This window comes from Quercus robur, chromosome 5 (genome assembly GCF_932294415.1).
Source record: "Quercus robur chromosome 5, dhQueRobu3.1, whole genome shotgun sequence".
In the NCBI taxonomy this organism is placed as follows: Eukaryota; Viridiplantae; Streptophyta; class Magnoliopsida; order Fagales; family Fagaceae; genus Quercus; species Quercus robur.
Genome location: NC_065538.1, coordinates 13403971 through 13476059, shown reverse-complemented (window position 1 = coordinate 13476059; position 72089 = coordinate 13403971). Strand labels below are relative to the sequence as shown.

At 33.6% G+C, this 72089-nt stretch overlaps 3 protein-coding genes across 3 annotated transcripts; 1 reads left to right on the top strand and 2 right to left on the bottom strand.

Moving 5' to 3' along the window:
* Positions 1-14150: 14150 nt before the first annotated feature.
* On the bottom strand, positions 14151-14834 carry LOC126727827 (retrovirus-related Pol polyprotein from transposon RE1). Its single transcript, XM_050433737.1, has one exon. The coding sequence runs from the start codon at positions 14832-14834 to the stop codon at positions 14151-14153; it is 684 nt and encodes a 227-aa protein (XP_050289694.1).
* Positions 14835-39502: 24668 nt separating this feature from the next.
* Positions 39503-41428, top strand: LOC126725207 (dof zinc finger protein DOF3.1-like). Its single transcript, XM_050429782.1, has 2 exons — positions 39503-40959; positions 41074-41428. The coding sequence occupies exons 1-2, from the start codon at positions 40281-40283 to the stop codon at positions 41130-41132; spliced, it is 738 nt and encodes a 245-aa protein (XP_050285739.1). The 5' UTR covers positions 39503-40280; the 3' UTR covers positions 41133-41428.
* A 9770-nt stretch (positions 41429-51198) lies between these two features.
* On the bottom strand, positions 51199-64345 carry LOC126725204 (ubiquitin carboxyl-terminal hydrolase 7-like). The gene is made up of 18 exons (XM_050429780.1): positions 64203-64345; positions 62263-62408; positions 61923-61958; positions 61724-61831; positions 59327-59427; positions 59073-59199; positions 58364-58423; positions 58207-58274; positions 57864-57914; positions 55125-55233; positions 54502-54590; positions 54210-54279; positions 53891-53971; positions 53685-53780; positions 53549-53597; positions 53305-53424; positions 51758-51832; positions 51199-51488 (listed from the first exon to the last, which is right to left on the bottom strand). Exons 1-18 carry the CDS (start codon positions 64210-64212, stop codon positions 51433-51435), a joined length of 1452 nt encoding a protein of 483 aa, XP_050285737.1. The 5' UTR covers positions 64213-64345; the 3' UTR covers positions 51199-51432.
* Between the last annotated feature and the right edge of the window lie 7744 nt (positions 64346-72089).

Below are 72089 nucleotides of genomic sequence, written 5' to 3'. Positions count from 1 at the left end.
ACAGGTCTTTCTCATTCTCCATAATGGAAATCAGTAACCCTATCCCAGCGCTTTTGGGCATCCTATACCAGCGTTTTTGAAAAACGCCGCTATAGGCCTCCTATGGCAGCGCTTTGTAAAGCGCCGACAAAAAGCGCTGGTATAAGCTTATCTATTACGGCGGTTTGTAAAAACGCCGGGAAAAAAACGCTGGGACAGGACGATTTTTTTGTAGTGTAACGATGAATATAATCATGGTCTCCCCACTAACCTTGGCTATAAATAGAGGAAAGTTGGGAGAAGAAGGGGTTCAGAAAAATTGAGAGAAAATAGTGAAGGAGAGAGCTTTTCAACTGAGTGTTGCTTTGAGTCTCTCTGCCGAGAACGACCCATTGTAGGAAATCCTTAAACCCACTACAAATAAATTGTGAGCCCAAGGGATCTAAGGCCCAGAGTTCCTGTACTTGGTTCTTACAGTACTATTTTTTATTAACCTTATAATGTACTATTTTATGTTAGCCTTATAATATCATGAAAGTTTCATTGAAATTTTGTTTCAGTTTTTAAGATATTTTTAGTAAATTTTGCTGATATTTACAAATTTAATATATTTATTTATATTTAAATAATTATTAAATTAATTATGACGTCATTATGGTTCGACCCCGGTTCAATCTCAATTCGACCTTAAAAATCTTGAAGGTCTTCTTTTTACAGTTCAATGAACGGTCTAGGTAGCACGTGACTAGAAAAACCTGAAAATCTCTGGAACAAAGTCACGCCTTACAACTCTATACGATTACAGAGAATAGAGAAACCTATTCTAATATTGCGGCACTGATACACACAATTGCCGTATAACATATATATTTATATTGGGCAAAGTCGGCAAGGATACTAGATAGAGATCAATACCAAAGTTACTTGGGTTTGTACGTAGATAATATTACACAGTCCTAGTAGGACTTGTAATCTCAAGTGAGCTTCCAAAAGTGTGTCCAACACTAATGCGAGATAATCCCATGTGGTGCGCTTACATGCATGCACCATAATTCAAGCCACCAATCATAACACTTCATCTGTCTATGTTTTGGCAATGAACACAATAGAGAGATTTTTTGCCCCCACTAATTCTGCAAACTTGTTTTCCCAAGCTCATGACAATTTCAAACTAATAGTTTGCTAAATGGTTTAATTCTTGTGATTTTTGCTAGGTGGAGATGGGGTTTAAATTTGGGATATCAATTTTAACAAAATTCTAACTTTTAAATCTTGTTTTCTTTTTTCTAAACGGTGAAAGTGATGAAATGGGTAACGACTGTATAATACTATAGCAAAGCTTGAGTGGGTAAAATAACACTTTCAAACCGTGAGTAGGTAAAATGAAATTTGGGCCTAATTTCAGGTGGGGTAATTTGTAATTCTCCCCTTTTAAAAATTTATTTGTTACATTGTTACATTATTAGTTTATAAACAATTTATAGTAAAATTGCTAGTAATTAATTTTAGTATTCTCTTTCAAAAAAAAATTTAGTTGGAAGCCATGACCTGTCTAATTCTCATGAAGAGGCAAGGGGTGGATGACCCATTTTACCTTCTTCCTAGCAATAATCACTATTGTTGACCAGACTCTAGCTATAATGCACATAAGATGTTAAGAACTGCTTTGATAACTAGATGGAAACAAGACATAGCCGAAAAAAGAAAATAAGGGAAAGAGGGAGAGATAAATTAAGCATGGTCAGCATGGCTCAGACTCTCGGAGATTAGAGCTATTTGGGCCCTGCTGCCCAAAATGCAGCCTTGTTAGAGTTTCTTATAAGATACTGAAAAGGACATGGCGAGGCACATAGAAATCATAGATGACACTGATCATTAATAGCTCATGTGGTGGGTGTGGCTTAAGTGTTACTACTAGCTTCTCAAACCATCTCATAAATTTATAAATTTATGAGATGGTTTGAGAAAGTTATATAGTCTTGTGGTGATGCTTAAGTTCATGCTTCTATATGCTCTTAATTTCTTAATTAATGCAGCACATCATTTTAGTTCTATAATTTTGCTTTTGTTAATTTCAATATTTTAAGTTTCAGATTTATTCAATTACGGCCTCCTCGTCAACTTTTGTTAAAATTTGTTGAAAAAAATAATTTCGAAAAATACTTTTCAATCATTAATTAAATTTTTTTTAATTAAAAAAAATTGAAGAAAAATTTAAAGAATTAGAAAATTAACCACACATATAACAAAAATTGATGGAAAAGCCTTAATTGAATAAACTTGAAAGTTAGAGGATTAAAACAAAAGCAAAATTAGAAGATTGAAATGAATTTTGGTGAAACATAGAAGAAGTGTTTTGCATTTTAGCCTAAAGTTTTTATTGAAATATTCAGTATTTTTTCTTTTTCTTTTTCAAAAAGCCAACTTGATGTTATTGTTCGCAATTAATGTTCATTTATAACTTTGTAATGAAGAGGATAACATTATTTATTTATTTTTGCTGAATAAGAGGATAACATTAGTACGTAGTTAATTTGACACGTGAAGGTTCAAAAGTTGTCCAGCCTTGTCCTAGCTCCAAGAGTTATAAGTGGCAAATTAAAATGTTCATTTCAAGTCATGATCTTCATTTTGTTATAATTTCTTCATGAATTATTTTGCCTCAATGACGTTCAACTCTACAGAGTAAAGACAATAAGAGACAACTTTTGAGCCTTGAACGGTAATGGAAATGTCCATGGAATCCTTTATAACTCAAATTTGCCACACACCAAAAAAAAAAAAAAAAAAAATAGCTCTAAAATTTAAACTAGAGAGGTAAAAAAAATACAAAAAGTTGGATTTCATATTAAACTAAGGAGAAAAAGATACAAAAAAAAAGTTATGGATTTCATATTAAACTTACATATTACAAATAAAAAGAATTATTTTCTCGTGTCCAAGTCAAAAAAAAAAAAAAAAAAAAAAAAAACCCACCCAATTCTTCGTAGTAAACTATTTTAAAATTCAAGTCCACCTCACAAGTCACAAAAAGCCACTTCATCCAACAACGAAACCCGATCGAGCTCACCACAGGCTAAGCCAAATCTACCATACAAAGGCTACGTGAAATTCCCAAAATACATAGTAGTCACCAATAATGCCGAGCTAAATGCAATTCAAAGCTTTCGACTTAAAAATAAAAATAAAAAAAGAAGACCTTTTAATTAATTTTCCAAAATCGCAATTGGTTAGCTATTGTCATCGAAACTTCTTAATGCGTAAAAGTAAAACGTTATCCTCCAATATCATTCGAAAACCTAAACAAAACTAGTAGTTAAGACTTAAGACTTTTAAAGACCATAATTACACGTTATTTAATTTGGTGAAGCTGTCATCTATGATGGCATGCGGTGTCAGTGGAGGCCGAAACAACATCACTAACAGGCGGAAACAACATCACTAACAACCAAATCGTACCTTTTGTATACCCAATGAACCCCCCCCCCCCTCTCTCTCTCTCTCATAAAATTTAGGTAGCAGTTAGTTTAATAACTTTTTTTTTTCTGTGTTTGTATTTTGTAAAGAAAGGTTTATTGGACATTCCCATTGTTTTAGTTTAAAAAGTTTTAGAATACAATTTTACAATATTTTACACATTTTACCATATTTGTTTCACGGTAAAATATTGGCCAACTGTAAAATATTTTCAATCAAACAACAAAAGCTATGCAAAATCTTGTAAAATGTTTTTACACTTAAAAAATGGGTAAAACATTTTACATTTTTCTATAATGACCCTTTCTAACAAGTCCACTAATTGAATCGAAGTTTTACAACCTAAGTAATCATATTCTTAGTAAAACTTACTATTGTTACCCGACCTAACTCCAAAATCCACTAACTTTTTTAGGTATGAAGATGTTACTCGTGAACCTAATGATCACATCCATAAGTTCAAGTATCCACTTGAAGATTCTGCTCCAGCACTTGTAATCCGAAATTGGCAACATCTTCAAACACTCTAAATCTAGATGTACGTCAAGTGTGATCATCAATAGTGGACATAGAGAGTAAGTGGTACAACAACCTTGAGATGTACTCTCCACCTATTTTCTAAAGCTCCTCAAAAATCTTAGGCACGTCCTTTAGGGTTTTCTTTTATATCACAGCTTTAGTAAAAAATGAAACCCTAGTGACAAAATGGAATGAATGGGGTTGAATCAACAAATCCAATCTATTGTAGTTCGGTCAATCCAACTTAAGCTTGATTTATAGAAAAACAGCATGTTTGGTTGATGGAACAATTTTTGAAAGCTATCGGAATGCGAAATCTTGAAAACTGAGTTGCAACACTTAGGCAAGCAATCTTGACCATTCAAGAAGGTTCTAAAACCACATATAAATCTCGTTTTGCTCACGGTTTGCCAACTTAATGACTAGACTCAATAATATATGTAGCACACCTAAATATATAGTCTATCGATATTTGTTAGAATATCAAAGTTTATTTACTAAATTAGCAAAAGGAAAAATTAAGGGGTTCTATTTGTTGTAGTGACAAACTTTACGTATTAAATTAGCCAAAATAAAAATTTAGGGGTATAAGTGCAACTACTCCAAAGTTGGTATCAAGTGGCCCTAACAAATATGTGATATTTTCTTTCAAACGTGATATTCTTAAGCTATATATATATATATATATATTAGAAAGAAATATATTTTATCAATGACTAAAAACTACTTTAGGGGGAAAGAAGAAAAAGTTTTAATTGAAGAGGGAAACAAATTATTGTTTCCTTCCAAATAAATATAAAAAATGATAATAGGATCTTAAATTTTTTTTTTATATAATAATTCATTCTCCTTCAAAAAAATTTGTCTATAAAGAGTAAAGTATCTTCATAAAAATTTGTCTATAAAGAGTAAAGTATGAAGAGAATCACATAATAAATGTTTATAGTATAGTTTTACATTATTACAACTAACTTGTAACTCCATGCATATGCATGGATACACTTAAAGATATACAATATGATGCATAATATAATTCCTATATATATAATTTAAATACTATTGATAGTCATTTTTATATTTTGTTATCTCTTTAAAAAAATTTGTAAGGATACTATTAGATATAAAATGTAAATTATCCATGTTAATTTTTTTTTTTAATTATTGTGAAGCACTTTTTTTTTACGATTCATTTATTCTAGATTCTTTGGTTTTTGTACTTAATAACTCACTTGAATGAATATTTATGATATGGTACCACGTTTGATTCTAAAATTAAGAAATAAAACTCTTTAAGAATAAATAATTTAGGACACATGGCACAAAATCAGAACTTTAATTTAGAATTCTAATTTGAGTTTCTCTTAGCTTCACCTATTATTATTATTATTATAACATTTTATGAGTCTATATTAATCAAAATAATATGAATTTACATCAAATGCACTTGATAATTATCTAAATGCTCAAAATCATTCCATTCATAAATAGATTTTTTACATTGAAAAAATTAATGGATTATTCATGTGATAAAACCCTAATAGATAAAAAAAATAAAAAAATAATAAAAGTTAAATGAATATCTTACATTAATTAAAGATCAATTAGTATTCAGATGAATAGCTTTTAATGATTCAAATCGATTTAAATACTATAATATATATATATGTAGCTAGCTCCTATAAAAAAAAAACAAATAAAATAAAATAAAACTCCTCAGCAAATAAAAATCCTGTGTGCATAAAACTTACACAAAACTTATATGGCACCGCATACCCTTGGTGCGATGGTTACTCTACAAGTATAAGTACTTGTGAGGTGTGGGGAGGAAGGGCCGGGGTTTAAAATCTCCAGGAAGGAGCTTCACACACATATACACTTAGATTATGCTAGAGTAGAAATTCTATCTTGCATAAAAAAAAAATAAAAAAAATAAAAAATAAAACTTATATGGGTAGTTATTTCGAGTTTGGCTTGAAGCATTCAATAACATTTATGCATCCCAATTTCAGTTTAAACCTTTGCAAAAATGAGGCCTCTTTCCATAACTATAGCTTCCACAGAAGAGGAGGAAAAAAAAAGGCCTCTATCGTCTTACACATAGTAGCCACTATTTCCCCCTTTGAACTCCTAATAATGATACATTATTTCAGTTCTAACCAACTAAATTGAATGCCATATATCTACTAAAGTTCATTTTGGGTCTTGTGTGGTAGGTTCAGACTTACAATTAATTGTTCTCTCTTCTTTGCAGGTCTGAGGCAGAATTAATTCAAGACATTGTGAAAGTGATATTAAATAATCTCAGTTATACATTCTCAGTCGATACCAAGGGACTAGTAGGAATAAATTCCCAAGTTGAGAAATTGAAGTCATTATTAGCTATAACGTCAGACAATGTTCGCATTATAGGAATTTGGGGGATAGGAGGAATGGGTAAAACAACTCTTGCTAGAGTTGTTTATAGAATAGTTTCCAATCAGTTTGAAGCTTGTAGTTTTATTGCTAACATCAGGGAAGTCTCTAAAATACATGGTTTACATCAAGTACAACAAACACTTTTGAATGAATTATTAATGCACAAAGATATCAAGGTACAAGACGTTGATAATGGAGCTCTCATGATCAAGACTAGGTTATGTCACAAAAAGATTCTTCTTGTTCTTGATGATGTAAATGATTTAGACCAACTAAACAAATTAGTTGGGGAGCATGATTGGTTTGGCCTGGGTAGTAGAGTTATAATTACAACAAGAGATGAGGATTTGCTAAAACATAAAGTAGATGAAAAATATGAGGTTGAAGGATTGGATTATAATGATGCTTTTCATCTTTTTAATGTGCAAGCTTTTAGAAAAGAACATCCTAATGAAGATTTTCTGGAGTTGTCCCAAGCCTATGTAGATTATGCTAATGGCCTTCCTTTAGCCATTGATATTTTGGGTTCCTTTTTGTTAGGGAGAAGTAAAAATGATTGGAAAAGTGAATTAAATAGGCTTCAAGCATTTCCTAAAAGAAAAAATCTCAATATACTTCAAATAAGTTTTGATGGACTATCAGAAACAGAGAAAGAAATTTTCTTGTATATTGCATGTTTCTTTAATCATGAGGATCAAGATACCATCATAGAAATATTAGATTATCTTGAGCTTTATCCTAAAATTGGATTAAGTGTTCTTAAAGAAAAATCTCTCATCAAATGGCATTACAAGCAATTGTGGATGCATGATTTAGTCCAACAAATGGGTCAAGATATAGTTCGTCAAGAGTCCCCTAACGATCCTGGGGAGCATAGCAGATTGTGGTTGTATAAAGATATTGACAATATGCTAACAAAAAATACGGTAAGAGGTTATTAATAAAACCCAAGCATATATCTTATTATATTATTCAATAACATTGTTTAACTTAGAGTATTTTTGCAATTCACTAATCCCTTTTGTTCATGATTACTAGGGAACAAAAAAAATTCAAGGCATATTCTTATGGTTACCCTATGGTTCTTATTCAAATGAGGCAAATTGAAATCCTGAATCCTTTTCAAAGATGTCTTGCTTGAAATTGCTCAAAATTGATAGCATTCACCTAATGCATGATCTCAAACTTCTTCCTAAGAGCTTAAGATTTCTTGATTGGAGTGAGTACCCTTTGAAATCTTTGCCATCAAATTTCCAGTCAAATGAGCTTGTCAAAATAATAGGCCAAAAATGTATTGACCTCTTATGATTAATTAATTGATTAATTAGTCAAGTTTATTAATTAATCAAATTAACATGCACTGCACGTGGTAGCATAAACAAATCACCAATTAAACCAAGTATGCAGCGGAAATTAAGTTGACACCGTGATTTGATTTCAAATGGGGAAAACCTACACGGCAAAAACCCCACCGGGTGATTTTAAAGTCACTACTCCCGAGAATCCACTATTATCAAAACAAGTGGTTACAAGTAAAGGAATTTTAGTACCTTATACCACCTACAGTTGAACCCTTACCCCAATACCCAATTGGACTTGTTCTATAGTGACAATCTCTCCTTGTAATGCACGACTCCCAGTACGTGACTAACCAATTATACGGATCCCAGTACGCGACTTTAATCACCAACTAGAGAAGGTTGTTGGCTACAAAGTTCTTCAGTTCATCCACACGATGAAAATCAAGAAGATGCTCGATTACAAAACCCTACGATGCACAAACACAGCAGCTTCTTCACTGGAGAGATGAACTAGGGCAAACTTTGTCTCCAGTCACAATTTGCATGAACAAACTTTGCTCAACACTTGTGCAACTTGTGTTCCCTTTGACGGCCCTTAAAATAATCCTTTTATATGTCTAGGGTTGAGAGAAAAGAAAGCTCAAACACATAATCACAGGTTGGAAGAAAACAGAACAAATAAATCTGTTTTTCTTAAACCTCGACAAATACCTATCTGTTGAGTTACTGTCGAGCCACGGGCTTAGACAGCTCTTTAAGCTCAATAGATGCTAGTTATCAAGCTAGCTGTCAAACTTTAATGACAGATACTTTTTCAACTTGAATCTTGGATAGACTTGCATGACTTTAACACTTGATCTTGAAACCTTGTTTCTTGAAGTATTAAACACATCCTAGATCTACCCAAATACAAGTAAAGTGCATTTTGTCAAAGGATTAGCCAATTACATAAAATAGTGACATATGTTCCTAAACATGTGAAACACATATGTCCTAACAATCTCCCCCTTTGGCAATCCATGACAAAACCACAACAAACAAATGAACATATGAGAGAAGTCATAAATCACTCAACTCATATTCACTGGTTGAATACAATAAAATCTATCCTAACACAAACTCTTGAAAAACTTTGCAAAAAGAGAGTTTATGGCAAGTAGACTTTGACAACCTGTATTTCTAAAACACTTTAAACAAAACTCATCAAGGCATCTTTATGTGAAACGGAAATAATAGATTGCATACAAGTAATAAGAAGCATATGCATAAAGAGAGAAAAGAAACAACACATGTAAGGGTAGGTGAAAAGAAACATACCTCAACATATAAAGAAAATAAGTACAATATATGTCAATAATGGTCACAAGACCCATGTACAAGAATAATGTATCTCCAATAGAAAGAAAAGAAAAAGATACATCAAATCCTCACTACATCCCTCATATAAACACTCCTCCTAACAAAATGGTAGACATCTCATCAGCACTGGAAGAGCTAGCATCTCCATCCTTATCATCATCATCGTCGTCGAAGTCATCGTCCTCAGATGCCTCGTCATCCTCGGATACCTCGGGAGGAGGAGAGGGAGACTCCACAAAGCCACCAAGGCAAGCCTACTGTCTAGCAATACGGCCAACACGGGTGTTCACCTGACACATCTCATCAGTGAGAGTGTCAAGGCGAGCATCCATGCGCTAAAGCTGGGTCATGATCACATCCAGAGTCACTCCACCCACAGAGGAAGAGGGAGCGGAGGTGGATAGAGTAGAAAGAGCCGGAGTGGCAGTCAATCTGACCCATTGAGAATGTAGATGTGCCTCACTGCGTTTAACGATACCAGCATCTATAGCACCCATGACATGAAAGGGATCGGAAGAGAGAAAAGGAACATCAAAATGGCATAGAAGCCTCGTGATAACTAAAGGGAAGATGAGCTTATCACAGGTCACCGAATCCCTATACACATCTAGAATAGAAAGAATGAAGTGGGAGGGAAAGTCTATACTAAGGTTTTCTAAAAGAGAGAGCAAAAATTGAGCACGGGGCTCAATGATAGAGTTATAGTGAGGGAAAGGATGAAGTACAAAAGTCATGACCATGTTAAGGAAACGAGAGCCTTTTGCAAAGCCCGAACATGAAGTGAACTAATGCTCACCCCAGTCAGATGGTCGCTCACAAAAAGAAGAGATAAGCTCATCTTTAGACACTGTCTTAAGACGATCATAATCAGGGTAGTCAAGAAACTCCACCCTGGGGACATGGAGCACATCAGAGACAATCTCTAGTGTGACAACAATGCGCGTACCTCGAATGTGAGAAATGAAATGAGGTACTGAAAAATCAAATTCATGCATGTTGAAGTAGAACTCTTAAATCAACATGGATGGACAAGTGACCGGGGCGTCACATAGTGGCCCCCATCCCTTACTATAGATGACAGTGGGAAGGTTAATGTCGAAGAAATCCGACAAGATGACTTGGCGTTCAGAATGAATGCCTCGTTAAGAAAAGTTCTCAAAGAAGTCCGATTTGGCCTTCTCATCACAGAACTGAACATGAGATGGAGTAGTGTCAACAAAAGTGGATACCCCAAAACGAAGAGGGTTCCAAGACAAAGTGGATTTATGTTTGGGTGCCATAGAAGCAGACTAACGTAAACGGAGGAAGGGAGAGAGAGAGAGTAAACAATCAGAAAAGTCCCAAATACACTTCAAATATAGCAAGTATATTGAAAAGAAGGAACATATGCATGGGAATGCATGAACATGTGACATGCAAAAGAAATTGCATCATGGGGTCAGCCCAATCCAAACCTAACAGTACATAATCAATTGCACACATCTAAATGCATGACAATACTGTTATAATGCTCATGAGATGCAATGTATGAAGTTTTTAAGATCAAATCTTCAAAACCCATCCCAAAAATTTCACAAAAACCTCAACAATTTTGAAAACCCCAAAATTTTTCAAAAATCCCAAAACTTAGGTTTTAAAACATGAAATGCATTAAAATGAGGGATTAGAGACTTACCAAGTGAGGAAAAAATTAATTAAGCTCGAAGAAACCTTGAGGAAGAGGTTTAAGGTGAGTGAGAGAGGTTTTGGGAGGTGAAAAGGCAAGAAGATCGAGAGAAAATGAGAGAAATGAGATCTGAATCGCGAGCGCCCCTTATATAGCCTTTTAGTAATTCTCGATAGATCGAGAGGTATTGAGGATCTGTCAAGCTTTAAAGGCTTTGATAGATGCTGCTATTGAGCATATGTCCAAGGCAACAGGAATCTCGATAGATCGAAGGTGCTGTCGAGGATCTATCGAGGGGTCAGAAAGTTGCTCGTTAGATCGAGGTTGCTGTCGAGAGCTATCGAGGTTGCTAAAAACCAGTTTTTCAAGAAGGGGAAAACACAAATATGATTTTAATCTCTCAAAATCATCTCTCAACAAAGATTTTAAGCACATAGATCCCAAAAACGCACACACACACTAAACAAGTCTAACCAATTTTATATTTCAAAAATAAGTCAAGATAGTTTAGTGAGCATACATTAACACATGTAAACCTTGTGATGGTCAAATTACATTGTACCTGCACATGTATCAAAAGTAGTAAAGAATATTGCGTGTTGTGTGTGAAGAACATTACAAGATTACAAAGGTGTCAACATATAACTGTTTGATGGGAACTATCACCTTCGAGGTACATCCTATAACTCCCACATCTCCTAGAGTACACGCTTGCAATAATATTTAAAAGCATTTTGATCTTTTTGTTTTTTATTTTTCTTTGCATATTTTTCTTTTAAGCAAACCATGCATGGACATATAAGAGATAGAAAAGAAATACCCAATTATGTTAAGCATTTGACATTCCAATTTTGCTATGCCGAAGCACACAAATGTCATTCATAATTGGCGAGCAACAGTGGTGAGATGGTTATTTATGCCTTTCTCTTAGGATTTTTTTAGTCCTTCCCATCAAAAAGAGTGATACGAGTGTTAAGTACAAGAGATAATTTAATCTTACTCATCACAAACAAGAGCCACAAAGCTCACTTGCTTAGTTGTGCATAGAGATGCTAATCTAAGCTACAAAAGATACAGAATTTAGAAAACTCTGTTTCAATGGCCATCCAAGGTACACAAGTACCAATGTACACAAAACACACACTATTTTTGTATTTTTTTTATTTTTCAATTTTTTTTTTATGAAAAAAATAAATAAACAAAACTGAAAACAAAAAAAACAAAAAACATGTTAAACAAAGCAAAGCATAAAACTAGATGCAAATGCATGAGGAAGAAGGAGGAGAGAAAAGGATCAATCCATAAAGATAACACCAATGTTTTGACGAAAGAATTCAAACCGTTTGCTATCAAGTGGTTTGGTAAACAAATCAGCCTTCTAATCATCAGTGTGAATAAACTCAAGAGTAAGTGTACCATCTTCGACAAGCTACCTAATGAAGTGATGTCGAATCTCTATGTGTTTGGTTCGAGAATGTTGAACCGGATTCTTAGAGATGTTTATGACACTGGTATTGTCACAGTAGATGGTGAGATGTTCTTGACAAATAACATAATCATGGAGGAGTTTTCACATCCATAGAAGTTGGGTGCAACAGCTACCGGCAATGATGTACTCAGCTTCTGCAGTGGATAAAGAGATGGAATTCTGCTTTTTGCTCGTCTAGGAGACAAGGTTTTACCCACATAAAAATAACCCCCCGATGTACTCTTTCTATCATCAGCATTCACAGCCCAATCAGCGTCAGAATACCCAGCTAAGACATCATTTGTGTCCTTGCCGTACCACACACCAAAATCAGCAGTGGTTTTAATATACTTTATGATTCTTTTTAAAGCAGTCATATAAGACTCTTTGAGATTAGCCTGATATCTAGCACACACTCCTACACTGTAACTAATGTTAGGTCTACTAGTAGTAAGGTAATGAAGACTCATGCTTCTATATAGAGATGAATCTACACTTTTACCTAACAAGTCAACAGTGAGTTTAACATTTGGGCTCATAGGGGTTCTGACAGAACTAGCAGATTCCAAACCAAACTTTTTCACAAGATTCTTAGCATATTTAGATTGAGATAAGAATATACCTGAATCTTGTTGATGAATCTGCAATCCAAGGAAGTGAGTCAGCTCTCCAATCATGCTCATCTCGAACTCAACCTGCTTGAGTTTTGAGAAGCTATAAGCAAGCTCATCCTTAGTCGACCCAAAGATGATATCATCAACATAGACTTGCGCAACTATCAACTCACCATCTTTCCTTTTGATGAAGAGAGTTTGATCAGTTTTTCCTCTTGTGAACCCTTGTGACACCAAGTATTGTGTGAGTCGATCATACCAAGCTCTAGGGGCTTGCTTTAACCCATAAAGTGTCTTCTTGAGGTACAACACATGATAGGTAGTGGGCATGAAATTGGAAAATTGAATTGGGACAGAAAGCTTTGCAGAGTTGGTTTGCTATAGAATGTACAGGCCACCATGCTTTCTACCCAAACCAATCGTCTTCCACTAGAGTAAGTCCTGTATAAAACAGAATTGAGATAGAAAAATGCAACAACACCTTAGATAATGTGTTAACTTCCCAATGGAGATAAGATTGAATGAAAAGGAAGGAACACACAACACATTGTCAAGAATCAAATCACATGATAACTGCACTTGACCAACATGAGTGGCTAAAACAAATTCACCATTAGGAAGTTTTACAGAGATGTGAGCTACAAAAGTGATTTTGGTAAGATATGAAATGGAATGAACCATGTGGTCAGTAGCACCACTATCAATAATCCATTCATTAGGTAAAAGGGCAGGTGGAATGACAAGATTAGAAGAAAAAACTGAGTGATCTAAGTTCGTGGAGGAATGCAAGCAAAGAGGCATGGAAGTAATAGAGTCTAGGCATTCAAGTTCATCTAAACTGTCAATATTAGATATAGGTAAAGTACCTACAATGTGAAAAATACCAGATGGCAAGGATTTGGTGACAGGAGCAGTTTGACTGATGAGTGTGGCAGCTTGGTGAGTTCCAAGAGGAGAATCTTGATTGCCTTGTGATCCCAAGGTATGGGCCTACAATATGGACATGAGTTGGTGACACTGAGAAGAAGTAAGAGCCACTGTAGTCAATTCCTCCATACTATCTGCATTATCTAGATTGGAACCCAGTGAAACCTGATTGGCTGAGTGCCCTTTTCCTTTGTTCTTATATCCAGGATGGTAGCCATGAATCTTATAGCATTTGTCCACCACATGCCCAAGTATTCCACAGTGTGAACAAACTGGCCTTTCCCTTTTACCATTAAACTTGCTGGATAGTTACCCTTGTTAGATGAGGTATTAGAACCTCTAGAGAAGAGAGCAACAGATTCAACTGCAATGGCATTAGAACCAACTCTTTTTTGCTTCTCTTCTTGAGTGATAAGAGAGAAGACTTAATTCAGTGAAGGCAAGGGCTTCATCAGTAGGATCTGTCCCCTAACAGTTGCAAAAGATTCATTAAGCCCCATCAAGAAGTTCATAGTACACTCTTCTTCTTGATACTTAACCCGAGCAGCCATTGAACCACAGGTGCAAATACCATAAGAACATGAGGGAATTGGCTTATAATTGACCAATTCATCCCAGATTACCTTGAACCTTGTGTAATAACTACTCACAGAGAGATTATCCAGAGAGAGAGTACTCACCATTCTTCGAAGTTCAAAAACCCTAAGGCCATTACTCTGAGAGAATCGATTCTTGAGGTCTATCCAAACTTCTTGTGCAGTATTCAAGTAAATCACACTTGAAATCAGATCCTTGGACATCGAATTGATCAACCAAGAGAAAACCATTATGTTGCATTTCTTCCAAGTAGGGAAAATTGGATCTGAAGAACTTGTTGGAGCTTTAATGGTGCCATCAACGAAATCTGTCTTGTTCTTGGAATCAAGAGCATAAATGATAGCTCGGCTCCAAGTAGCATAGTTCTCTTCAGTAAGAGGCCAATTAACCAGAATCAAGCCAGGATTCTCGCTACTATGCAAAAAATAGGGACTGGATGGTTTTTCCCAAACAAGTACAGAGGTTTGAGAAGTAGATGATACGGAATCTGTATTGGCAGCTGTGGAAGCCATTGGAGAAGCTTGAACTAGGTTTTATAGTGAACTTAGTTTCAAGAATCAGAGAAAAACATGAGCAAAGAATTAAAGAAACTTTGGAAGAGGGATCAACGAAAGAAAAAGAACTGCAGAGTGAAAAGAAAGCTTCAAGAAAACTCAACAATGGAGGATGAGTTAGGAATCGATGGAATACACCGAGCCAACCTGCTCTGATACCATATTGAAATTAGAAGAGAGAAAACAGAATGAATAAATGCTCTGCTTGATTATTATTGAAAACCTAATTAGCTTATATACATTGAGTCACAAACACATTAACAAACTTAACAAACCAATCTACTAATAACTAACTCAAATATCACATGATCAGCACGTGATGACTTAAACAGCAATAACAGTAAACATAAAACTACATGTAGCACAGCAGTGGTATTTAAACGACTTGACTTGCAGCTTTCACCATTCTTCAATAATGTTCTTGGTATACATTTAACGGTTTAAAAATATCATCTTGTTGTTTAATTGTTTTCTTCGTTTTACAATTATGCTTCTGGGTTGTCCTTATTTTAGAAATCCATAAGCACAAAGCTCAATTTGTTTGCATGACAGGTAGTTCAAATGTATAAACTAGAATTCTAATTCTTATATTTTTCCTTGTAGTCCTTCCAATATAATTTGGTTTGGTTTTATTTAAAGTATGCAAATGGGTTTTATTTGTTTGGAACTATTAAAAAGCTTCCTCGTTTTTTCTTGTCATCTAGAATCTAGTTTGGTTTCATCTGTCCATTAGAACTGATTTCCTTCAGCGCATTCAATTCAGGCATGGATCAAGAGATGGCTGAAGGGCATCAGGGGAAATTCAGAGAACTTAAAAGTACTTTTCGGTGTTGTTTGTCTCTATTTTATGCTCTATTGGACTTATAGGAACATGGCAACTGCTAAAGGAGATCCTTTCCCTACACTAATGTGGTCAAGTATAGTAAAAGTTTGATTTCAATGTGCAGGGTAGCTAAAGTTCAGAAACAAAGGAAAGCCTCAACAGCAGCAAAATAAGCAAGGCCAGACCTTTATAGAGTCTTTCAACTGGCAACAAATCCTACTGGAGGAGAGCAGCAAGGATAGAAGAGCGAAATGGAGGGGATACTTTCAGTTTTGTTTGTAAAAATAGAGATGGGTCCATGTCTGGCTGTTTGAGCTGGACTAGAGAGGCTCGAATAGAAGTAACAAACAGCGAGGTGGTGGCAGAGCTGATGAAGGACATTCTCAAATGTTTAGGAACCAGTTGACAGGTCGATGTTTGGGTTCACACAGGTGGGCAGATGTCTTCTGGCAGACCCTCAATCTCTAGCAACCATTGCTCCTACCTTGTTTATGAACATTAGCTTGGATAGCACACGGTGGAATCCTAATCTTGTACATTTTTATTCTAGTGCCGTTTATGTTCCTTTGTATCAATGTATCATGGCACAAATCCATCACCAGCGTCATAATTTTTCTTTAGAACAAAATAGAAATCCATAAAATTTTAAGATTACATTTTCTGTTTAGAGAGAAATTCCTTATTATATATGCTGATGACGACAAACAGTCGAGGCAGTCATAATTATCTTCCTTTTTGTTTAACGTAGTTGACTACTTTGTTTAAACGAATTGAGTTGTTGACTTCATTGCAAAACCAAGGATCTGTCTCTTTGATTCCAATACCCATGCCCATTTTTAAATTTAACAGGCAATTATTAGTAGAATAGCACAATAGAACTATTCCTGGCTAATCACTTAGCCTCGATTCTGTTTTAAGAACTGGTGTAAAATCCTCATGATTTATCTGTTTTCTATTATAAAATTTAACAGATATTTATACATATGAAGATGAAAAATACATTTAAGATGAATGGATTTGGATTTAATTTGACATATACTATTCATATTCAATAATTAATCTCCATAGATAAGTTTGGTATTGGCATATACACGCCTTTTAAGTCAGCCCCTTCAGTTTGAGCTGTGCTGTGTGCACCATGTAAAAGTTAACTCTATAAGTAACTGTGAGAAAATTTTCCTTACCAGCTCATAGTCTTGTCCTAAGGAAAGTTGTCTAGCAAGTTGGTGAATGCTTGTATATTTTATTATCTGGCTAAAACCACTGTTTAGTTTCTATTTCTAGTTCCAAGTATAGCATGTTGCATCAAACCTTTCATACTAGAGTAGTTGCTGGAGAGGTGAGAGTTGCGACCTCAAGTTGTGAATGAATTGGTGGGACGACATCAACATCACCATCACGTGTTCCTATTACCAACATCATTTTTATTAGTATCAATAATAAGAACAAGAAATCCTTTAAATTCTTCCTACATCTTTTTATTAAATGTGAATTTTGAAAAAATAACCATTAAATTGCACGTTCTTTATATTCTTAACACGTATGTCAAATTTCGTTCAAATCGAGTGTTATTTATACCATTCGATTAATAAATTTAATTTTTATACTTAATTTTTTACCACAGAAACTTGAAATTTAATCACATCATTAATGATATTGCTACTATATTTGATCTTCTTGAAAGTTTGCAAGTATAGAAGATATAATAAGAACATGCAGTTCACGGTTTGATTTTCAAAATTCATACCCAATTAAAATATATAGGAGTGTGAAGCAAAACATTTCCCAATAGAACAACATTTGAATAGTTGTGAATAATATTGTAAAAAGAAAAAATTGATATCTTGAAAACCGAATATAAAAATTACTCAGCATCCTATTATCTTCTTTTCACAATGCGGAAAGTGGGTTACGTTGCTCCTAAAGCCTTCCTCTTTTTCTTTTTCTTTTTTCTGATGAAACCTAAAGCCTTCCTCAACAACCGAGTTATGCTTGACAAAAAGGGGATGATTAGAAAAATATAAGATCAACAATAAATGTAGAAAACGGATAAAAATTTTAGCGAAAATTACTACATGCATTATTTTATTGGTCATCCATTTCCTCTAAAAAGAAATAAAGCAGTCCACACTATAATAAATGTCTAAATTGAACTACTGAGGAAAGGAATATAAAAAATATAAAAAACTTTAAGGTAGTATGTTTGTTTCTCAAAACAAAACTTTAAGCCAGCAGTTAAGCCGTGTCCTACTGTACTCTTTTTCAACAATGTGGAAAGTGAGCTAGGCTTGAAGACTAAATTCTTCGATAAAGGTACTGAGTAAAAGAAAAAAAAAATTATAAATGGATAGATTTTTTCTTTTTTTTCAACTTACTGCATGTCAATTATATAACTTTTTTTTTAAATACGATTTTTTTTTTTTTCATATCTTATTAAAATCGTATCAACTTAATCAGGAACCATTCTGTCTTTGTCCAACATACAACCATTGACATATGAAGGGAACAACTAACATATTCACAATTATCCAAAACCCATGATTAGTCTAAAAACTTCTGACAAAGACATAATATTTAAAAAAATGATTGTGATCAACACATTAAAAAACTATAATTTAATTAAAAAATTATGATTAATTCATCATTTTCTAATAGCTTAAATTTTTAGAATAATTAGTAATTTACCACAAAATATACTCTAATGATTCTATAAATAAAGTATACTCTAGATTACTAGTGCTCATAAGCTATAGTTTCACAAAGCAAGTGAAAATCTGTTTGACCAAGATAGTGATAGAATTCATATAAAAAAAAAAAAATCTCTCTCTCTCTCTCTAAAATAATGGCTAAGGCTCGATGTAATAATTTTGGGAGAAATATTAATAAAATAATTAAAATATATTATTTAAATAAATAAAGTGTATATTAGATAGTGGGTGTTTTTAAAAAATAATTGTGTAAAATAGAAAAATTAAGTTTTTATATTAAAATAGACAGAAAAGGTTAGACAAACTAATGTGAATGGCTATGCTTGCAAAACAATGATGAAAACTTTTTTACATGCTAAAGATTCCTTGTTGTACAAATGCTTTAAGCCAAAACACTTTGAGAATTGTTACTTCCTTGAAGCTACGGATTGACCAGGGAGCTCATTTGCTTGGAGAAATATTTTAGCTGCCAGGCCACTACTTCTAAGGGGCACCTGTTGGAGAGTGGGGTATTGTCAAGAAATTACAGTGACAAGGGATAAAAGGCTCACTATATTTTACAGCCAAGCCCTCTTATATATTGAAAATGATGCTAGAGTTTGTGACTTGATTGATCCAAATACTGCAATGTTTATTACACACCTCTTGTTACACATCTATTTTTTTGAACTAAAATTATGAATTAAAGATAAAATTTCAATTTTGAAATCGTGTCTTTAACTCACAATTTCAGTTCAAAAAATGTGTGTATAATGAAGTGTGTGTAACAATTTTTAACCAAACTAAAAAAAAGTTGATAACTACCTTTTTTATCTTAACACTTATTGTCCATTAATTAGTTTTTTTTTTTTTTTCATTGACTAAAAATTCAGTCACAGATGTATTATGAATAGGCAATTATTTTCCATGTGAATTAGGCAAGATGATAGTGCATTTAAATTGTTTTGATTTCTTCTTATTAAATGTTTGTTTATTATCTTAACACACACACACACAGAGGAAGATAAGAGAAGGTCTTAATGAAACTGAGAGTGTGTATATCCAAAAGGGCCTATTTGTTCATTATCTTATTGTCTCTTAATTAGTTTATTTTGTTTTCATGACTAAATATTCAGTTACAGGATGCTTTCTCTTTTCTAAAAAAAAAATTACAAGATACTTTCTCTTCTTGTTATTAAACCTTTATAATTATCACCTTAAAAAGCTAACTACATGGCATACAAAGAGCCATTGTTGTCCGGAAAGAATGGTGATACTGATAAGCAACTTCAAATAATTTCTACTTAAAAATTGCCATTATCCAGAATTAAATCATTTGAGAGGAAAGTTTACAAAAAGCCAGAAATTTGGCATAACTGAACCAACTGTTCACAAAATCTACAAGTAATGCTCTCTTAGACAGTTTGTGAGAAGTTGCCATGTCAGAAGAAAATAACCCCAAACAACCTTGAAAAAAAAAAAAAAAAAAAAGTCCCAAAGCCCAAAACAACCTGGGAAAGGCCCCAAACAGCCTAAAACTACTTAGGAATAAAAATAAATAAATAAAAGTCACAAAACAACATAGGAAAAAAAAAAAAGGGCTCAAAGCCCAAAACATCCACACAAAGAAAATTACGTATTTGGTTTTTAATATTTTCACCATATATTAATTTCATCTTACCTTTTGGTTGATTGACTTTTATTTTGTGATTCTTGTCGTAATTTGTTTGTTGTGGAACTGTTTTGGAATTGTGATTCTTCCTAACTATGAGTTAATTTGTGTGGATCTATCTAATGAGGTTTCTAATTTCAGATGTTGTAGCTGTGTCCTGCTAGTTAATTGCTTTGGTAAAATTCAAGGAATCACACTCTTTATTTATACAAGAGATTTTGGCAATTGTTTGATAATGGTTCTGCTCATAAGAAATCCCAAATTGTGCGCTGTGTTAGGGATTTTGATCCAAACCCGTAAAGTTACTTACTTTTTTTATCATTTTTTTTTTTAAAGGTTATTCTGACATGGCAGTGCATGTAACATGAAAATAATATTTAGGGTAATTACACTTCTCTTTCTTGAGATTTGAAAAAATGACACTTCACCTTAGACTTAAAAGGAAAAACACCTAAAAATATTTTATTCCCTCAAACCTAAGGGAAGGAAGTGTAATTCTCTCACAATATTTTATTTTGACTGTTAGTCACATTAGCATTTTCTATGCATTACTTAACAACACGTACCATTTTTGACACAATACTAAAAAATTAGGGACTAAATTGACATATTTGAAAAGTTAAAAACCAAATTGTAAAATACTGTAAAAATAATGGACCAAATACGTAATTTAACACCCAAAAAAAATCCCAAAACGAGTTGGAAGTGAAAAAATAAAAATAAACACAAGGACCTGATAACCAAATAAAGTAATAGACTTTGCAGGTAGGTCAACTCAAATTTCCAATTAAAAAAAAAAAAAAAAAAAAAAAAAACCTCGAATTTTCAGGCTAGTTCGGATTCCTCATCAGCCAACCCAATTTTATCAGGTCCGATGGGCTTTGAACCCAACCCGACCCGTACTCGGTCTAAATTACATAAAGTGAGAACTGTGGAGTGTTCATGGATAAGGTTCATATTGCTATATTGGGTTTTGGTTCTGTTGGGCTTTTTCTTTAATTTTCCTTTTAGGTGTGGGCTTTTATTATTGTTCACTTTACCCATATTTTTCAGCCATGCTCCAAGAGAGTTGCTCAGGTTCCTATTTCACTAAACTAGCCACCTAATTGTGTTTTAATTGAGTCGAATTGTTTTTCTTTCCCTATTGCTATTTACCCTCACAACCCAAAACCCATTTCAACCTTAATTACTTCCCCCAACCCAAATCAAGAAAGTTTCTCCAAACCAGAACCCAAAAATCAACAAAAAAAAATCTCTCAATTTCCCTCCAAAATGGAAGGCCTGACTTTGACTCCATCACCGCCCTAGACCGATATCAACAACAATGGTACATGCAGGGGCAACTCAACCATCAGAACATTTAGGCAATGACCTAAGACCCTCAAATTGAAGAAGGTGTTCTGTAGAGTATATTTAATTTATTTGTCTTAGAGTATTGCACAAAAATAATAATAAAAGGAAGACCTCTCACTTTTTTTCTTTTTTCTCTTTTAAATCCTCTCTTTGCTGATAGAATATCTTGTCTATCTATCCTATGATGTGAAGATTTTAATTAAGGCCTAAGAATTTAACAAATAAAAATTATTTTTAAAATATTATACTCTTTTTGAATGTTCAACATTTTACCAATATGTTTTGCTACGTTGGCAATAGTTTAAGAATGTAAAAAATTTGAATGCTCCAAAAAATTTACTCTTCCCTTCTCTTTCTATCAAAATTAAAATTAGCATTAATTACTGAAAATCTATTGTTCTATAACTAAAGTCCAACATTGCCAAGAGAGGCCGTGATAATTTAAAACATGGTATTTATTATGATACTGATTATTTTGATATTTTTAGAATTAAAAGTTTAAAATTCGCTATATAAATATATGAAAATAACTCAATTAATGTATTAAATTATATAAATTTCTAATTCATGTTTCACTTATAAAATATTAAGTAACAATACATTTTATATTTGCACCCGGTACAAAAATTTGTTGAGTCGATCCTAGACTAGGTATTATTTTTGTGAACCATGAATTTGAGCATGCTATGAAAGAATCTATTTGAAATTGAATTGATTTATGTAATGAAAACAACATCATTTAGCATTTACAAGTTTTTAAAACTTTTTATTTTATATTCAAAATACTCTACACATATGAAAAAATTTCATAAAAATGTGACAATATTTTCCATGAATAAAATTTAACATGCCAATAACATAGTTAATATTGCATAGTTTTGGCATGATCATAGTGGTATTAGTACGAAGAAACCAATTCAATCAAGACTAAAGTTGATATTGCAAAGAGGTGTTCAAAGAGTACTACAATTGAGATATTGGAAGAAACTAATAGTTCTTCATAACATGTCTCACTTAGGCCACAAAATGTGATGAAAATGTGATGAGTTGGCACTAGGTACATACACCATCTACAAGTACTGTAATAAAGCGCTTGATCTTTTTCTTGATGGCCAAAACATAAGGAGTTCGATCTTTTTCTTGATGGCCAAAACATAAGAAGTTCTTGACTTTATAAAACTCCTTATGTCCGCCATATCTTGGTAGTAGTCAAACACTTCCTTTGCATACCTTACACTCGTTGCTGTTCACATTAAGACGGCATCCACCATTATTAGTCCCAAAGTACTGTAATAAAGCGCTTGATCTTTTTCTTGATGGCCAAAACATAAGGAGTTCGATCTTTTTCTTGATGGCCAAAACATAAGGAGTTCTTGACTTTATAAAATTCCTTATGTCCGCCATATCTTGGTAGTAGTCAAACACTTCCTTTGCATACCTTACGCTCGTTGTTGTTCACATTATTATAATAAAGCGCTTGATCTTTTTCTTGATGGCCAAAACATAAGGAGTTCTTGACTTTATAAAACTCCTTATGTCCGCCATATCTTGGTAGTAGTCAAACACTTCCTTTGCATACCTTATGCTCATTTCTATTCATACCTTACACTCGTTGCTATTCACATTAAGACGGCATCTACCATTATTAGTCCCAGTGAGCATAAACTCAACACCTTGAGAGTTTCATTGAGCCTAAGGAAGGGTGTACTACACATGATTGGTACACCCTTCCTTAGGCTCAATGCTTATAAGGCAAGGGTGAAAGGCATCTCTCCCCAATGTGGGATTGAGCAAATCCATGAGGGTGGCATCGGCCCTATGCCCATTCCCGAAGCGGACAATACCTGATTGGGAAAAGATTTATTCCTCCCACAATTTGTATGGAAGAGAATTTGAGTGGTTGTGTATCAATCTTCTTATGGTTGAAGATTGGTTAAGTTTTCATCAAATCTAATAAGTATTAGACTATACTTATCGACGACAATGAATCTAATCGCAAACCAATTATCAACACAATCCCATTGCGGTAAAAAATGCTAATGTACAGCAAATATCTCAATACAAGTCTTGTCAAGATGGTGATGAAATTGAGCAAGGAAATAAGTGACTCAAAAACAAAAATAAATGAGTACCAAAACTTTTTCTTATTATGACTTTTAAATAAGGAGAAACTTCAAATGATTTCAGACTTCGTCAACAATATCAAAAGTTCTTTTGGCTTACTCTATGTCCACCATAGTCTTGTGATTCATAAGGTAAAATATGAGTCACATATTGATTTTGGTGTTGTTTGTATGGAAGAGAATTTCAGTTGATTAGTTGTTAAAATTAATGCCGATGTAGTTGGTTGGTTGTATACCAATTTTCTTACAGTTGAGGATTGGTTAAGTTTTCATTAAACTAATCGATATATGGTAAAGGAATTATTCAATCTCCATCAATGTGAAATTTGCATACTATATATTATGTCTAACACCAAGTGTAGGAACATGATATGCAACCAACGGGTGCATAATTTGATGAACTTATGAGTAAAGGAAGACCATAAAAGAGAAATGACCGAGTATGATCTACAAAATTATGAATCGTTCTTCTTAAGAAGGCAAGGAAATATTTCGCAAATAGAAGGAGATGATTTTGAGCTGGGTGTCATATCGACTATTTTGAAAGGTTCACAAACAGACACCAACATAAGAATTGCAATAAATAAGCATAAAGATCATTTTTATCGTGATGTATAATCCCAAATTTAGCCTTTTAAAATAAAAAATTCTCAAATAAAAAACGAATTTTATTGATTTGGGTTGTTGCTTGCATATTTGCAAACTTGACGCTATAATCTTCGCCACTAATGCTCACATTAGGCAGACCATGTTAAAACTTGACATGATGATTGCTTATGATTGTTGTTCTATTATGATGCCCTTTCTAAAATCACTTATACGGATTTGTGGTGAATTTCTTGTGATTCTCTTTAATTGTTTTTTAGTTTCCTACCTTAATAAACTATGATTGGAGGTTTTTGGACTAATTTTCTCTTTGTCATGAACGTTTGTTACACCTGTCTCAAACAAAAGTGGTAGAGAGCTATAAAGGTGGTGTTGAAGAGAGAAATTTGATGTGGTAGGGAGGAACTTGAACAAACATACAAAAGTAGTTGAATCTAACTTGCACAGTGGTACAAAGAAAAGTCTATTGTCTCATTAGCAAATTAGAGTTTGTCTTCCTAATAATTAGGCACATATGCCTCTCACATATGAGCATCTTTCTTTTAAATAATGGTATTTTTTGTGCCATGTGCTAGAATAGTCATTTTTGGGTATCTAGTAAAGTTGAATATATCAAAACCCATGCGGTTTCATTTCAAATGTGTTGTTGGATTTTGTTAAGTCCTTTTTTTTTTTTTTTTTGGCTTGATTCCATGCCAAATTTGCTTGTAATAGTTTTTTCTTTTTTTATGTGTTTTTATGAGGAAAATGTATTTTTGGTAGAATGTACTTAAGCCTAGTCAAAGTTTGGTCAAAACTGCATTCTGAGACTTGCCAGCCTGCAATTAACATAAGGTAACTAGATAAAGAATGAAGATTGTCTGGTATGGCTATTGCAAACTCTTTGCGACTTGCCAAGTCGCAACCAAGTTGCAACCAAGTAAACCGAAACAACATATTCCTTCTAGGTTACCATTTAGATTAATGTTTGCATCATAAACTGCATTTTCTTCATATTTGTATTGTTCAAACTCTTTAAACATATGAATACCTTCTTAAACTACATTTTCTTCCTATTTGTATTTGTTCATTCTCTCTCAACACATGAATTGATGTACACAAACAAATTCTTTCATTAATTTCTCCATCACTAACCCTCATTGTTTGTATATATCACTGTGAAGTCAGTAACATATGCCAAATGATAAGACAACAATGTACTATACATTACATCTTCAAATCTCTTTTTTTACCTTATTTTTTTAATTTCTTCTAATATTGTTACTTACATATGTCTATTACCCTTTTTTTTAATTGAGTTTAAATTATATAAGTATTCCCTAAAAAAATGTTTTTTTACATTTTTTTTTTTTTTACTTACATATATTACCATCTTACTGCCTCCACAATTTGTTTTGGGGTAGAGTTTCTATAGATGGCCATGGTATTTGATGAGTATTAATTTATCAAGATCGTCCATCTCTCGACAAAAGAAATAAATGTTATTCAATGCAAGGCGTAACGGCCGGACATCAATGATGGACGAAACAATAAAAGACATTAAATGCACAAGACAGCTAAGGAGTAACGTACGAGCACCGACAGACGAATAGCCATTGACAGACAATAAAAGCCAACCATTATTGCCAACAACTCCATATCCCATAAATGCATATGCTCATCCAGACAATGAACACAAGGGCTATAAAACCCACACGAACCAAAGAGAGAGAGGTACACAATTTCATACTCACAACTCTTAGCCATATTTGTTCTCTGATTTAAGCAAGTGAATCATTTCACCTTGAACTGACTTTATCATCAGAGGGCCCTTTTCCAACACCAGTATTATTATCTCGCTATTATATACTCAATCATCAAAACGATTTACATTGCCCAATAAATGCTAAATGAATATTGATGTCGAACCCTGCAAGTGACACAAGAGTTTTCTCAAATTATTTTTAAAAAGGCAAACCTAAGAGTTTTAGAGAGAGAACGTCTCCTTCCTTCCCTAAGTCCGGTAGTCTAGATCGTTCATCGCTTTGTTCGTCCCTCTCAGTATCTCATCTGCCAATAACTATTGCAACTCTCTCTCTCTCTCTCTCTCTCTCTCTCTCTCTCTCTCTCTCTCTCTCTCTCTCTCTCTCTCTCTCTCTCTCTCTCTCTCTCGAACTTTTTTGAGTGTCTAACTCTTTGGATTGTGATAGACTAGTGTGAATTCATTATTTATGATAGTAATAGTGTTATAAGTGTTTGACATTTTTATGTCAGTGTTTAGTGTTATGAATTATGGGTTGTAAAATGCTGAAGGGTAAAGACAAATATAAGTGCATAGACTATAGTTTGCATTTTAATAAATAATAAATAAACTATGTGAGGAAGTGGGCCAAGTGGTAGTGGGGACTAGGGTTCGGGATAGTGAGTAGTGAAAGACCAAATTTTTTATTGAATTGTTGAGTTGAATTCTTAATAAACTAATGCTATAGACACAACAAAAGTTCTTCTTAATACAATTACATAGTCCACTAAGTTGAGTTAAATTGTTGAATAAAATAATTGTATTTTTTTATTGAATCGTTGAGTTGAATTCTTAATAGAGTATAAACAAAAAATAAATAAAAAAATAAAAGTTCTTCTTAATACAATTACAATAACCAATAAGTTGGTTGAAGTGTTAAATAAAAAAGACTACAATCGAATGAGAGATCAGTGAATGAATGATTGTTTGGTTTTGTACATTGAAAAAGATGTAGCTCACAATATTGATAATGAAACTATCATACAACGATTTCAAATTTGAAAACTCATAAAAGGAAATTATAAAATTTTATATGCGTTTTTTCTTGTCCATATATGAGGTTTCCTTTTTATTAGGTTTTGTATAATTTTCGGCACCTCTTGTCCGTTGTCTGTCAGTAAGTAATTTCTCTAAGTTATTTATTGACCACCCCAAAAAAGAATTTTTGGAACTGCCAGTGCACACTATTATTTATGCATGGCAATGAGTGTGAGTCCCATTTGACCCCATTATTTGCCGCATGAACCCGACCTCCCATCTTGCATTCTCTTGCTCTATCCAAGCAATCCCACACTAGCTAACTTTTTGTTTTTTAATCCCCCTAGTTTGCTTGCAAATCGATGATCTAAGTTCATAATCATAAACCTTACACAACACCTCATTTCTATTCTTTATAATACACTGAAAACTTGGATCTCATTGGCATGGGGTCATTTTAATTTTTATGGATCTTCTTACTCCAAGATCGAGCTTAAAATAATCGACAGAAAATGGGTGCAGGACAAATAGAGGCAAGACATGGTAGATTTATTTGTCATCTTTAATATGGTGGTATAGGTGTTGATTAGAGTATGAAAGACGAGAAAAAAAGGTAGAGGATGGAGAGAGAGAGAATGAGTGTTTTTAGGATGGCCACACACGTGCACACATAGACATATGCACACACAAAAAACAAGGCTGAGCAGATATGAAAAAAAAAAAAAAAAAAAAACCATCTCTACAACATTTTAGGCATAAAACAGAACTTATTAATTTTCTATGTGCATTTTGCACTTTTTTATTTAATGAATGTGATCAATAAAAAATTACATAAATTAATATTATGAAATAATGATGTTAAAGTGATAGTTTAGTAGTAATGACATACTTTCTTACATGTTATATTTGTGGTTCAAACCTTTCTTCACTACCTACTTATCTAAAATCAAAATCAAAAACAAATAAATAAAAATATTATTGTATGTTTGAAAACTATTTTGTCTTGTGATTTTTGAATTTATTCGCTCATTTATACTTTTTAAGGTAAAATGCTAAAAGTTTTGCATATTTAACTATAAAAAAATTACCTTACCAATGGTAGTAGAAATGATATAATTGATACCACTTCAACAATAAAAATAATAAATATATAAATGACATTTTTTGTGATTACTGACACATCACATCAAGTCAAGTTTGTAAGGCAGTTTGTATATCTTAAGATCTCGTATTTTAAACACAATTATATTTTCTTCAACTTCAATAAATAAACCAATAAATTTTCAATGAAAAGCTTTTTTTTTTTTTTTTTTCCAGAGATAGTGTCCATTTGGCATGATTAATTTTGTCAATTTATTTTACTATTTAACTTATTTTTGTTACTATTTATGGATCTCATTGTACTTTTTGGTACTATTCATGGGTTCCATTATACTATTTCAACTAACTTTTACTTTTATCTACAGTACTTTCAGTAAAAAAATTTCAGTTTTAACAAAATAAACTGATCTTAAACAAACCCCGTATAAAAGCTACTTCTATTATTGCACCAACAAATATATTACCTTTTTACCGGCGTGTCAACCAATAAGTCCTAAAATTCGAGAGCCAACAAAGGAGAGAATTCATTACAATCTCAGGTTACCATGTCTGAGTGGATGCTTTAGGAATAGACATCATAGTGTCGTCGTGATTATGAAAATGTCTTACATGCGATTTGAGTCATCAATCTTTTCTAACATGCAAAATTTTGTTTTCTGTAAAATTAAAAAATGAGTCAGAATGGCACAAGAAGCTAGAATTTGATGAAATTTCACTTTTTCCCCAAGCAAATTGAGCATTTGGGAATAGAATTTTGTCTTCCTTTCCTGTTGCACGGCCGCTGTTGATGTCCATGAACACTCTCATTGAAAGCCAGATGAGACTATATATCTTCTGACGTTTGTTTTGATAGAGAAAGGTTCTTGAGAAGTTTTATGGAGGAGCACTTGGGATTTCTATACTCGGTTCAGTTCAGGCTGTAGTCAATTCCAGTACAATAAGTAATAAGAATATATATATAAGCCCGACTCTAACTAATCTGTTGATGATTCATAACCAATTTCAAAACTTTGGAACTAGTTTGGTAATAGTGTGTGTTGATGTCCACGAACTAGTTCATAGTGCAAATTTTACGGTGTATTCCTCATTCCCTCCCCAATGCGAAACAGTGTATAGAATCTCCTCCAATGCATCGCAATGAGTTATCAATGTGAATGCATTGACTTAGTTATAATAATTAATTAATTACTGTAGAGTGTAGAGAATAAAATTTGCAATAAGAATTAAGAATATGTTTGATGTTGAATACACGGAAAAAGGACAAGAATAAGCACCTCTCATAGTATATATATCACATTCACTTGGGTCATCATCAATTTTAAGCATGATACCAGGGAAGAATCAAAATCTCTTACCTTTTTCTGATTCCCTTAGTTAGACAAGCCATTACAGAATTTCAAATACAAAATGACCGGTGCCTCCGGGAGAATCAATCCAAACTTAATATCAACTTTTTGAGAGGTCACGAATGTGTCTGTGAATCAAACTAATAAAAGCAAATTGGTTTTAGAAATATTATATGTATATACATTGTCTTTAAACAAATGTGTACAATATTGTACATATTTCTTTAATTAACAATATAAATCTTATATTAATAGTACAATATATAACATATAATTGTCCGCCCATATATTTCTTAGGTTAATATTAGTTTATTGATTCCGCTCACAAAATAATTGAATATTTTTTTGAAAAATAGATATTATATGCGCCATGCCAAAAATTGAAAAAATATATTTAGAAATGCTACTAAACACTAATTAAAAAATAAAATGTTTTCTCTTTTCATTCTAAGAGCATTTCAAGCTAAAACAAATGTAGCCTCAATCAAGGTAGTCTTGGTAAGTCATGGTCTACTTAGACAGATGTAAGGTATACCAATCAAATTCTTTTTGCTACAAAACCAACATTAGAAGATGAAGATAAATGGGATAGCACAAAACCCTTTTCCCCTTAAAAAATAGTTCATATAAATGAGTCATTTCATGGTTGCAATTGTGCACTATTTCTCTTAGCCTAATATAGTTTGTACAAGTTTTCTAGGGATATTGGGCTTTTGCCCTTATTTTGTAAAAAATATAGCACAATGTCCTTATTTTGAACCTATTTAGATTTGTGTTCTTGTTTTAGTACTCGATTTTTTTAAAAAAAAATCGAGTTACAAGTGGAACTCAACATTAACAATATTGAGTTCTATGCATATTTTGCCACTTAATTTTAAAAAAAAAAATTAAGTGAAACTCGACTTTGCTAAAGTCGAGTTTCAATTAAAAATTTACATATAACTCGATTTTGAGGATATCGAATTTGATATCGAACTCGATTTTGTTAAAATCAAGTTTCAAAAATAGGAACACAAATCTAAATAGTTTTAAAACATTAACATATTACTGTTATTTTTGCAAAATAAGGGCAAAAGGCCAATATCCCCCCAAGTTTTCCTCGTCGGTAAAAAAAGGAGGTATTGTAATTTCTATGTACGTACTCAAATTGAAATGTTTTACCAATTAAGAGCAGTTTGAAAATTGGGTCCTGTAATCAAAATGAGTAAAAGAATAGTGATGTGCTCGAAGGGTCATGAATGCCTTTATTAGAAACAAAGAAGAATGATAAGTCAATATGATTATATGAACATTTGAGTGTGAAACTAAACACATTGATAAAAGGTAGCATGATATTACCTTTTTTTTTCCCTCTTGAATGATAAAAGTGTCATAGAGAGACTAGGTCAAAAAGGGGTCATTGGGGTTCCATGTGTGAGCTAAAATCTTATCTCATTTAGTTTCAAAAATAGGGACACAGATCTAAATAGTTTTAAAACATTAACATATTACTGTTATTTTTGCAAAATAAGGGCAAAAGGCCAATATCCCCCCAAGTTTTCCTCGTCGGTAAAAAAAGGAGGTATTGTAATTTCTATGTACGTACTCAAATTGAAATGTTTTACCAATTAAGAGCAGTTTGAAAATTGGGTCCTGTAATCAAAATGAGTAAAAGAATAGTGATGTGCTCGAAGGGTCATGAATGCCTTTATTAGAAACAAAGAAGAATGATAAGTCAATATGATTATATGAACATTTGAGTGTGAAACTAAACACATTGATAAAAGGTAGCATGATATTACCTTTTTTTTCCCTCTTGAATGATAAAAGTGTCATAGAGAGACTAGGTCAAAAAGGGGTCATTGGGGTTCCATGTGTGAGCTAAAATCTTATCTCATTTTCACTCAAAACATCTGTAAATTCAAGAGATATAACAATAAGATTTAAAGGGCAAGAGTTGGGTGCACTGAATTTATTGAAATATGTATACGTGGCAATTATTGAACAAATATCTAAATCTCAATAATCTATGCATAAGAGCACTTAACCCAAGCTAGCCATAATTCCAAATTTAAATGGCGTTCTACACTTATTACATGATAGTGCACATGTCCTATATCAAGCTTATAATAAACGTATATTGAATATATGTATTGGATTTGAATCTTGTATAATAGCTAGATTATCGCACGGAATACAATACTTTATAGACTGTTGAGAGAAAAAAAAATTATAAAGTTAATTTTTTTAATAGGAACAAAAACTTTTTTTTAAATCAACCTTTTAACTTTTGATAAATCAAAGGCAAATCTTTAACTTTTGCTCCCTACTATCTCGTACATGCAATAGTTACAAGATCTGAATCCATGATTCCATATGTATATAATTGTATATGACTCACACACACACACAATGACACAATAGTTGCAAATGTTGAATGCATGTGATGACAAGATATTAATTGCATAGAATTCTACTATTCTTTCGTACGTGTACGTTTTGGACTCAAGCACCTCCTGATTGTTAAATTTCTGAAGAAACCATGCTGACACTCAAAACAAAGAGGCAAATTGGCAGTCAATAGATTAGTGTCTCATGTAGAGGTTAGGGGCACCCTATTTGAGCCGTGTTGCACGCACAATAGTCAATAAGGACACAGACAAAACATTTCCTTTTTTTTTTTTTTTTTTTTGGCTGAATGACAAAACATTTCCTATTAGTAGTACTATACTCCCACAACTTCCACCATTAACTTGGCATGGCAGTGAGTGTGAGGCCCACTTGACCCCCACCATTTGTCACATGAAACCGACCTCCCCATCATGCATTCTCTTGCTCTTCCAAGCACTCCCACACTAATTACTTTCTCTTTTTAGCCCCCTGATTTGCGTGCATATCCAAGATTTAAGTTGATATACATACACACACGCGCAATAGAAGACTATTTTGGATATGCAAGCAAAGGTATAACGCTACATTCACAATAATTTTATCAAAAATTTTAGATAGATAGACAGTTGTTACTGATGTATAAAAAAGTAACATTAGTATTAGACCTAGACTAAAACTGGTAACAACCACTTATATAAATTTTTTTGTAAAAATATTATAAACGTAACATGAGCTATACACAATCTATCTCTACAGCATTTTCTACACTATATCTAATATAATGGATGTTATTAGTATCCTCAAGAAATGTATCAAATGATAATTAATCATATACATATATAACAAATAAAATATTACATGTTTCTTTCTCAAAAAAAAAAAAAAAATATATATATATATATATATATAATGTGTTTAACATTTTGTTATCAATGAGACATAAACATATGCGTTTTTATGGTGTGTCATGTTTATAGTTTAAATTTTACTTTCCTCCCTTCTCTATTATCTATATATCTAAAAAATTAAAATTAAAAAATATTACTACTTTGACAACCATTTTTTCTTGACTTTAGAAATTATTTGCTCATGTATACTTTTTGTAAAGTGGTGGGTTGTGCTAGTAGTGTTGAGCTGCTTCGTGCTACACTAGGTCCAAGTTTTCTAGATAAGGGAATTGGGACCGGTCCAGCTGCAACTTAATTTGGTTCGGTTTGTGCGCAAACTAAGCCTGGTTTGCCAGGAACATGCTTGCGGCAGGCAAAACTGTTTCAGACAAGTCGTGGCAGACAGACATAATAATAAAAAAATGAAATATCTAGCTACTTAGTAGGAAATGACCAAATAATCCCCAAACACAATCACAGTAATAATAATCACTTTTACAAAAAGAAAAGAACAGAACAGAAGGGAGCAAATAGTAATATGTATGGGTTAATCAGAAGATGAAGAAGTCGACTAAAATCTGGTCCGTAGGAGCAAAACCAGAAAAGAAATAACGTTCCTTCTTAACGCAATTAATCTCTCAGGAAAAATTCAACCGTGGAGATTAACTGCCCTAAGGGAAACGGACCTGAATGGTTGATGCACAAAGGTCCCTTTTGGTTTTAACAAAGAGCAGGATTTCGTGAGGGAGAAAGGGAATTAATCTACCGGTGCATGCCTGCCATTCTAATTCTCACTTTATTTTCTTTCTGGTTGTTTTCCTTCTTTCCCTCTGACTCGTTTCTTTTCTATTTTCTGGTCTCTATTTTTGAATTCCTATTTCTTAGTTATGATTTCCGGTTTTACTCTATTTTTTGTTCATAGCAATGTTCTCTTTTTATAGTGCTTGCCATGACCGGATTTTACTATTTTAGCCCTTAACCTCCTTTATCTGATCCGGGTGTACTGACCGACCACCACTGGTTCTTCTGTGTGCCACCCCCTCATCACCAAACAAAGAAGGGTATTTTGTTTGTTTGTCAGTCGTGGCACCCTTTCCTGCTATAATCTGGGTTCTTTCTCTCTCCCTATCCCTCATGGCATGCACCTAGTGGTTCCAACTCAGCTTGCTTCTTTTGGGTAGTAAGTCATCCCAGCAGGACACTTCCCCGAAAGAACCTAAGCTGGAACCTTAAAAATAGATTTTTCTCCTCTCTTCACCACCAAACCATGCCCTCTGAATCTCTGACCCCTGACCTCACCATGCCCTGTATTGGTTGGGTACAAGCTGGTGGTGTTTGGGTCTTGTGCGTGCCTTCCTTCCATATGTGTTCAAAATTTGTCTACTGCTCATTCGTCTGCCGTGGTCTAGAGGCTTGCCTGCATAGCCTGTCGTCCGATTTCTTTGACCTTTTATGTGGGCTACTTTTCGATTTTCCGCTCCTCTCAGGAGCTAGGCCTTATTTGATAATGGGCCTTATATTTCTTTGACCCACTTCTTGATTATCCTCGTTTCCTGCCATATTATTCTGTTATTCCTGCTGTAATGACTCAATCCTGCTGGGCCTCTTTAGGCCAACCGTTTACTCTTTCCCCCAGTGGCTTGGTATGGCCATTGGTCCTACTTATGGGCTCCTGTGTCCCTTTTGTCTTTCTCTTGGGCATCCTTAGCCCACCTGCTTTCTTTGGACTTCCTTGACCCTTTTACTAACTCTGCATTCCCATGAACTTTTACTAACTTCATTGGGCTTCCTTGGCCCAATTACCTTATTCTCATCCTTAGGGTTCATGGGCCTGTCATTAACCTCTTACTTTTTTTGTTTGCATTACTTTGGATCTGCAGCGGCCCTTTCTCACTTTTCTACATCATATACTGCCCATGGGTATGCTATTTCTCTCTTTCCGGGTTTCTTTAAGCCTGCTTGCCTCTTCAAGGCCCATTTGTTTATTTCATGGGCCTGTGATCCATTATTCCTGCCGTTTTGACCTAATGGTTTTGTCATCTGCTTGCCAATTCATTGCTGCTCTTGTCGTTGGGCTTTTCTTCTTTCTACTTGGATTCTCACAAATGACTCTCAACACTTTTTTAACGAAAAAGACTAAAAATATTACGTATTTTACTAAAAAAAACTTACAAATTGGCATGGTAGAAATATAATTAAAGCCACTTCAACAACACAAATAAGAAATGGTTGAATTACTTTTTTGTGATTAACGATACGTCAATTTATTTTTTTAGAGATAATTATAATATACTCCTAATTCCGCAAACATTTTTCTCCTAGACTCCAAATATTTTATAGTGCTTAGCCAATTTATAAGATAACTTGTAATATCACTAGCGTCTCTTTTTATCTAAAACCTCTTTTTTTAATAAAAAATTATATTTCAATCAAATTTCAATATATGAAAAAATAAATTTTTAATAAAAAGCTACTTCAAAATGCACCATAAATCCTATAATAATCTTTTTACCGGTGTGTCAACCAACAAGTCCTGAAATTCGAGAGCCACAAAAGGAGGGTATTATAGATTAAGATAAAATGAGTAATAATATATAATATATGGTATATTAATAGCTGATAAGTCATGGCACAATAATTTATTAAATGTAGAAAATAATAATATGGGAAGGAATGGTATTGATTTGCAAAAATGTTGGGCGTAAATTGTTGTGCAACACATAAAGCAAAGTTAAAAGTGTAGCCGTCCACGTGTTCTGTTTTGCCAATCAAATCTATAGAACAGTAAGGTGGACCGACCTCGTGCTTGAAATTTGCCCACGAGGACGGTGGCTATCTTGAATTTTGAACCATCTGTAAAATCCTGCTTATATTGACGGATATGCTTTGACAATTTAAGAGAATTGTTACACAAATGTGGGCCACTCTCAGTCTCTTGCTGGGTACCCCACATTCATGATCAAATCAAATAATCCTGACTAGATTTTTTAACATGGGGAGCAATGATAGAAATTCAACTAATTTACGCCCTTTTTTATAACTATCTATATCTATTTTGTGCGAAAGATTATGAAAAGTGAAAAGAAAAGAAAAAGTATTGGATTCAACGTGAACCTAACATGTAAACTTATTATTATTTTAACCTTTAATGTTTGATTTTATTTTCATATTAATCATATCATTCATTTCTATCAATAATCTTATTATCAAAAATTATATTCCACGTCATTTTTGAGGTAGTATTTAATGAAGGGCTTAGTTTTAGTTTAATGCTCTAATACACTGGACCCATTGTGATAGTGCTATGTATTCATTTTAGGCCAAGTGTCATCATCAGGTTAAGTATAATTATCGCAACGAATCCAGTGCACCAAAAACATTAGCCCCAAATTTGGCACTTTCATAAAATATTAAATATTAAGAATATTTAGAGTCCGTTTGGAAATAGTTTATTTAGTTTAAATTGAAAAAAAAAATTGCTGAAAGTGTTTTAGATAAAACTAAAAACTAACTAAAATAATATAGTAAAACTTATAAATAGAACCAAAAAGTGCAATAAGACTCATGAATAGTAGTAAAATAAGTTAAATGGTAAAAACAAACTAGTTTTTTCAACTAATGTCAAACACAACCTTAATGTCAAATTACTAATGAAAATCGATTTCATCGCCAATATGAAATCAAATTAAAAATAAAAATAAAAATAAAAATTTTAAAATGTAAATTGTAAGGACCCGATTAGAGTTCCTAGCCCAACACGTGGATGGACTTAGGCCCAAGAAATCCAAAACAATGAATTTGTAGAGAAATGGGTTGGAAAACTGGGCTTTAGTTGGTCAAACAACGAGCTAGATAGGCTTAATGACAAAAAGATAAAAATGGACAACTGTAAAATGAAGAAAGAACGTCCTCGGCGAAATTTGAGGACAATGGTTCTTATATAATACTCTTAGATAACGTTACAAGTTTAATTGTGGATTGCTACAGTATTTCTTTTTTCAGTCTTTCCATCCCCCCATCTTGTTTCCTCCTCCCTCTTTTATACTCTCACTCCTTTTCATCTCCACCTTCCATCTGTATGCTAGATGATTAGGGTTGATACTTGTCCCATCCGCACTTCCCATAAGTCCTCATGTAATAGCTGTAAGTCTTTCCATCCCCCCATCTCCACCTTCCATCTGTATGCTAGATGATTAGGGTAGATGATTAGGGCTGATACTTGTCCCATCTACACTTCTCATAAGTCCTCATATAGTAGCTGTAAGGCTAAAATACATTGTTCAAGTATCACTTCTACATTAATGCGGCCAGGGAATTAGCTGCAGTGCATTTAATACGGAGGTAGTAGCTTTCTCCCCAGATATTTTAGGCTCATCCTTATCTTATATCTCTACCATGCTTGTCCGCTCCAACTGAATTTCAGGGGTTGTCATCCTTGCTGTCAAACCATCTTCCAAGACCTCGGCCAAGTCCGGTTGAGGAGGTTTTCATCCTTGGCACACTCTCCAAAGCTATTATGACCAAACCCCACATTTTATTTGTCTGCGCAATCTCCTTTAACGAAGACTTCTCCTTCTCGAACAGATCCTCGTTCTCGACTTAGACCACAGACCCAACATAAATCATCATAAAAACGAAATGAGAATTAAATCTTAAAGGATAAAAGTGTACTTAAATAAATAAATAAAAAATAACGGAATTTATTTAAAATTTTTTATGAAAAATGAAAAAAATAGGTTACTTTTATTTACATCTTTTTACGTATCCTATAAAAATAGTATTTAAATTTATTAAAAATAGTACATTACCAAATGTACAAGTGGCACCTGCAACACTTATATCAATAGTCTTCATTCCCATCTCAAGATCTTACCCGTCCACTTCGACCTACAATTCTGTGGGACCCTCTAATCACTGTGGTTAGTCAAAAATTGCTTATATCAATAGTCTTCGTTCCCATCTCAAGATCTTACCCGTCCACTTCGACCTACAATTCTGCGGGACCCTCTAATCACTGTGGTTAGTCAAAAATTGCTAAATGCATATGAATGACACCAAAATCCAAGAAAGACATACCAATCTGCGGGACCCACATCTCCTAAATGACACGTTACTTTCAGCCTATCTAAAAAATTTAGGCTGTCACTCTAGTACACACACTAGTGTTTAAAAACTCAATAGTCTATGCCAGTAAAGCACATCGTGGGGGGTTCTGCCACGTGTTGCGGGTGACACAGGCACTGTGATGACGGCAACTCAAAGCTAATTTCTATTCTGATCACATCAACTCAAGACTTTGACGGCCCTGATTTTCCACAGTAGAATTCAACGGTCTTGATTTGCTGCTGAAAACGAAATGATGCTTTCGTTGGTGGTACTTGCTTTGTTTGCACGCAAGCTTTGTTATCGGCTTAGCAGCTTAGGAATATGGCTTGGCTTGGTAAGACACTCATGGCTTAATAAGGCAATATTAGATAGAAGTTTTAATCATCGGGAATTAAGCTTTGGCTCAGTCCGCAAGGCTTTTACCATATTTTGCATCTCTAGTGTGAACTAATCGTCACACTTACTATACGATAGTAATAGGTAGTATCATGTGTACTATCGGGAATTTTGATAGGACTCATTATGGAAATGATACATTCGTTGAAGTATTGCTATTCAAATATCTCGACCCCTGCCAAGTATTATGTGAGCCAAGATCATACCAAGTGGTTTTTTTTTTTTTTTTTGGTGGGATGAACTGAAAGGATTTATAAACAAAAGGGATTACAAAGGAGAGCCGCAAGCCTCAACCTTGATTACAGTAACAAAACAGAGAGGGCCACATCCTAAATCAAAATTACCAAATACGTTATTAGTGATAAATATATTACTTTATTTCATCCGCAGAATAAACGTGGTGTGACTTAAAATAGTATTGTTATTATTTGAGATATTAACAGACTAACTACAACTATTATAAATTTATAATTTAAGAACCAGGTAATGGTATATAATAATAAATTTTTAAATTTTTTACCTAACCTTTTTGCCACATTTTTTTAGTTTGTATTTTAAGATTACTTAGGCACAAAACCAACTCACTACTCACTATTGAGTAGTGACAAAAAAATATTTAAATAATATAAAAAAAATTAATTAAATTTTAATTTAAAATGCATCACATACCCGACACCTTCTTCTTTTTTTGGAGAAGGAACATACACTGCACCTGATTAAACTTTCTAACCAACTCAAGTAACTGAAGGTAAAAGAATAATTGATTGGGAATTTTGTCAAAATTTAAAGACTTTTGTTCTTAAATTAACTGTGTATTTTGTAAAAAAAAAATTATGAGAAGTATTTCTGAACAACCCCACAATCCCTTGTAATGAACAAGATAGATGTGCCTTTCAGGTTTGAATAATATCCAAACGAATAAAATCGTCCACATTGTGAACATATGATATACTTTGAGAATGTCAACTTTATACTTGCTTAATGTGCACTCTTGTAGCTTCCCCATGAAGCTAGTCATGTCTTGTTGTTTTATAGTTACTCTTAGTAATTCTTTATTATATCATAATTAATAAAGAATTCCAAAAGGCAAATTGTAGATGCTTAATCATATTCATTTGTTAAATTAATCATATGTTTAAGGTTAATGACAACATCTCATCATGCTAGTTGACAATTGTTCTCTTTGTCACCCATTAAAATATTTGGTCATTCTCATTGACAACATAAAACAAAAGCTAGGCTAATAAAGACTTCTCTCTAGTGTTCCCTTGATTAACTTAATTGAAAAGAGAATTACTTTTTGGTTAAATAAAAGTTTTAGTGGAACTAGTGGGACTTTCTAGAAGAAGCTTTAGCCAATCCCAAAATCCACTTGGGTGTGAGAGAGAGAGAGAGAGAAGTGTGATCTCTTTTCTATATGAAGCCTGGTCGTCACTCTCACGCGGACACACAGATAGATAGTTGATATCCATCAAGATTTTTCAGGCTCCAAAATGTCTTTTTCCTTCTTCTACTAGATCTTTCACAATTGAATTCCTCATCTCCCTTTCATACATACACCAAATCCACTAAAGATTTGAGTTCTCTTTTAGGCTCCTCTGCACAAATACACAGGCTCTCTCAAAGTCAAAAAAAAAAAAAAAAAAAAGAACTCAAACCTTGTACTTTGGCTCATGGTTTATTTACACTTTTCCTCCAAGAACTAACAACTTTACTCCTTTTGCAGCTACAAACTTTTGTGTCTGTTTTTGGCCATCCAGACTTGTGGTCGTGTGTGTGTGCGTGTGTTTTTTTCTCTCTTCCATGAAAACCCACATCTGAGTCTGAAAAAATATCCCACCTTTTTGTCATCTTTCCTATGCTTTACTTAGCCCTTTTGCCACTTCACAGCTTCAAAGGCCAAAAGCTTATCCGACCCTCTAAATAAAATAAAAAACAAATTCAGTTCGAGTCTCAAAACCACAATTCACCAATTCCACATAAAGGTCCTAACTTGGGTCTCAATCAGTCTCTTGTTTTCATTCTACTGTACTTTCAAAACTAGTCAAAAATCCATATTTCCACTCCCCAACTCAACCAAATCCTCAACAAACCCAATACTTGGTCCTCAAAGTTGGTCTCTTTTTTATACATTAAAAAAAGTAGTAAAAGGTTGTGAGAGACTCAAAAAGTGAAAATGCAAGACCCAGCATCAACATTCCAACCTATGAAACCCCAGTTCCCAGAGCAAGAACAGCTCAAGTGCCCAAGGTGTGAGTCCACAAACACCAAGTTCTGCTACTACAACAACTACAACCTTTCACAGCCACGCCATTTTTGCAAGAACTGTAGGAGGTATTGGACCAAAGGTGGTGCTCTAAGAAACATCCCAGTTGGTGGTGGGAGCCGCAAGAACACAAAGAGAGCATCATCAAACACAAAACGTTCTTCTTCTTCTACTTCTTCAGCATCAGCATCAGCATCAGCCCCAGCCTCGTCTTCTTCTTCAGTATCAAATTCTGTGGTGCAGAATCCGGGTTCTGAACATGACCCGACCCGGATTTTTGGTGATCAGGACCGTCGGATGCTGGACATCACTGGCAGCTTTAGTTCACTTCTGGCATCAAATGGGCAGTTTGGAAGCCTTCTGGAGGGCATGAATCCAAATGGGTCGGGTTTGAAAATGGTTCAAATGGGTGAATTTGCAGAGAATTTGGATTCGGGTAATGTGTTGGATGCGGGTTCGGGTCGAAACCCGGAAATGGAGATGCAGAGTAACAATGGCAATTCAGAGAGTTTTTTGGGTTTGCAAAATGGTGATTCAAGCTGTTGGAATGGTGCCAATGGATGGCCTGATCTTGCTATTTACACACCAGGTTCAAATTTTCAGTAGAGAGAGAGAGTGAGAGAGAGTTTAGAGAGTTTGTTTTGTTTAATCTATTTTTCTAATTGTGCTCATGATAAAAACACTGATAATTTCTATACTTTAGAAACTATGTTGGTGAAGACTGAAGAGAGCATGAATAACTCAAAGTTTTGCATGTCCTAAATGCTATAGAGGGTGACAAACCACAAGGCCAAAACACTAGCCATTCTAAAGGTAAATGGTTCTTTTTTTTATTTTGTTGTTTTTGTGTGGGTGACTGTTTGTTTGTATGTGTTTTATATGGTAATTGGAAAGGAGGAAAAAAGTTGATATCCCATATGGTATTATTATTTGTTTGGGTGGTCTGGACTCTGGAGAGATAAGGCATTAGTATTTGATATTTTATCATCATCAACAACATCATATTATGCTAATGCAAGAAGTGTTACCAGATCTATGCATATTGTATAGTTTTGTAAGTATTTGTGTATGGTTAGCATTCTTGTATGTGATGGATTTGACATTTGACATTTTCCCTTTCTAAAAATAAAATAATTTGAGGAGTGGAGGAAAGATATGGGGGAAAATCCAAAAGTCTATAGTATTGTGTTGTTTGTACTTTCCTTCAAGGGCCAGACAAAGTTCAACTTCCCTTCCACTTAGATACCATATTTTATTTTCAAGTTTCTTCTTTGGTCTAATTCTACAAAACTTGCTTATATTTTTTATTTTTTGTTGACCATTAATATTTTCCACTACCAGAAAAGAATGTATATATTTGTGATTAAACAATGAACAACAAATCAATGTTCTATCATTTTTGTCAACCAAAAAAAAAAAAAAATCAAATCAAATCAATTTTAAATTAGTTGTATCATGTATGAGCTACCTTCTAGAGACTCTCTAGTAGAGACTAGTCCTCCAAAGTGAGATATATTTTGTTATCTCTGTTTTTAGCTGAGTTTAATTTTAATTTTTATGCTGGTGGAGTATAAATAATTAAAAAAAGGCATTATACATATTGAACTGTTTTAATATCCTTCTCGTGGGTTTTTTTATTTTTTAAGTAGAATAATTAGGGATATGGAATTATGTTCATTCCAAGTATCACCACCTTTGGGCCACAAACCAAGACTCTCCACTAGGTATTGGAATAATTGGCTGGGTACAAATGACAACAAATTCGAGTGTAGTTCAAGTTTTTGCCAAGTCATGCAATGAAACAGCCTTTGCTCTGGAAATTCAAACCTAGTGATGCTTCTTATACCTAATTAATACCCTACAAACAGTTGAAAATTTAAATTTGGTAAGGTTTGATGAATTCAAATTGAGTTGGTAGGTTGTGGGAATCAATTATTTTCTTTTTAATTGATGTGATCATTTTCTACCAAATAAGTTGAATCACCAATTGCTCTCTCTCTCACATGGGCCACACCCCCATGATGTGCTTAAATGGACCACCTTGTGGTGCCCCATTTAATCTAGAAACAACCACATGCTAGAGGTGTTTAGTCAATTCGGCAAAATGGAGAGAAGTAAAGCCCATAAAGAAATTATTGTTGTTTTTCTCCCCAAAAAAAATGTTGTAATATTGATTTGGACCCACCCTGGGAAATCAATGATTGAAAACAACCCTCAAGAAATAAACGGTGGTTGATGAACTTGAACAAATTATATAAGGATCAAAGCCATTTTGTGTAAAACTATATACTTGCTGGGCCTCAATGTTGGGCAGGAAATGGAAAATTCTTAAATGAAGTTTGGCTGTGCATCATTCCAACTTCCAAGGATAGAGCTGCTGTATATGCTATTTGTATGCCAACTAAAATGGAAGAGGAGTATGACTTTGCTTCCTTGTACGGTTGTACCCCATTGAATGTGGCCTATATCAATTATCAAGCAAAAGAAAGAGTGGAACTTAAGCTTTGTGCATTGATCATGGTGACCCTACACATGCTCTATGTTGTCCACGTGATTGCTTAGTCATAGAAGTGAAAATTTATGACTTGGGAACATCATTAAGGGGATATTCAAAAACTTATGCTTTGACGAAGCTTTCTCAAATTTTGGTACAAATAGGATGGCAATTTCTCTCTAACTCGTCCTCCACACAAAGGAGGTGATAGGGATGGGAAAAGGACAAAGGGAAATCTTCATCTCGACTATTAGGATAGGGTAGGACGGGGTGGGGCCGGTTGCTACCCGACCTATGAGGTAGGGTAGGTATGGTGCAAGGACAAGGAATCCGAGATCCAAGATCTGGTTTTACTTGTCCTGCTCTATCTATTACCATCGCACTTTTAAAATGACTATAGCTAAATTATGAGAAATGTTATGTTAACAATATTTTTATAACGCTTTCACAAAAAATTCTCTAAATTTATATCTATTGACGTTTTCTTTTTCTTTTTCTTTCTTCTATTCCATTTTATTCAAACCAATAGGGTAATCGTTAATTCTTAGGTACCATTTGTGAAATCGAAAGTAATTGGGATCGAGGGCTCTAGCCTCTAGCGAGTACACACACATATATGGCAGTGTCAACTGCAACTTTGTCTTCCCTTCAAAGTAAAAACTCTGGATCTTATTCGTGCATTATTTGTGTTCTTAAAAAGTTAGGAGCAAAATTTGAAGTAACTTCTAAAATTGGAGGTGGGGATAAGACTAGAGAATGGGTATAAATAATAATTTTTTGCAAAGCGTTTGGTTGGCATTCATTAACAGTCAAGATTTAACATCTCGCAACTTTTTCTTGCTATGATTTTTATATATCTTTACCTATGTATTGTCTCGTAGTGAATATTGATTGGAAATTCCAGATGAGAGCTAAACTCTCTATGAAAAGACGTGATTATCTATGTTTCTAGTAGGTGAAGAAACATGGTTTTTAAAAAAATATGCATAGCATGGCAAGTTGTTGTAAGAACAAAGATCTGTAAAAAGAATTAGAAATTGCACGAAATTGTTTAGATGGCATGATTGTAAAGTTATTGATTAGAACACAAAATTCACTCAAAAAAAAAAAACAATAAATAACACAAAAAAATGATTCTCTCTATCTTGGTCAAAGTTCACGGGAATTTCAAGTTAGTTGGGCCAATCCGAGAATATAGATAAGATGAAGATAAATTTTGACTTGGAACGCCCAGAGCTAATGGAATAAATAAAAATAAAAATAAAAATAAAATAAAATAAAAGAAGAAGGGCCTTAAAAGAAAAAGAATATATATATATATATATAAACAATAACAATTAGAAAGGTGTGACAAAGCCCAGGCCACAAAGGCAGGCTTAATAAAAGCTAGTTTTTTTTTTTTTTTTTTTTTTTTTTTTTTTTTTAAGTTGAAAGAAAACTAGTGATCAAAAGAGAAGAACATTACATATCCTTATGATAATTCAATTCATTTAGTAGTTTCTAATCAAATTATAGTCAAATTATAATATTTAAAATAATTTCCTTTTTCCTTCTGTTGAATGAGGAAAAAACACACACACAAACAGAGATGTAGAGAGAAAAGAAGTGCTTACTGCTTACAGCTAACCTTCCAACACTTTTTTTGTTCGGGTTAAGTAGAGACCCATTGGCATGAACTACATGGCTATTTACTAGACCTAAGAGTCCCAATCTCAATAATATTTCAGGGACATGATGTTGCCTATTGAATATTCATAGCCATGCTCTGTCTCACTCACTTTCATAATAATTACTAGCTACTGGGACAGTATTATGTTGAAGGTAGGGAAAAGAAATCAAAGGTTTGAGTGTTGCCTCTGGTGTGGCTCTCAACTGCTATTATGAACACATGGACATGGACCATCATAATACTCTAGCCATTGAACCTTTGTCATTTTTCGCACTCATACTCATCACTGCTTTACTTCTCCAAAAAAAATAAAAAAATAAAAAAAATAACTCATCACTACTTTTAGTCTCTCTCTTTTTTCCCCCTTGGCCTCCTAGTGATAGTACTCATTCACCATATCCGAGATAAGAGAGAAGGAGAATTTGAACTGTGAAAATTAGAAATGTCATGAAGTGCCTATTTAAATACAAGGCTCTTGTCAATGATAATTTGATAGTACTCATTCATTGGGGTTAATTGATTGTGTGGTTCTAATAACAAGTAATTGACCCACAAAATATGGTAATGATAGTCGTTGATGGGTGGTAAGAGCATCAGTATCAATTGTTGTAAAAAAAATCTATTTTTAAACATTAAAAAACTACTTTACTATTTAAACACATCACTTTACAATTCACCCTACATCAGATCTTTTATCGCAAGATTCATCACATTAAAATAACCTTTAAAAAAACCTCATACGGTATAATAATAATAATTTAAAAATTGTAAGTTTAGTGTGCGTTTGGCATTAGTTTAAAAAATTAGTTTTTTTTACTATTCAGCTTATTTTTGCTACTATTCTTGGGTCTCATTGTACTTTTGATATTATTCATGGGTCTCACTGTACTATTTCAGCTATCTTTTAGTTTTATCTACAATACTTTCAACAAAAAATTTTCAGTTTCAACTAAATCAGCTGTTCTCAAATAGACACTTAAAGTCCACCACCACCTCAACTGCAAACCTACCACCATCAACAACCACTAAAACTACCAAAAAACACCAAAATCAACTAGCCACCAACCTCCCTCCATCGACCACCACCCAAAACCACCAACCTCCACCATCACCTACATTAAAAAAAAAAAAAAAAAAAAAAAAAAAAACTAAAGCACATAATCACCCATAGCCCACCACCATCAGATCTAAACCCCCTACCACCACAAGCCACCACTGCTGCAAATCAATCACCACAAGCCACCACTACCACAAAATAACTAACCACCACTAAACACCCCAACCACCACCAGCCACCTTACTCATAACCACCAAATTTAGCCCACAACCACCCAAAAAAAAAAACCCATAGCAATAACCAAAATAAACCACCCCACAACCACACAAAAAAAGGGGCACAACCTAGAACTATCGCTCAGTATTGACCCAAACTACCACACCAATCAAGAGAGAGAGATCCGAAGCTTAGAGATCCAAATGACGTGCGAGTCAATAGCGTGGCATGGTGGACAAAGTGGGAAGGTCGGCGGTGTGGAAAGGCTAGAGGTGTGGCTGAAAGTGAGAGTGAGAGGAAGAGAAGAGAACCACACACACACACACACAGAGATTTGTTGAGATGAGAGAGAAAAGTTAAAAAAAAAACATTAAAAGTTTTAGCATTTGGTGTCTGTACCATTTCGAAAGTAGAACAATACTGTAGCAAATGCCAAAGTTATTTGGCATTTGAAACATCTGGTGCTAGTGAATTTTTGCTGTGCCAAATTCTAAACATTTCGCATTTTTTTTTTTTTTTGGTAAACTGGAATTGAATAAAAAAAACTAAACAGCAAATTAAGGGTCAGGACAGAGCCTGTTTATATGCAACCCATTGGCATCAGCCTCCAAAATACTAAGTAAGTCCACAGGCGGACTGTGAAAAACAATAAAATCACCCTCAATAGAGGTGCCTACTTTAGCTAAATAATCTGCACATCTATTAGCCTCTCTATAAATATGTTTAAAACGTGTTTGGGGAATCTGGGTAATCATGTGCCTGCAATCTTCCATAATAGAAGAGACAATAGTGTTTGAGTAGCCTTGTGAATTAAAGGCATCCACAATGGTTTTCGAATCCAGTTCAATAAGCACAGCTTGGGCTTGGATTTGTAAGCAAAGTTGAAGCCCATCACGGAAAGCCCATAGTTCTGCCAGGAAGTTAGAAGTTTTCCCAATCCTTCTTGCAAAGCCCGTGACCCACTCACCATTGGTATCTCTAATCAAACCTCCTCCTCCAGCTACCCCAAAATTTCCTACAACCGAACCATCTGTGTTCAAAGTTCACCAGCCATACCCCGGTTTTTCCCATTTGACACTCTTCAAAACCAATCTTTTTTTTTTTCTAAAGAATTATTTGCACAAAAATGGTACTCTGAAGCACGGTCAACAATTTCATTTGCCAAGTTTGGATTCTGGTTCTTGTTGTTAAAAAGGAGCTGATTCCTACCTTTCCAAAGTAGCCAAATTCCAAAGAGAAAGACAAGGTTCCAAAGAATCTGACCTGATGTGTGTTGTTGACCCAAGGTAGCATTGGTATTCAACCAGTCATGTAAATTCTGGGTAAAGAAAATGGAATCTGATGTTCACCTCCCTAGCTGATACCAAACACTTTTACTCAAGGGACAGTCACACAAAGCATGTAAAATAGACTCCACTTCACTGTGACAACGAGAACAGTTAGGCTCAATTTGCATTCCTCTTGCCAAAAGGCATTGATTGATCCCTATGCTGTGATGCATACACTTCCACACAAAAGCTTGAATTCTTGGCAAAATTTTCAACTTCCAAATCCAGCTCACTTTAAAAGGAATAACCCTCATGGGCTCAGTGGCTAACCTATAAGCGCTTTTAAGATCAAAGGCACCTTTGGGAGAACACTTCCAGACCAATCTATCTTCCAACCTACTAGAGAGAGGGATGGGAGTGGCTTTAAGCTCACTAATGATTTCCTCCGAGAGTTCCATTTGAATTATAGACCAATTCCAACTACCTGTGTAATCCACCACATCCTTGATTTTCAGCTTGGATGATTCCAGAGTCGAAGGACCATGAATGATGTTTCTTAAGGGACCAAGATTAGACCAATTATCATACCAAAAAGCCATCTTGTTTTCGAATCTCGACAGCCATTTGGTCCCTTTCCTAAAGGTTTCTTCCCCTTTCAACAACCCTTTCCACATTCTTGAGCTAGGAAACTTATCCACATTTCTCAAATTTAGCCTCTGGTGATTGCAGTATTTCGGCCTTAACACCTTCGCCCAAGGAGCCTTGTCCTCCGTATGGAATCTCCAACTTAGCTTGGCCAGGAGTGCTGTATTCCTACCTTTAGTTGTTTGAAGCCCCAAAGCCCCTTCTTTTTTGGGTCTAGTTACCTTATTCCAGCCCACCCAATGCATTTTCCTCTTGTTTTCAACTGAACCCCACAAGAATTCCTATTCACCCTATCAATACCATCCAAAACCTTGTTAGGCAGCAAGTTGCTTTGCATGACATATGCCGGAATTACTGATGAAGAAGCTTGAATCAACACTTTCCTCCCTGCCATGGATAAGAGGCTAGTTTTCCAACCCACAAGCTTGTTCTTCACTCTATCCAACACAAACCCAAAATCCTTATTGTTGTCTCCACAGTGCTTAATGGGAAAACCTAAGTACTTCCCCAAGCACTCCGTCTAATGGGAAACCAAGAATGTCACTAAAGGCTTCCTTATCATCTTGGTCTACATTCGGGGAGAAATAGACCCTAGATTTAGCTTCACTCACTGTTTGCTCGGAGAGATTGCAAAAAGTATCAAGAACCTCCCTTACAGTAATACAATTCTTTGCGTTGGTTTTAGCAAAGAGAACTAAATCATCAGCGAAGAAAAGGTGGGAAAAAGCTGGGCCACTCCTCGAGGCTTTAACCGGACACCAAACTTTAGCCTTGCATTTTTCTTGAATGAGTTGACCCAATAAATCCATACATGAGATAAAAATGTACGGAGATAGAGGGTCTCCTTGCCTTATGCCTCTCGAAAGCCGGAAAGATTCGAGACTCCCCCCATTAAACAACAGAGAGGTCAACACTGATGATATGCAGCTCATAATGAGCTCAGAGAGATTTTCAGGAAAATTATACCTACTCAACATACCCTTAATGAAGCTCCATTCTAGTTTGTCGTATGCCTTCTCTAAATCGATCTTTAGGGCCATATAACCACAATTTCCCCTAGCTTTCCCCATAGTGTGAATTATCTCTTGAACAATGATCGCATCATCCACCCCCCTTCGCCCTGGAACAAGGGCTGCCTGACAAGGAGAGATGAGCTGGTCTAAAAAAGGTCTGATTTTGCCAACTATGATCTTGGAAACTATCTTGTACACAGCATTACAAAGACTTATGGGCCGGTAGTTACCAATACTTTCTGGCCCCTGAATTTTCAGAATGAGAACAATGCTGGTTCTGTTAAGATAATCTGGAATTTTTTTCTCCCTGAAAATCAAATGCACCTCTTCTCTGACCGATCCCCCCACAGTGAGCCAAAACCTCTGAAAGAAACCAGCATGTAGGCCATCAGGACCAGGAGCTTTAAAGGCTTTTAGAGACCAGAGGGCAGTTCTAATTTCCTCATCTGATACCATATGACTTATACTATCCCTCTCTTCGTTAGATAGCTTGGTTTGCCAGTGTTGGTTGTGATTTATTTCCCAGGTTGCTACCTCCTGGGAAGTAATATAAAGCTTCAAAAACCCTTCTCTGATGTGGTTGGCCACTTCCCTTTCCTCAGTCAGCCATTCCCCCACCTCATTCTTAATTACAGTAATATTGTTTCTTTTCCTACGAGCAAGCGTTAAAACATGATAAAAGGAGGTGTTTCTATCCCCTAAAATCATCCAGTTAATTCTGGATTTAAGGGCCCACAAATCCTTTTCTTGCTCTAGGACAACCTCCAACTCCTTCAAAAGTTGATTTTCCAGCAAAACTAATGAGGATGACGGCTGATTGGCCATAGCCCTTTCCACCCCATTAAGTCGATCCATGATTCTCTTTTTTTTGTGAAAGATATTGCCAAAGTGATTCTTGTTCCACATGTTGGCTTGAGTTGCAAAATTATCAATAGCTTCCCTAAGGTTTCTTGGTTGTCTCCATGCCCGATTTACAACAGATGGAAAGGAGGGGTCGGACAGCCAAAAGGATTGGAATTTGAAAGACCTATTCATCTGCATAAGCCTACAGGGGTTGGTTTCCATCAGCACGGGTGGGCTGGAATTCAAGTTTGCTTATGCAGATGACACCATAAATTCAAGTTTGCATTCCAGTGCTCTAACAAATCTTTATTCAACATTTTTGAACTTTGCATTAACGGCAAATCGTCAACTCCAACAGGAAGAGCAACTTTTTGTATCATGCTCCAGCTACAAGTCGTTTATCCTCCTAATTCAGTAAGCTACAGGCATAATTAATAACCTTGAGTCGAAGCCAAATTGCTAATTTATTAAACGGCACATTTTCTTTTTCTTTTTCTTTTTCTTTTGGGGTAAAAACATCATCAAATATTAATATATTATCCAACTAAACAATAAAAAAGGAAAATGAGGGAATTTCTCTGTAGATGTCCCTGCAAGAGCGTAGTTTACTCCATTACAAATTTTTGGAACACAATAAAATTTGAATTTATGGTGTCAATTTTATGATAATTACTTCTTATTATCAATCAAATCAAAACACCAATGAATTTGTTCTTGTTAATAAGTTTCACACTTATATCGCTTATTTACAGCAAAAAAATTTACCAATTAAACTATTTTTTTAAAACCCACTAATACCCACAATTCCTTTCGTCATGTTGAAATGATTCAAACCCAAAATTGCATATAAATAATATTCTGGCCCCATTTACTTGTGGCTAAAAAATATAAGAGCAAACGTTGCTTCTTTTTCCTTTCCTTGTTTTTTATCCTTTTTTTTTGGGGGGGGGGGGGGGGGGGGGGGGGGGGGGGGTGTGTGTTGGTTTGTAGAAAGAGCAAATGCTGCTTCACATATTCGGCTTCAAGTTTTGTGTTTCCCTATTATCGGCGCCCCCAGATACCTTCAACATCCACCGTGGGCTTTTAACCCATTAAAGAAAAAATTTGTCTTCTTCTTTGTCCCCTCCCAGAAAAAGAATTGAACTAACAAGCTACTTTAGCTGATGACCTCAAAAACATTCATCTGACCAAAACTATAAAGCTATTGGCACGCTAGTAATCGAAGTTCCACATTGATCAAATATGAGCTTGGTTATAGGTATGAGTTAGATACTCTCAAAATAAGAAAATATTAAAGATTTGCTTGAATCTTTTTGAACTCTAGGTGCTAAGTAGGGGCTAACGCCCAGGAGATTTTTAGAGAATGCTACACCTTAGGTTCTCTAATAGTATTGACAAATATAATAAAAACAATGTTCTCTTTTTTAATAACAATAAAATTCAACCATGTTGGTCAAATGAAACCACATGGTTGAATTTAACTGGGCAACCTAAGGTATAGCACTAAGAGAACTGTACTTAAATTTTACTCTTTAGAGAAAGTCTCATATATTTAAACCATATTTTTTTGCAGAATGAACAACACTGCATCTCTTAGGTCACACTATTTTGAGTGAAACATGATAACTTGAAACTTTTTTTCTTTGGTCTTAAAATTCAATTATAAAAAAAATAATAATTTAAATCACACCCTCACATTGAAGGTCGGTAACACACATTTTTTAACCAACACCAATGATACAACACAGACAAATCTGTAATTCCTATTCATTTCACAATCCTTGATCTAATAAAATAATCCCTCTGAAATTTAAATTAAAAGGTACCTCATCAATGAGGCTAAAAGACAGAGAAAGATTACTTAGGGAGAACGCGGGCCTTGTACATGCATATATAAGCCATATGCCAATCACCTGTAGCAAAAATAAAAATTAGAATTTCAGCATTGGTAAAGGACATTAATGATGGGGTGGCTGGTAAGTTTATGGCAACAGTAGCATGATTTTCATAAGGACACTTGTATAACAAAACCATTAAAAAAAAAAAAAATGGACATTAGACAATCAAAGGGTAAATAAAATAAAAGCTTCAGGGATAGGTCAGTTATATTGTCATTCTGCACTTGTCTTAAGGCAAGCTAAAATCAAGCAATCATAAAAGTTCAAATTTGACTGCAACTTACCTCCTCCAGACAGTTTTGTGATGTCTTCCTCCCGCTGTGCGATTGGACTGTCATCATCAAACTCAATCCATTTCCCTGCGACCAACAACAGTTGCTCATCAGTTGAAAACTTGTATTTAGACATTGAAAAAGCCTATGACCAAGTGAATTGGGAATGTTTATTTAATAATTGTTTTTATTAGTAACAAAAATTTATTGATCAAAAAGAAAATACCCACGTACACCAGAGGGGTGAAATGTTTATTTAATAAGTTGAATGGATTTGGGGGAAAAAATGAAGGTCTTGAATTCAAACATGCATAACCACAGTGAACTTTTTTGTGATGGTCAATGGTACTCCTTTGGGTTTCTATAGCACCACCAGAGGATTTAGACAAGGTGATCCCCTTTCACTATTGCTTTTAGTTTTATTCTTGTTATAGAGATTTTGAGCAGAATGTAGGTGAGAGGTCTAGGGTAAGGCTACGTATCAAGCTTTTGAGTAGGAAATGAGTCAACTAAGAGCTCATTAATCTCTCATCTTCTGTTTGCTGATGATATAATATCTTTTTCTGAAGCAAATGTTTTAACATTTTCTTTATATATATATAAAGAAAATGGCAAATGGCAATGGTAGGTTTGACGTTCACTCATATTATGTGGCTTTGAAAGGCCTGGGTGATGCATGCTTCCCTTTAGAAAAGCATCTGGTGTTTGAAGCTTTTAAAAAGGGTTGCATTCTCTGTATAGACAACAGCTTGGAGAAAGATTCTTACATGTGATAATCTCATTAAGAGAGGAATTATCTAGTACATTGGTATTGCATTTGTAGATGCAGTGGGGGGGGGAGACAGGATTATTTTTTGTTGCCTTGCAACATTGCATGTTTCATGCACCTATATTTTGTGTGTTTTCAGTTCAGTGGGCTTTGCTGAGCAGGGCTCTTGATCATTTGTCTACTTGGAGAGATTAGTTTGATAAATAGTCTTATTGTATTTGGAATCGAGCCTGCTTATGCATGTCGTGGACATTGTGAAGAGAGAAGAATCATCATACTTCTGAAGATATGGAAGGCTTAGTGGTTTGTATGAAGTAGTTTTCACTATATCATTGTTTTTTTAATAGTTAGACATGCAACCAGTGGCATTTTGAACCTACAACCTAGCTTCCACCTTGATTTTACAAGAGGAAGTGCCATTTGAGGTAGGAGCTCATAGGCATTTTCACTAGATCATTGTTTGAATGGTCTAGTGTTCTAGATCCTAATAATATATTTTCTATGTTCTAGACCCTAATAATTCTTTTTCTATTGTAGATTTCAGTGAATCTCTTTCGTTTCAATTGATGTTCACATTTTTTGTAGTTCTTTAAGTTGTCATATGTATACATCCTAACAGCCTATGTTCACTCTTTCTATTGTAGATTTCATCGATTCTCTTTCGTTTCGATTGTAGTTCACATTTTTGTAATTCTTTAGGTTATCTTATGTAGACATCCTAACATCCTATGCACATGAGGTAGTAAGTACATGGAAGTAAGTACTAAATAGTCAAGTCTAGAGAACTGACCACTTTCTTGCTTGACCCAAGCAACATAATGTCCTGAATCAGCACTCCTACCCTTGTGGGTCAGCACAGCAACCAAATCATAAATTCCAGTCATTTGTGTTCCGCTATCGGATGGAACACCTGCATTATAGTATCAGTCAAACAGTGAAAAGGAAGGACCACATGCACTGGACTTCCAAAAACTCACATGAAATCTACAGTAGACTCCCTAATTTCAGCTAACATGGACATTTTAGGTTGATACCTTCTTCAGACGTAGCTATAGATGGTTCACCACTTCTATTTGATGATCCCTGTGTGCAAAGAAGAGACATGAGATAATTTTGTAACGAGAAAGAGATACATGTTTGTGTGTTTGTATGGATAGGTTGTGTAGTCACCTCTGCATCAGACATCTTGACATCATTGTCTTTAGAACCAGAGCTCTTTTCGCTAGCTTTCAAACCAAGCTTTTTACCTTCCTCGTCCCTTAGGATCTAAATTTTAAAAAATATACATGAAAATGTCCAACACAACAAAGCAATCAAATATTTTTGAAATGGAGATGTAACTTTAAAGTTCATCAAAGCCAAAGGCAAGCAAAAACCTTGCGAGGAGCTTCCAATTTTTTGCGGAGATCATCCGAACACAGATCATAAATATCCAACTCCAAAGGATAATCCACTTTCTGAAATAAGTGAACAAATTTTAAGAAACATTAACACTGTAAAACTTCTCACAAAGATAAAGAGCAGTGAATGCTAATGAAAGAAGGCAAGACACAGCATGTACTGTGTACTCTCATATTTGACCCCCACAAGGTAATCATCTCAAAGAATGTTTTGTTAAATTTCCACAATGATATGAAAGTGACAAATTCAACTTCTGTAGTGCAACATATAATGAAAGAAGGAAACTGCAATTACCCGCAAAATTTTGGCCTTCTGATTTGACTCCCTCTTCCAGAAAAAACGCACAAACTGAACAGTCAGGTACCTTGGGAAAAAATCAAAGTTACATCAGCAGCATGAATTTAGATAAACCAACACCAAAAAAAAAAAAAAAAAAAAAGGGTAGAGAAACACCCTACAGCTTAAGTCATCCATTAAATAGGAAGATCCTTAAGGTTGGATCCTATGAGGCCACATGGTGGAACTTTTCATGCTATAAAGGGCAAAAAAAGAATAATTCATAAAAATCAGAAGAAGCAAGTTGTACCTTGGCAGGCCATTGATATGAGACTCTTTCAAGTAAATTGCACTACGCCCCAAGGAAGGGGAAGCCTTTTCCAATTCTGATTTTAAAGCCTACACAAACAAGTGAAATCATAAGCTTATCCAATGCTGTAGTTTTGAAAGGACATTTTCATTGTTAGAATAACCAATTGAGAAACTCTTTTTTTTCCCTTTGAAAATCTATAAAAGAAATATGAAAATGTCAGATTTGAATAACATGGTGTAAGTTTAATATTACAAACTTCACAGCTAGAAAATTATTCTTGTCATAGAAAAGCAGATGCAAACAAAATACTAGAGATTAATTGGTTAAGTTAGTAACACGCAAATAGGTACCATGACATGTTACAAATTCAGGGATTATAAACCATCACCTGAACCACCCATCGCCTCAAACTTATGAGGGCTGAAAATGCCAATTGGTACAAAGGCCATTGTTATTAGGAAATGCTAGTCAAAATGCACAAACAATAACAACATTGATGTTGAAAGAAAACATAAGAAGCATGTAATCCTTAATCAGATATTTGTTCTGCCCTTACACCCCAAAAGAGAGAGAGAGAGAGAGAGAACATAACGTCTTCACAACTGGATGATACTACTTACATGCTTTAGTCCTTCGTGCAAATGGTTCACCTCTTGTGATATGTGGCATTTAAGTGAATAAACCGATTCTGTCTCTGAGCTTTCTTCACCACTTTCTTGACAATGCACCCTGGCCCCACCAGCACAAATTACATATTCATACAAAATAATTATCAAACTTTTCAAGCTTACTAAAACTGAACAGAAGAACAACACAAAGTCCATGGATCATAAAATGATGCCTATACCATTAATGTATTTACTAGCTATGGTCGTCAATAAGCCAATCATGCATCAAGCAAGCAAGAATCTTGACTTACATGCAAACAACAACATACAAAAATCTTCACTTACATGCAAACAAACAACAACATACAAAACCTTACTACCAAAATTTTGGGATTGGTTATGAATTCTCGATAGAATAGTTAGGGTCAGCCATATGTATTCTTTTCCTCCATTCTATTCTATCTCAAAGTCATACTCTTTGTTATCCCTTAATTGACATGTCACTTTTTAATACTTCTACTACTGTGATTTTTGGTCTTTCTCTACCTTTTTCGTTCCCTCAACTTGGACCAACTCACTCTTTCATACTAGCGTTAGTCATCTCCTCTAAACCATCTTAAGCGACCCTCCCTCATATTTTCATCAATAGGGGCTACCCCTATCTTGAAGTGAACTTCATCATTTCGAATCCTATTTTTCCAATGTATTTCCACTAGCACAACACTCCTCCTGATGTGCTTCTCCACTTCATCCACCATGCTTTTATCATATGATTCACATCCTCTTCGATCTCTCTATATTTTATGAATTATTAATCCAAGATATCAAAAATTGTCACTCTTTGGCATCTCCTGACCATCAAGTCTTACCACCCTTCCAATTGCTACGGATCTATGGTCTATGGTTTTGGGTTTATTTGGAGTAAGTTGGGTTATGCCAAAGTCTATTGTTGAGCTTAGCATGCTGGCAAGGTCCTCATCATCAATATGGCCATATATGGATTGTTGTTCTCCATTGTTTGATGTGGTATCTTTGGAGGGAAAGATATAGCAAGTGCTTTGAAGATAATGAGAGAACTATGCCAGATCTCAAGTTATTCTTTTTAAGAACCTTATTGGACTAGTTAGCATTGAGAAACCAATCTTTCTTTCCAATTCTTGATTTACTTGATTTACGTAACTTCTGTATTTGATTGTATATCCCTGTATACTCCCAGTGTATTTAAGTGTCTCTTTCTTTGATATCAATAAATCCTTATTACTTATCAAAAGTCTTACCACCCCTTTGTTTTTTGTTTTTTTTTCTACTTTTACTAAACTTACATTTCATGTACTCTGTTTTAGTCCTACTCAATCAAAAGCCTTTAGAATCTAATGCTTCTTGCCAAATTTCTAACTTCGCATTAGCACCACTTCTAATTTCATCCACTAAAACTATATCATCTACAAAAAAATACAGGACTTCCTCTTGGATCAATTTAGTGAACTCATCCATCATTAGTACAAAGAAATATGGACTTAATGCTGATCCTTGATACAAACCTATAGTGATAGGAAACTTGCTTGTGATTCCGCCACTTGCTCTCTCACTAGTTACAACTTTGTCTTACATATCCATAATCAACTTTATATACTTTAGGAGAACTCCTTTCTTTTCCAAAACCCATCAAATAACCTCTCTAGGGACCCTATCATATGCTTTTTCTAGATCATGAAGATCTTTACGAGCCTCTCTATATTTCCATCAAACATCTAAGTAAGAAAACAACTTCCATGATAGATCATCCTAGCATGAACCAAAATGATTCTTTGATATTGTTGTTTCACGTCTTAACCTATTTTCAATCACTCTTTCCAAAGTGTCATAGTGCTGTTCATATGTGGACAACAGTAATCTCCACCCACTAGGAATTTTGTTAGCACTTAAGATCTTATTGAAAAAGTTTTTCAACCAGCATACACCCACCTCGCCAAAGCACTTCCAAACTTCATTGGGGATTTCATCTGGTCCTAGGGCTTTTCCCATTTTCATCCTCCTTAATGCATCCTTTACCTCCGTCATCCTAATTCTTCGAACGAATCTACAGTCTCTATCCTCCATTGGGTTACCCAAATCGCTCCAATCTTCATATCATTTCCATTAAAAACTTTGTGAAAAGAATTTTTCCATCTCTCCTTAATCTGCTTTCTTTGACTAACACTCTTTGATCTTCATCTTTACTCTCATGCAAACAAAGTAAAGAATTAAAACAATAGACAAAATGATCACAAGATGACGGATATTCTCTTTTACTGGCAGAAGCACTACATAAGACTCTGAATTGATCAGATCAAAGATCCAAATCAAATCTGAATTTGAGCTGGTTGAGATTCAGTCACCATCCTGAATACACCAGATAGATAAAACTCAAATCCAACTATTAAGATTTGACTATAGTCAGAGAGTTGCTAAATACACAGGCCTTCACCAATATGAAACGTGTTTTCCAAGGGAAAATTCACAAAATTGAAGCAGGTCTGTAATGGTATGTCAAAAAGGAAGTGCCAATAAGGAATGAAAACAGGAAAAGATGAGATGTATACAATGAAGCACATCTTGACTTTACACGCATCCAAACACTCAGTGTCTTCTCTAATTAATTAACAATGGAAGGACAAACCATGTAATTCCACATATAAAATTAATAATAATTAAAATAAGACTACTACTTCAAACCAGTGTTAATTATGAAATAATGAAAAACATAACTACCTGCTAACAAGCTCGATGCCAAAGAGAGCCTTCATGGCGTCAGGATTTTCACTGCAAGTGAATGTCATTTATGATGACGTTAAACTACTGAAAAATAAAACAGAAATAAGCAAGGAAATAAATGCTCACGAAACAGAAGAGGATCAGAGTGCTAAGGAAGAAACTGCTCAGTGGTAGTTCTAACTGAAAATAACTATAAAATAATTTTAGAGGAGGGTGTGCACTGGAAGTTTGTATACATAATAATCTATAGTAGACTTTTTTGTAGGTAATATCAGTTCTGAGACATACCCATGGGCCTACATAGTAGTACTTACATGCTACCAGGTAAAAAGAAGAATACCTAGAACCAGTTGAACTAAGAGATTGAGAGAGTGTATATAAAAGTTGAGTCCAACATTCTTCAGCATCCTGTTACATGTTTAAAATTTAAAAGATCAACTTACTACCAGATCAAATCAGTAACACTGTTTTACAATTAGATGAAAGTAATTCAAGACCTGTTGCATGAAGACACCATTATGCAGCTGGCCAAATTGAGGATATTTTTTACGCAAAACCTGCAAACATAATAAACAAACGAACATGATATGTCTCCCTCCAGTACCAGTATAAAATATGCTGTAGCAACCAATCATTGAGATTTAGTTTGCCAAAAGTAGTTTTTGTGAAGAAGCCCAGCTTTGCTGATTTTGGTGAACATCAAAAACCACCAAAGTAAACCTAAATGGTCATTTAAGTAATTCATGAACTCGTAAATCTCAGATGGAAGACAAATTCAATACAAATTTACTATTATTGTTAAATGAGCAATGGTTTAGACTATAGCAATAGAATAGTACAAAGCAAGCATGGACTGAGACAATTTTAGAACCTATAGAACAAGAATTTATATCACGTGAAAAATCAAGGAAATCATCCTTCTTCATTTTGAATCCAAGCATTAACTAAATTTTTCGGTGGACAAAGTGCCATCTTCTTAAGGATGAAGACTTGGGCTCAGATATATAGCAGTGAATGTATGTGCTACCTTTATGTTTTTAATAAAAATATGCCATTCAAAATATTTCTGATTAATGCTAAAGATTTTTCTGCAAAATCCCATGACACTACACCCAAGGATTATTGTATTCTAACAAGTAACCTCAATTTGTAAAGGAGATAAAACAGGTGCAACATTAAATGGAAGAGTTAAATCAGAGAACAAACCATCCAAAATTGCATTGGAGCCACAGGCTTGACACTTTTATCAAGCTCATTAAATAAATCACGTGTCGCTATTGTCAACATATGAGAAGTCTGATCCACATCGTTGCTTCTTCCAGAATGTGAATACCTAATGAAAGTTTACAAACTGATACATCTTAGTAGCAAAAGAGGGCATGCACACTAACCATAAAAACAACAATCACAAAACAAATTCTGAAACAATTAAAGTTGATTAACTGAAGAAGAGAACTCACTGGATCAAAGCTGACTTCAACTCTGGAACAGAATGCAGACATTGTACTGTGGAGTTCATGTAACAGGTGTTTCCCAAATTAAATAGACCAGCACTGTGACCCTGGAAACAGAAACGACATGGGCTGGATCAAACCATAAGACACTGGAAAATAATATCTTGATTTTAAAACTAAAGAACAAAAAAAAAAAAAAAAAAATTCATAGGTAAATACATGACTCACAGAGTCACACTCACACAGGATTGAACCTGAGACCTCACCGTAAAATGTGAGTGGGCCAGAGGATGTGCCATAATAGGCACCATGTGTAATGATTTTTAAGCTGAATAGGACAAGCTCAGCCTAAATTAAGCATCACTATATCCTTCTATATTATGTAGGGACTTTTTTTTTTTTTTAATAGGTAACGAAAAATTTTACTAAGAAAAAAAATAGCCAACCCGATTTCATTGGGATGTACTATGGGGGCAAAAATCAAGAAACAAAATTACAATGATCAAGTAAAATAGGAAGGGGAAAAAAAAAAGAAAAATGCAATAGAGCCACACTCCATACAAGGAGAGTATGTAAGAAAAATGACTTAATCTCTAGCAAGGACCGCTCACATCCCTCAAAGCATCTAGCATTTATTTCACTCCAAGTACACCACATCAAGCAATGCGGCACAAGTCTCCAAAAATCTATATTACGATGCCTCCCAAACAACTCAATTACCTTATGAGGCATAACCCAATGAAGTCCAAACAAACAAAACACCAAAGACCACAGCTCAAATGCTACGGGGCAATGAAGCAGAAGATGATGCACCGACTCCCCACACCTCTTAAACATGTAACACCAATCAAGAACAATAATACGCCTTTTGCGAAGGTTATCAGTTGTAAGAACCTTACCTAAAGAAGCTGACCATGGAAAGAAAGCCACCCTTGGAGGCACCTTCGATTGCCACACCAACCTCCAAGGGAAAGAAAGAGTAGGAGGGTAAAAAGAGAGCTAAAATCCTTTAACCTCAAAAGCTCTACTTCTTGCTGGCTTCCAACAAACCTTGTCAGGGCCAACCCCCCGCACTTAAGAAGGGTAAACAATGACCATAAAATGATCAAAGGAGTCTTCCTCCCAATCCTGTGGTGAACGACAAAACTAAAAATTCCAATGAATACTCCCACCAAACCAACACATAACCTCCGCCACTAAAGAGTCCTTTGCCCTACTCAGACAGTAAAGTTCTGGAAAAGCCTCTTTGATAGTAGTACCTTCACCCACATCATACTATAGTAGTTTAGAGAAGTTCAACCAGCCACTTCTAATAAACCTCCAAAGGCTAACACCATATGCACTGGTCACCTTTTTTGTGCACCAACCACCCCAAACATTCCCATATTTCGCCTCAATAACCCTCCTCCATAACTCATCTGTCTCTAAACCATACCTCCACAACCACTTGCCCAACAAGGCAGAGTTAGAACTCCTCAATCGTCTAATACCTAGCCCCCCAACCTGCATTGGCTTGCAAACCTTAGCCCATTTCACCAGCTGTAATTTAGAATCACCACTAATACCACTCCAAAGAAAATCTCTCTGTAATTTCTCCATGTAGGGACATATTATCAAGGGAAAAAACACCTTAATACTCTATTTTGTTTGATCCCATGAATTCAATTCATTTCTTGAGTCAGAACACTCTATGCTGGACTTGGATGTGTATTTTCTTATGTTCCTTGTATGTTTGGATGTCCATGATGAGTGGTCTTTCTTTTTCTTTGATGGTATAGTTCTTAGATATGTGTTCCTTTTGTTGAGGGCACTAGCCTCATGTAGTACATTGCTTGTGTACTTGGGTGTCAGCTTGTAATTTATATTTTCATATAAAGACTAAAGTTTTCATTACTTATCAAAATTTTGAAGAGAAGATCGCCTAAAATAATTAACTAAAAATTAATATTAGATTTCAATTAACCTTTTTTCCTTTTGGTCACCGATCCACAATATTCATGATTTTTTTTTTTTTTTGATAAGTAAAAAAGATTCATTGATATCAAAGAGAGAGAGACACCCAAGTACACAGGGAGATCCACAATATTCATGATTGAAAGCTATCATTAACAATACAAATAAATTTTACAATTTAAAATCATGTTTAATTTTCTTTTCCTGACTGATGTACAAAAGGAATGCAATGGTATATTATTCTGAAGTCCTAACTGGCATGAGGCTGAAGCATATGGTGATTATAGAATGAGATCAAACAACAAAAAACTTATCCATTTACACAATGGCACTGCTGTAACAGCTCAAATATATTTAAATATTCAACTTCTTAATAATACATGTGCAGACTTTCTATTACTTATTAAAAAAAACATGCAGAATTTAGAACCATAGAGTCATGAACTGTACCAAAGCAACCACTTGCTCTTCCTCTGGAAGATCTTCCATAAAAACAGGGCCCTTCTCTGGAGCTTTAATGATCTCATCTGCAGTTCCCATCATCATTAATTTTTGGCCCTAGAAAAAATAAATGCAGTGCACCACATAAGAACAAAATATAGATGTAGAATTAAAATCTGTAACAAAGTCATCATGAAAGTAAAAGCACCTGTTTTACTCCTAATGTCGACCAATCTGCATCATCCTGCATTATCCAAATAAGAAACTTAGATTGAGAATTTAAAAGCTGCTTTTATTATGTTGCTAATGAGCTCTAGCTTAATGTCACCTCCTCCTTTTATAAGATCAAGGCTGAACAGGTCATGCGTTAAAGTCTCAGCAAGTGTGTGTCTGACTTACAAATAAATAAAATAAAAAAACTATTTTACTGAAAATTTCAATCATGCGTGAAAAGCAATTTATTACAGATTTACCGTATGATGCACTATATTTGAACAAATCAAGATATGGATCAATTTTAAGCAACATCTACAAAGGCATCTACTTACCTTCAGTAAACCACCCTTAACCATAATCTTCTGCCTTTCAGGAGGAACCCCAGTTAGATCATACAACTGGCACTTGAAGACATAGGCAGGCTGGCTAGTATCAATTTCCACAGCTTGAAATAACTCTTTTTGCCATTTTACACTCACTATAAAGAGAAACATTGCAATTGTCAAAAATGTTGGAAAGAAAGAAGAAGCAAAAATTAAATCAAACTTCAACCCTCAACTTCCTAATCCAAGTGATCAATACTTATTCACTATTTAGAAAACAAGGTGTTAGGCTAACAACTATAGTTTTCCAAATATGAATCATATCATGAATCGATTTTTCATTTTGTTGTGTCATGTATTGTAATATAGACAAACACATCATAAAATTTATTATACAAAATTAGATGTACATATACAAAAGGTAAATTTATTATAAATTAGGAACACATTCATCTAATGACTAATTTAATTATCAGTTACGCAATAATATTTAACAAGGCTAACAAAATAAATCAAATTAAGATATATTTATTGATAATTCAATAGTTACAGTGGGAGTGGAAAAATTTGAACCCTAGATGTCTCAGTTAAAAACACCATGAGGTACCAGTTTGGCTACAAGGCTCTTGGCAAATTAAAATATATTTATAACATAATAACATCCACATTAAAATTGGTCAAACTCAAAAGTGACGATCCATGATATATAAGCTAAAATAATTTTTTTCTCATCATCTTGCCTAAACAATTTCATCTTCATGCTTAAAGTCAATGTTATCATCATCTTGCAAAATCATTCATCATTGAAATCTTCTTCTAGTCCATCTTTGTCATCTCCGACATTTACTATCTTGGCTTATTCTTTTATTTCAATAACTTTTTTTTATATCTCTTCTTGGCATTTAAGATTCTTGGACTTATATCAATAATAACAAAAACAAAAAGAATTCATATTGTCATTTATAGAAAAGAAGTTTCAGAAATGTGAAATTGAAGTGTCAAGTGTGCCGGTCCAAGATTTGTAAAAGAGAGAGAGGGGAAAACAAATTAAGGATATATTATTTTATTGTTTTCATTCAAGCAGCCCAGTAATTTTGTGTTTCAAAAACTTGTTGGACTTGAGTTGAAACACATTTAACAAAAAACCCAATTTAAACCCACATGGATGTGTATTGTTGGATACATATAATTCATACGATACACATCTATGTATCATTTGATATATGAGCATGGTGAATACGTACCTACAATATGATACATATATTGTACAATACTAACTAACAAGTAACAACTACAAATATGGTAGTCCTAAAAGCATTTCAACACCAACTAGTTGCTTAGAGCACACAAACTAATGCTACCCCTATACATGAACTTTTGAACCCAACCACCTAAACAAGTGAGTTGGGGCCTTTACAGTTAATACGGAAAGAATTTTCCATTGTAGTCTAGTTGATTTCAGTTGCTTTGCCTCCATAACAACCCCAGATTAAGATCATTGTTAGAACTTCTGACTACCTTGGAATTTGAACCCGGCGCAAATAATGAGCTTACTAAAACTAGTTTCTTCTCACTACTAGACAACAGTTCAAATCTTCAACATTCACCACAGCACCGAGGTGCCACAAACACGTTTATTACCCAAATCCTAAACGACCCACATAACAAATCAACAAGTTGCTACAAACCCAAATCCAAAAATCTCCACAAATGAAGCTCAAACTATTTACACACAAAAAATCAACATTAACAAACAAAATGCTCAAAACCCATGTCATAAATCTACAATTCAAAGAATACCCAAATCGCAAAACTCAATAAAAACCCATTAATCAATCTCTAGTTGTACCATGAACATAACATTAGCGAGCAAAAAAAGCTTCAAAAACTGTAGTGGTAAATTCAAATGAAAGCAGATTGAGAATCGAGCTCGAGAGAGAGTCACTGACCTGTAATCATGGCTGAGAAGCTTCGAGTCTTGAAAAGATCGAGAGATTGAGAGGGTTCGGATTTTCTGAAGTGCTTAGCTTGATGGAGGGGCAAGTAACAACGTGTTTCTGTGGCTTTCTACTTTGTGTTTTTATAGAGGACAAGCCGACCCGACCCGTTTTTTTATCTTGGTGCTATTGCGGTTCGAAATCGGGTTTATGGGCCGATTTCTGTGCCCCGAAAACTTATCCAATTTATTGCTGTTTGTATTTTTGCAAGTTACAAATTACACTTCTAGTTATTTGGATTTTATACCTGAAGTTTTAAAATTTGGATTTTACTTTAAAGTTTTTGGGTTTTTTGATATTATATCCTAATATTTTAGATTTTAAATTTTACCTCTTAAAATTTTGGGTATTTAGAATTTTACACTTTGAAGTTTCGAAGTGTTTGGATTTTATACCCCAAATTCTAAAACTTTAAGGTTTAAAATCCAAAAACACTCCCAAAATTTAGGAAGTAAAATTCAAACACCCCTAAAATTTAGGAGGTAAAATCCAAATTATGAAACGTTGGGGTGTAAAATTCAAACACCCCAAAACTTGAAGAGATAAAATCCAAATTCTAAAATCCCAAGGTATAAAATCCAAACAACTTCAAACTTTAAGGGTGAAATTTGCAATTTGCTCTTTATATTTTGTAAACATTCTCTTCTATTCAAAATTTAGTTTTGGAATTTAAAATATGACAAATTATTTAAGCCTATGTTAATTCACAAGATTCACAACCATAATTTCATTCAAAATTTTTAAATCTTGTGGTTTTTTTTTTAAAAAAAAACTATAAGATTTAATTTGAACTTTTGAAACTATAGAGTTCTATATTTGTTACTTTTTTATAAAACCCCATAGTTTAAGTGTTACTCTTTTTGTGACTAATGTGTTACTTTTTGAAATTAAAAGATTTTAATTTGTTATACCCCTAAAATATAAGGTTTAAAATGTAATCCCTCGTTTTTTTTTTTTCTCTATTAATATAAAAATCAGAATTTTTAACTTAAGATTTATGAATTTAGGTTTATAGTCGTATTTAACTAGCTTGAAAACTTGTTTAATTGACTACTATTTGTATTTTGTAAAAGTTCTTCTATTCGAAATTTATTTTAAAATTTTAAAATATGACAAATTTTTTCAATCTATGTTAAATCACAACTATAGATTCATTCATTTTTAAATCTTGTGGTTTAATTTATTTTATTTTTTTACTATAAGATTTAATTTGAACTTTTGAAATTATAGAGTTTTTTTGGGGTTTTTTTAACCACATAGTTTAATTTTGAACTTTTTGTAATTATAAGATTAGTTTGTATACTTTCTCAAAAAAAAAAAAAAAAAAAAAAAAAAGATTAGTTTGTATACCCCTAAATTATAAGGGTTAAAACGTAATTCTCCTTTATAATTTTTTCCATGTTCTCTATCAATGTAAAAATCGTAACGTTTAATTTATGAGGTATGAATGTACTAATTTTACACCAAATTTTGTGTTTTAAATTAGCTACAAATTTTATTTTGACATAGTTCTGGGTTATATTTGTTAATAAAATATATGAGTTTATTCATTATTAAATAAGTACCAATCAGGGGCGGTGCTGCATTATTAGTTTAAATTATATATATTAAAAAAAAATTGTTAGTTTAATACTATAATTTTTTCTTAAAAATATTTTTGCATACCCTGACTTAAATTTTACACACCTTTATTGTAAGTATTTCTAACTCTAAAAATAAAGAATAAGTGTTTGTGAATTGTAAGTGTCACTATTTTTTATAAATTTATATTATGTGTGTGAGTGTGTCTAATATTGATTGTGTGCATTATTTTTTGTTATAATGTTATTTGTGTGAATTATGATGTGTGTGGATGTTTGTGTGTACAATATAAATATAATATAAATTTATATAATTTAATAATTAGGAAATAGAGATGGTTTGTTACATGTGTGTGTATTGTTATCATGTTATAATAACTTTTTGTTATAAAATTAGTAAAATTTAAGAAAAAATATCGTAAAGTTAGTGATTGTCCAAGCATTTGATTGGTTAAGTAGACACTAGTGTATAATTTTATGTATAAATGAGTGTGATTGTGTGCGTCAATAATTAATACAAAACCAATGGGTTTAGTTTAGTCATTTAGTTTAAAATATTTTTATAAAAACTGTGGGGCCCAATAATTTGTGGTCCTGGCCCATTTATTCATTGGGGCCCAAGGCCCGAGCCGAAGAAGGTTATAGCCCAGGCCCGGTAATACAAGTACAAAATAGTCTTGGGACACCGTCGAGGATGATTCAGTCCTCGACATGTCTGAGGTCTCACTGGAAGGAAGGGCAAAAACGGTATAGGAGCAGCTTGAAAAAAATCTAAAATATCTAGGTCAATAGAGAAGGATACGTTGGAAAGTATAACGACCAAGGAAAGCTGCTCTTACTGCCATTCAATACTCTGCACCTGACAGAGCCATACTCTCCAGCTTTTACAACCACCCCCAACCACTCTGGATATGGGCTGATGGGACAAGTATCAGTCTTGGAAAAGTCGATCCTACACGTAGATGAAGGATAAGGAACACATGCTAGTATAAAAGGAAAAATAAGCAATCCAGAGCAGAGGCTGGGAAAAATGGCCAAAAACCAGAGCCACCCAGCCCGCCTTCCGGAGAAAGACTCCTAGGGCGAACGCGATTTAACTATGTATGAACACCACGAAAAACTCACTGTTTTGTGACCAAGGCCTAGCTTTTCAAACCCACGCTCTATAAGTGATATTGTTTGAGCCTTTTTACGTGCGAACCCAACACTGTTATGGGTCGTTACAAATCGTGTCCTTACAAAAACAATAACAAATAGATAATAAAAACTGCATAAAAATAAAAATGTTAGATAAACTTAATAAAATAAAATAATTGCAGGCTCATACCTACCCACATTGGTAATAGATACTCATAATTCAAAATTTGAATACTTGTAGAAGGAAATTGTAAAACTTCATTTTTTTTTTTTTAGTCGGTAACTCGATATATTCAAGTTTTTTTTTTATTAAATTTTTTTAATGAACCCCCTAAACAAAATTCTTGGAGCTGCCACTGGTACCAATACATGTATTGAAATCAATATTTAAAAATGTCTGATGTTTTAAGTTTAAGTTTTCAGCCCAATAGGTTCTTCCATTAGGAAGAGTATAAAACTATTGAAATTTGGAAGAACATAAAGTGAGATTCTATAAAAAGCAGTTTGGTAATTCAGTTGGGATTGGAAAATACTAGTACATGTAAATTAATAATTTATCTATTGTGTGAGCAAGAGAACACCTTTGGCTATGTTTGGGGGTTTAGGGCTGTGAGTTTTTTTATTGTGAGTTTGTTATTTAGTAATGAGAGTTTGATTTTTTGTGTAATGGGATTTGGGTTTGTTCGTGTTTGTGTTTGTGTTTGTGTTTGTGTTTGTGTTTGTAATAGACTTGGAGTGCTTGTGAGTAATAGTTTGTAAAAGCATGTTAGTTTGTTTGTGATGTTTGGTTTAGAATAAAAATAATGTCAATCAAGAAATTCTTAAATTGACAATGTTTAGAATAATTGTAATTCATATTGTCATATTGTTGATACTAAATTTTGGTTGGCATTATGCATAGACAACGAACTGAAATTAGTTTAACCATATTAAGTATTTGTTATAATGTGTTAATTTTTTAATTTTTTATTCATTTGAAGTGCTTTTGTAAATTACATATTCAATATTCATAATCATGACTAAAAAATATGAAGAAAATAAAATTAAAAAAATTCCATTTGAGAGAGAGAGAGAGAGAGATTTTCAAATGTGATAATACAACTTAATAGCAACATATTCAAGAATGGCAACGAGGTAAATTAAAGCCCCAATAATCCTTTTTAAAATGATCAAGCAATCCAACCCATGAGAGATTGGAGCCCCGTCTTTGCAAATTTCAACATTACCCATCTCCACCCTCTCCCACTATATGCATGAAAATAACATTAAAATTAATGTATTCAAATTTATGCAAAATTATGATCATCCTTGATAAGTTTCATCACTCAATTTCTTTAATAAAAATTATATACCAACAGGGACGAATCTACACTAGGGCAGAGAGGGGCCATTGCCCCCCCCCCCCCCCAAATTAAGAAAAAAAAAACTAGTATAAAAAAATTAAGATTTGCCCTTATATATATATATATATATATATTTGTCTCTCCTCCTCTAAAATATTTACACTACATTTGGTATACTGAATGTAACTTAAAACAGGAATGGTAATCTTTATTACCAGGAATAAAATGTGTTGTAATGGAATAACTAAACTTATTCATTAGTTTGGTTGTGAGTTGTAATATTAGAATAAAACTTATGATTTATTTTAGGAAAAATCTCATTCATACAATTATATTTTCTAGAAAATAATATATTTTAAATTTTAGAGAGATGAGTTATTTTTTTATGATTTTTTATTTCCATAATTGTTAGGTGGATATAGAAAGTTTATTTATTTGGAAATATATTAATGTTATAAATTATTACATCTACTAAGGAATAGCTATTACAACCCTTTTAGAGAGGAATAGTTATTCCTTATTTTAAAGAATAAGGGTACATTTAGTATACTGAATGTAGATTACATTAGGAATAGTAATCTTTATTACTGGGAATAGAAGATATTGTAATGGAATAACTATTACTATTCATAAGTTTAGTTGTTACATATGGAAAACTTGTAAAAGATGATGTATAAAGAAACTTTATATTTTTTGAAATATATTAATTTTAAAACCTATTATATATACTAAGGAATAACTATTACATCCATTTTAAAGAGGAATAGTTATTCTTCAATTTAAAGAATAGTCATTCCAATGTAATAACTAATCCATGTAATAAAAATGCAACCAAATGACCAAATTGCAACTACACATGAATAATTATTCCATTACATGAGCTATTACAGCATACCAAACGTACCCTAACTATTCATAAGGAATGATTATTCCCTGTAATAAAAACATAACTAAACTATTGAATAGCTAAACCATAGGAATAACTATTACATTACAGTGCCTATTACAGTCTACCAAACGTGCCATTAGATATTGACCTACAAGAAAATAAATAAATAAATAAAATTCATGCCCCTTTAACTACAAAAAAAAAAAATATATATATATATATATATATATGGACTAAACAAAAATCGCGCACAAAATAAAAAACACTTATTTTATATGTTATATTTTGTTGATGTGTTTTATAATATAAAATGTTTAAGAAATACTTATTTTGTATGTAGTATTTTGTTGAATATGAAATAGATATTAGTTTTTATTTTCATAATTTTTTTTTTGGTTTTAAGCTTGGTCCCCTCAAGTATGAATCCTGGTTTTATCCCTATATACCAAATTTAATATTTTTTAAACTGTTAGTTTTTGTTTGTTAGTGGGGTCAAGTCAACTATCCATGCAACCAAATAAGGTATTTAAATAACACAAAACAACCATTTTTAACAAGGAAATATCCTATATACATTGTGTATCATGCCTCTTTCTTTCTTTTTTTTTTCTTTTTTTTTTTTTTACTTTTTTGAAAAGAAACAATAGATATTATTCCAAGAGCTCATAAGCAATAGTATACATCAACATCAATTGTTTTTTTGGACAAATGAAGAATAATTATATAATAATAAAGAGAATTTATATGTGATATTAATAGAATAGCTTTGTCCTTATGCGCGATTCTCACACCAAAATAAAAGGTTTGTCCATATGTGAAAAGAAAATAGCAATTGAATAATTTCTGTACGATCATCACTCTTATTAACACTACTAGTTAGGGCAGCACGTGCCAGGCATGTGCTTACCGTGAACAAAAAAGTAGTGATTAAGGTCAATTCTATATTTTATTTGTATCTCAAAACAAATATATAAATCATTTGAGTTTTAAAGTACATAGAGATTTACATTAATCAAAATAAACATTAATTCTAAGAATTTTGATAATTACATTATAAAAATTTAATCTCATTTGTATAAGAATTTTGATCAACCACAAAGTTAGGGTAGCTATTTAACATATAAATATTTATTTTACTATAATAATTTTTTAGTATTTACTTGCTAAAGGCAATATATCCACTCATTAAAAACTTCTAAGAATGATAATGAATATCATCGTTTTTGTTTAACAATAAACAATTGAGTTTGCTAAGAAAATTAAATAATGAAAACATATAACAAAAGGCATATCATATCAAATTTTTCATTAGATAAATTATAAGTTTCGAAAATTTAAACCTAGAAAATCAACATTTTTTAGATAATAAATAAAACACCTTATATCATCACTCTAACTTTCCAAAAATTTCTACCATCTAAAACTCAAAATACATGAAGAAAAATTTTAGGATATTAAAATTTAGCATGAGTAATTTAGAAATTATACAATAAAATATTTTAAGAATCATAAACTTTTATTAGGATTTAACTGAGAGAATAACAATATGAAATATTTGCTCTTTTCCAAAATATTAAGGGAAAAATTGCTTGATTTTAAAGTTTTAGGAGGAATTGTAAATTACCCCAAACATAAAGGATGAAAAGTGTTTTTTCCTAAGTTTTTGTTTTTGTTTTTGTTTTTGTGTGTAAAACTATGTACTTTTACTTAAAATGATGTGCAATGAACAAAATTACAAAAAGTCAACTTAAGAAAATTGTATGTGAAATAGTGAATTTTGGCTCAACAAAGCTGATTAAACCAATAACAAATTTCTAAAAATACAACAGAATGACACAACATTTTCATAATAGTTTTTACAATTTTTTTATATTTTATTTTGACTTGTAAAAAATTGACATCTCAGTAGTTTCGAGAATATTGTGACGACAATAAGATATCTTAACATTTTTATACAAAAAATGCTATGTCCATGCAGGGGCGGAGTTAGGAATTTTTGTTTGGGGGGGCCAAGTTGCGACACTAATATATTTATCAAGACAACCCTCATATACATATATATATATATATATATATACATATATTTTTTTTATTATATACACACACATATATACAAGCCTTTTTATTTGATAAGTTATATATATACACTCACCCAACCAAAAAAAAAAAAAACTTAGTATTTTCGATCAAAGTTATGTTTGATGATGATCCTTATAAAATAAAATTCATTTTTTCCATTTTCATAATGAAATTCTTAAAAAGTTTCATTTTAAATACAAATTATCAGATTTTATGCTAAAGTAACAAATCTTTCAATTGAACTAATGAAAATTTCAAAAACATGCAACTAAATACATTAAAATAAGTTAGGTTCCAAACATGTTTAAAACTATCTTACTCTAACTTATTATGTGTCAACTAAAGACACATTTCATATGTAATTTTAGTGACAAGATATTTTTAATGAATCGATGACTTGTTAATCGTCACATAACGGGTTGAAAAAGATAAATTCAAACATGTTTGATGTCAAATTTTATCAAATATTTAACAGATGTAAGAGCACATTTTACAATAAAAAATAAAATTACAAAAAATAAAGTTATATCTCTATAACTATTAGACCAATTTTTTTTTAAGAGCATCATTGGACTAATTCAAATATTTGGGGTGGGTCAACTCTTATTTTTATAGACTAAACTTTGAAAATATTAAAATAATTATATATATAATTTAAAATTTTTCAAAATTTTGGGGGGGCCAAGGCCCCCCAACCTTCAACACAACTCCGCCCCTGTGCCCATGATATTTTCACAATAAAATATAAGTAGTAGGTTGCTACAGATTGTTATTGGTGGGTAAAAACGTAGCTTCATTGGTAAGTTTAAAT

Coding starts and splice junctions, on each gene's coding strand:
- LOC126725204 (XM_050429780.1), bottom strand. Junction 53,781..53,890: donor AATTGGAAGCTCCTCGCAAG/GTTTTTGCTTGC, acceptor TTTAAAATTTAG/ATCCTAAGGGACGAGGAAGG. Junction 51,833..53,304: donor TTGGGTCAAGCAAGAAAGTG/GTCAGTTCTCTA, acceptor TGTTGGTCGCAG/GGAAATGGATTGAGTTTGAT.
- LOC126727827 (XM_050433737.1), bottom strand. CDS start 14,834: ATGGCTTCCACAGCTGCCAATACAGATTCCGTATCATCTACTTCTCAA.
- LOC126725207 (XM_050429782.1), top strand. CDS start 40,281: ATGCAAGACCCAGCATCAACATTCCAACCTATGAAACCCCAGTTCCCA. Junction 40,960..41,073: donor TCTTGCTATTTACACACCAG/GTTCAAATTTTC, acceptor TCTATACTTTAG/AAACTATGTTGGTGAAGACT.